General features: G+C 31.6%; 25 protein-coding genes and 1 non-coding gene across 26 annotated transcripts in view; 12 read left to right on the top strand and 14 right to left on the bottom strand.

Annotated features, from left to right (window-relative positions):
* LRG1 (GTPase-activating protein LRG1) overlaps nt 1–651 on the top strand; it is a gene marked incomplete at both ends in the record, with an annotated part of 3186 nt that extends 2535 nt beyond the window's left edge. Inside the window, one exon of the mRNA XM_001644453.1 lies at nt 1–651. This exon is cut by the window's left edge and continues 2535 nt beyond it. Within this exon, the coding sequence (XP_001644503.1) occupies nt 1–651 (651 nt within the window).
* A 524-nt stretch (nt 652–1175) lies between these two features.
* Nucleotides 1176–2360, top strand: Kpol_529p24 (uncharacterized protein; the record flags this gene model as incomplete). The annotated part of the gene is made up of 1 exon (XM_001644452.1): nt 1176–2360. The coding sequence occupies one exon, from the start codon at nt 1176–1178 to the stop codon at nt 2358–2360; it is 1185 nt and encodes a 394-aa protein (XP_001644502.1).
* A 262-nt stretch (nt 2361–2622) lies between these two features.
* ELA1 (elongin A) lies at nt 2623–3822 on the bottom strand (the record flags this gene model as incomplete). Its single annotated transcript, XM_001644451.1, has 1 exon — nt 2623–3822. The coding sequence occupies one exon, from the start codon at nt 3820–3822 to the stop codon at nt 2623–2625; it is 1200 nt and encodes a 399-aa protein (XP_001644501.1).
* A 492-nt stretch (nt 3823–4314) lies between these two features.
* On the bottom strand, nt 4315–5511 carry URE2 (glutathione peroxidase; the record flags this gene model as incomplete). The annotated part of the gene is made up of 1 exon (XM_001644450.1): nt 4315–5511. The coding sequence occupies one exon, from the start codon at nt 5509–5511 to the stop codon at nt 4315–4317; it is 1197 nt and encodes a 398-aa protein (XP_001644500.1).
* An 813-nt stretch (nt 5512–6324) lies between these two features.
* Nucleotides 6325–8193, bottom strand: JJJ1 (Jjj1p; the record flags this gene model as incomplete). Its single annotated transcript, XM_001644449.1, has 1 exon — nt 6325–8193. One exon carries the CDS (start codon nt 8191–8193, stop codon nt 6325–6327), a length of 1869 nt encoding a protein of 622 aa, XP_001644499.1.
* Nucleotides 8194–8578: 385 nt separating this feature from the next.
* CNM67 (Cnm67p) lies at nt 8579–11452 on the bottom strand (the record flags this gene model as incomplete). The annotated part of the gene is made up of 1 exon (XM_001644448.1): nt 8579–11452. One exon carries the CDS (start codon nt 11450–11452, stop codon nt 8579–8581), a length of 2874 nt encoding a protein of 957 aa, XP_001644498.1.
* A 1336-nt stretch (nt 11453–12788) lies between these two features.
* On the bottom strand, nt 12789–13709 carry Kpol_529p19 (cytochrome b5 reductase family protein; the record flags this gene model as incomplete). Its single annotated transcript, XM_001644447.1, has 1 exon — nt 12789–13709. The coding sequence occupies one exon, from the start codon at nt 13707–13709 to the stop codon at nt 12789–12791; it is 921 nt and encodes a 306-aa protein (XP_001644497.1).
* A 1749-nt stretch (nt 13710–15458) lies between these two features.
* On the bottom strand, nt 15459–17795 carry Kpol_529p18 (uncharacterized protein; the record flags this gene model as incomplete). The annotated part of the gene is made up of 1 exon (XM_001644446.1): nt 15459–17795. The coding sequence occupies one exon, from the start codon at nt 17793–17795 to the stop codon at nt 15459–15461; it is 2337 nt and encodes a 778-aa protein (XP_001644496.1).
* A 3602-nt stretch (nt 17796–21397) lies between these two features.
* Nucleotides 21398–22051, bottom strand: CDC8 (bifunctional thymidylate/uridylate kinase; the record flags this gene model as incomplete). The annotated part of the gene is made up of 1 exon (XM_001644445.1): nt 21398–22051. The coding sequence occupies one exon, from the start codon at nt 22049–22051 to the stop codon at nt 21398–21400; it is 654 nt and encodes a 217-aa protein (XP_001644495.1).
* A 2449-nt stretch (nt 22052–24500) lies between these two features.
* On the top strand, nt 24501–24638 carry Kpol_529trna1. Its single transcript has 2 exons — nt 24501–24538; nt 24602–24638. It is a non-coding gene; the product is annotated as a tRNA-Ile (tRNA).
* Nucleotides 24639–26191: 1553 nt separating this feature from the next.
* Nucleotides 26192–26767, top strand: CDC42 (Rho family GTPase CDC42; the record flags this gene model as incomplete). The annotated part of the gene is made up of 1 exon (XM_001644444.1): nt 26192–26767. The coding sequence occupies one exon, from the start codon at nt 26192–26194 to the stop codon at nt 26765–26767; it is 576 nt and encodes a 191-aa protein (XP_001644494.1).
* Nucleotides 26768–29066: 2299 nt separating this feature from the next.
* Kpol_529p15 (Zn(II)2Cys6 transcription factor) lies at nt 29067–31913 on the top strand (the record flags this gene model as incomplete). The annotated part of the gene is made up of 1 exon (XM_001644443.1): nt 29067–31913. One exon carries the CDS (start codon nt 29067–29069, stop codon nt 31911–31913), a length of 2847 nt encoding a protein of 948 aa, XP_001644493.1.
* Nucleotides 31914–32356: 443 nt separating this feature from the next.
* AHA1 (Aha1p) lies at nt 32357–33406 on the top strand (the record flags this gene model as incomplete). The annotated part of the gene is made up of 1 exon (XM_001644442.1): nt 32357–33406. One exon carries the CDS (start codon nt 32357–32359, stop codon nt 33404–33406), a length of 1050 nt encoding a protein of 349 aa, XP_001644492.1.
* A 4613-nt stretch (nt 33407–38019) lies between these two features.
* On the top strand, nt 38020–42252 carry ADR1 (DNA-binding transcription factor ADR1; the record flags this gene model as incomplete). The annotated part of the gene is made up of 1 exon (XM_001644441.1): nt 38020–42252. The coding sequence occupies one exon, from the start codon at nt 38020–38022 to the stop codon at nt 42250–42252; it is 4233 nt and encodes a 1410-aa protein (XP_001644491.1).
* A 296-nt stretch (nt 42253–42548) lies between these two features.
* RAD9 (chromatin-binding protein RAD9) lies at nt 42549–45890 on the bottom strand (the record flags this gene model as incomplete). Its single annotated transcript, XM_001644440.1, has 1 exon — nt 42549–45890. The coding sequence occupies one exon, from the start codon at nt 45888–45890 to the stop codon at nt 42549–42551; it is 3342 nt and encodes a 1113-aa protein (XP_001644490.1).
* Nucleotides 45891–46700: 810 nt separating this feature from the next.
* Nucleotides 46701–48104, top strand: ADY4 (Ady4p; the record flags this gene model as incomplete). The annotated part of the gene is made up of 1 exon (XM_001644439.1): nt 46701–48104. The coding sequence occupies one exon, from the start codon at nt 46701–46703 to the stop codon at nt 48102–48104; it is 1404 nt and encodes a 467-aa protein (XP_001644489.1).
* Nucleotides 48105–48218: 114 nt separating this feature from the next.
* SPR28 (septin SPR28) lies at nt 48219–49424 on the bottom strand (the record flags this gene model as incomplete). Its single annotated transcript, XM_001644438.1, has 1 exon — nt 48219–49424. One exon carries the CDS (start codon nt 49422–49424, stop codon nt 48219–48221), a length of 1206 nt encoding a protein of 401 aa, XP_001644488.1.
* A 457-nt stretch (nt 49425–49881) lies between these two features.
* On the bottom strand, nt 49882–51180 carry BUR2 (Bur2p; the record flags this gene model as incomplete). The annotated part of the gene is made up of 1 exon (XM_001644437.1): nt 49882–51180. One exon carries the CDS (start codon nt 51178–51180, stop codon nt 49882–49884), a length of 1299 nt encoding a protein of 432 aa, XP_001644487.1.
* Nucleotides 51181–51787: 607 nt separating this feature from the next.
* On the bottom strand, nt 51788–52942 carry MFB1 (Mfb1p; the record flags this gene model as incomplete). The annotated part of the gene is made up of 1 exon (XM_001644436.1): nt 51788–52942. One exon carries the CDS (start codon nt 52940–52942, stop codon nt 51788–51790), a length of 1155 nt encoding a protein of 384 aa, XP_001644486.1.
* An 827-nt stretch (nt 52943–53769) lies between these two features.
* Nucleotides 53770–55842, top strand: GTB1 (Gtb1p; the record flags this gene model as incomplete). Its single annotated transcript, XM_001644435.1, has 1 exon — nt 53770–55842. One exon carries the CDS (start codon nt 53770–53772, stop codon nt 55840–55842), a length of 2073 nt encoding a protein of 690 aa, XP_001644485.1.
* Nucleotides 55843–57035: 1193 nt separating this feature from the next.
* Nucleotides 57036–60266, top strand: IFH1 (Ifh1p; the record flags this gene model as incomplete). The annotated part of the gene is made up of 1 exon (XM_001644434.1): nt 57036–60266. One exon carries the CDS (start codon nt 57036–57038, stop codon nt 60264–60266), a length of 3231 nt encoding a protein of 1076 aa, XP_001644484.1.
* Nucleotides 60267–60905: 639 nt separating this feature from the next.
* On the top strand, nt 60906–61394 carry RSA3 (Rsa3p; the record flags this gene model as incomplete). Its single annotated transcript, XM_001644433.1, has 1 exon — nt 60906–61394. One exon carries the CDS (start codon nt 60906–60908, stop codon nt 61392–61394), a length of 489 nt encoding a protein of 162 aa, XP_001644483.1.
* A 406-nt stretch (nt 61395–61800) lies between these two features.
* Nucleotides 61801–62679, bottom strand: CCC1 (Ccc1p; the record flags this gene model as incomplete). Its single annotated transcript, XM_001644432.1, has 1 exon — nt 61801–62679. One exon carries the CDS (start codon nt 62677–62679, stop codon nt 61801–61803), a length of 879 nt encoding a protein of 292 aa, XP_001644482.1.
* A 1100-nt stretch (nt 62680–63779) lies between these two features.
* Kpol_529p3 (histone H2B family protein) lies at nt 63780–64166 on the bottom strand (the record flags this gene model as incomplete). The annotated part of the gene is made up of 1 exon (XM_001644431.1): nt 63780–64166. One exon carries the CDS (start codon nt 64164–64166, stop codon nt 63780–63782), a length of 387 nt encoding a protein of 128 aa, XP_001644481.1.
* A 1060-nt stretch (nt 64167–65226) lies between these two features.
* Kpol_529p2 (histone H2A) lies at nt 65227–65625 on the top strand (the record flags this gene model as incomplete). Its single annotated transcript, XM_001644430.1, has 1 exon — nt 65227–65625. The coding sequence occupies one exon, from the start codon at nt 65227–65229 to the stop codon at nt 65623–65625; it is 399 nt and encodes a 132-aa protein (XP_001644480.1).
* Nucleotides 65626–66213: 588 nt separating this feature from the next.
* Nucleotides 66214–68652, bottom strand: MSC3 (Msc3p; the record flags this gene model as incomplete). Its single annotated transcript, XM_001644429.1, has 1 exon — nt 66214–68652. The coding sequence occupies one exon, from the start codon at nt 68650–68652 to the stop codon at nt 66214–66216; it is 2439 nt and encodes an 812-aa protein (XP_001644479.1).
* Nucleotides 68653–70576: the final 1924 nt, after the last annotated feature.

Below are 70576 nucleotides of genomic sequence, written 5' to 3'. Positions count from 1 at the left end.
TCTGCTTTATTGAAAAAATTTATTAGATCACTTCCAGAACCATTAATGACAAAGTCATTATACCAATTATGGATTAATGCTGCTAAAATTGAGAACGAAAATGAGAAACGAAAAGTTATGTCCTTAATTTATTCAATGTTACCAATATACAATAGAAATGTTTTAGAGGTAATATTTTCATTTTTATATTGGACGTCTTCATTCTCACATATTGAAAATGAAATGGGTTCTAAAATGGATATCCATAATCTTTCAACAGTCATGACACCTAATATACTTTATTCTAGTACCGAAGACAATTCTACAGGGATACAACAATCTACCAATGATACAACTAAGCCAAGTACATATCATGATGCATTTGCGCAAAATGAAGGTGAAAATTATTTCTTAGCCATTGAAGTAATTGACTACTTAATTACCCATAATGAAGAAATAGCCATGGTTCCAAAATATTTAAATAATCTATTGTCAGAAATAAAGGCCAATAAATTGGACAACTATGAATGTATTAAATCATTTGTGATAAAAGAATTAAGTGCTAATTCATATAAATTTGATTCACAAGACAATGAATTAAAATCTAAAACAATGAAAATGGTACATTCCCCATCTATAATTACGCAAAATGAGAAATCTTTAGATCAATAAGAAGTGATTTATAGCTCCCCTTCATTTTTTTAAAGATTCAAGAAAAGGAAGGATATTGTCAATTTCAAAAGCATAAATTTAAATATATCTTTAAAATTATTACCACCTCCCCACTATTAACATACATCTTACGCAGTTTTCCAATTATCGTTACCTGTTTTTATTTTCCCTTTTTCCACGTTAATGTCTACAACTTGTAATATTAAATACAAATATAAATATCAATTTAATCTGATTTAATTTATCCAACAAGTCCCTGCAAATTAGTCAAATCTAATAATCTGACCATTAATTTAATCATCGCTCTCCGACGTTTCTTGTTCTTGTTACTATGGTGAAATTGTCTTACTTTACTTAACTTTTTCCCACTATGACGATTTATTTCCAACAGTGAAAATATATTTAAGATGTCAAAAATTTCGAAATTAATTAATAAGATGTAGAAATCGATGTGATAAAACATTAAAGATCTAGTTTATTCATTAGTATTTGCAGATCGGTATTTCGGATAAGGCCAAACAGTTATGGTAGAGTCAGTTTATGAGCTAACTGGAAAGTCCCAGATCGACTTTTTATCTGACGGTTTAGATTCAGTTCCAGAGAGTCAACTATTTGATTCCGATGACAGTCAAGCTGATGAGGTATTTAAAGTTATACCTGCTTCTAATAATGACACAACTGCTGCTATAGTACAATCATTTTCTGATTCTGAGGAGAGTTTTAATGAACAATTTACGAGATTACATGTTAATGATGCTGATATATCTATGCCTTCATTTTTTAGTGGAGGTGAAATAAAGAATGCCCAATTAAATTTAACACCAAGAGAAATTTTATTAGTAAGGAAATCCTGGGGGATGTTGCTTGATGACGAGGTAGTCAGTAAATCTGCTTCCGTTATCTCTAGTATGTTGAGTGGGAATGATGCTACCGACTCTGGTGGTAAAAGTACACCAGTCTTTAAATCTATTGAAGAATACCCATATCATGAAATTAAAACTGAAGATGTTTTAATTGCAGGTGGCTTATTTTATGCACAATTCTATGGTAATTTGATATCGATAGATCCAAAATTAGACAAAGAGTTTCCAACATTAAAACATCAAGCTTCTGGGTTTGCAATGGTTTTAAATACAGCTGTAATTAATTTAGAAGATTTAACGATTTTAGAACAATATTTGAAAAATTTAGGTAAAAGACATTTTAGAATTTTAGGTATCCAAGCTCCAAATTTTGAATTAATGGGTGCCGCATTTATCAAAACTCTTCGTGATCGTATTGGTATTTATTATACAATCGAACTTGAGAAAATTTGGACAAAAATTTATTACTTCCTGGCAAATAGTATTTTAAAGTATGGTGCTGATCCTATGTTAGATGTAAATTCTCAAGAAGAAGTTTTGGTATTTTCAATGCCAACTTTAGGAAAAAATTCAAACGTTTCTACATCAGGTGTTCGTTCAAACAAGACCGTATCTTCAAATGACGTAGGTTCAAAATCACTGGTACGGACTAATTCAGGTAAAAGCAACAGTTCAGCTTATGATAATAGACGATCTTCTGGTACAATAAATAAATCACAATCGATGAACCAAAATATTCCTTCACAAAAGAAAGTATCTTCAATTCCTAATGACACTAGGCTTTTAAGAAGGGCTAATATTGGTAAAAAGATTCCTAATAATAAAAAGGAATGTATTTTGATGTAAGTTCATCAATCAAATTGTAATATAAGACATTCATTTAAACTTCAATTAAATCGAATAAAGGGCATAAATGCTTAACCAACTCATATGATACACCATTCTCAATTTTGTAAAAATTATAAAACATTTGTCATTAAATTAATTATGCAGAGTAGTACGTAAAAAGGACTGTAGTGTTATAAAGTCTATATTTTAATTATATAGATGTAATGCTGGTTCTAATAATGTTATTGTTCTCTTTCATGAAAACAGTTCTAAAAAACAACTATTTCTTTTTATCATGTATATATATCTTTTTAGTGTTTTTAGTCTTAGGAAGAGTTGACATAAACCTGTTCTTTGAAAATATTCCAGATTCTTTCTTCTTTCCAATCTTTGGATCAGAACTACCTGTTGACTTTATTCCATTCTTTATAATTGGAATACTTGATGAAGCTTTCACTGTATCATTAAGTTTTTTTGTAGGTGATGGTGATAAATTCGGTTTCTTTTTAGTCAAGAATATATTAGTTATACCTGATCTTCTTTTCTGAGGAATAATAGCATTTTTAGTTAAATCCTTCTCATTATCTTTATTTATCAATTCTTGTTCACACCCATTTTTAATTGTAGTTTCATTAGTAGATAAATTTTTGGATTTAGCCTCGAGTTTGCTATTGTTATTGTCAATGTCAATTTCAATGTCAATTTCAATGTCATTATCATCATCATCATTATTATTGTTATTATTATTATTATTTCTATCATTAGCCAGTGGTCGTTGATGATATCCACCTGCAACACCTCCAAATGCAACTCTTTTTGCATGGCCTTTGGCAATATCAAAACCTCCATCTTTAAATTTTTTCAACCTTGTTTGGTGTTGTTTAAGTGATTTTTTAAATAAGTCACTTCTATCATTTTGAAGTTTAGCCTTCCGTTTAGTTCCTATATTATTATTATGGGAATAGAATAAATGATCCACTTTTACAGATTGTTTCGACTCTCTTTCCTCTTTAATTTTACGCATTTGCAATCTTAATCTTTCTGTACTTTGTTTTGCTTTTCTAATATCATCTTCCTCATACCTTAGATATAGCAGCCTATAAGGCAGCCTGAATTTATTATTCAAGTGACACTTTTTTATTGAACTGTTCAATAGATTATCAATAAGTTCACGATCATTATTAAATAATTCAGGATCATTCTTTTTAACAAAACTTAAATAATAAGTTTGAATAATATCTCTTCTTGATGTATATAAATCACTAACTCTTAATGGGAATTCTTGTTTGACAAAATTTTCCCAAAGTTCATCATCATCAAATATCAATAATACATTTGCAGCCTCTAAACGACGGATTTGGTCTACTTTCATCAACTTTAATGCATTTGAAATCAATCTATATGGAACGTTAGACACATCTTCTAATAGCCTATAATTTCTTACCAGTTCAATCTCGCAAAGCTTGCTTAGGCTTAGCATAGTGCAAAAATCATTTAATTCAACTATTATTTATACTACCCAAATGAAATAGCTCAAATTACACCACTCCTCCAAATAATATACGTTGTATATACCTCTTTACCTTCTTTTTATTCCAATAAACACTTCTTGCTTTAAGCTACCTAAGCTCTTTAAATATCTTTAAGACCACTACAATTTTTTTTCCCACTATAAAAATTAAATGAAGTGACACATTAAATTAAATAGTGAAATTATTTAATGTTACAGTTCTTAGAAAGAATTTCATTAATCGATTTTATTATTTTTAAAAACACATCATATAGCATGACCCTACAATACTTACATTTATATATTTTAAATTAAATATTAAATTTTATTCTTTTATACAACAACACAACAACGATTTTGATGAATGATATAAAGACTAGAAATCCTTTAAAGATCAAATGTTATTAGGAGAAGGCCAACGATTATTGATAATGTCAATCAAGTGATTGTGATCGTTAACATTTATTCGCCTCTTAATGCCTGAATTATTGCTGGTCTTCTCATCATATTTTTAGTCCATTTATAAACCTCTGGGAACTCTACCCTGATATTTATACCAATTCTGTCAATCACGTTATTCCATGGTAAGAAAGATATGTCAGCAATTGTGATATTATCACCAACTAGCCAAACTGGATAATCGAAGAATCTACTTTGAGAAATTGGTGTGGTACCTGCGGAGTATGATGCAGCATTTTCTGTATCTAATTCCATAACCACAGCTTCTCTTCTTTCTGCAAGGGCAACCTCTAATACACCATAAACCCTTCTAACTTCATCTGTATATCTTTCTATTGCACTAGGGATTTTTTGTGAATGGAAGTATCTAAAATGCAAAGCTTGACCAATCATTGGAGCATGACCTGAAGTTTGAAAGAATAGCCATGCATTAATCTGTGATTGATCTGATAGATTGTCTGCCCAAAGTAATGGTTCGCCAGTTTCTTTATAATATTTATTAACTAGATGTAATAGAATTGCACCAGATTCCCAAATACCTAAATTATCTAAACCATGATCGATTAAAGCTGGTACCCTTGCATTTGGATTAACTGAAACAAATTCAGGTGCTCTATGTTCACCACTACTAAAATCTAAAAAAATGGTGTTATAATTAAGTCCTAGTTCACTTAGAACCATTGAAACTTTATAACCATTTGGAGCAGATCTATGAGAGAATAGTGTATAACCCTCCATTGGTTGATTTTGGAAAAATTGAGTAATTCTTGAATTTTGATTTGGATTAAATGCTGCATTAAACATCTCTTGATTTTGCTGTTGTTGTTGTTGTTGTTGCTGCTGCTGCTGCTGCTGTTGTTGTTGTTGTTGCTGCTGCTGCTGCTGCTGTTGCTGTTGCTGTTGAGCTTGCTGTTGACGCACTTGTTGTTCATTGAGATTTTGATTACTAACCTGTTGCTGCACTGAAATTGGATGAATCATATCTTCTAAATGGACTTCTTGTGATTGATATTGCTGTTGTGGATGTGTTTGTAATACATTTTCCCTACCTGAGGATTCAAAATGTATATTTGATTGATCTGTTGTAGTATTACTATTGCTTATATTCACATGGCGAAGAGCACTAGAAAGTTGTGATACATTGACTCCATTCTTATTAGAATTTCGATTTATCTCATCTGGATTTAAATTACTTTGCATTGGGATGTATGTAGAAAGTGGGAAATAATCTTGTAAATTCTTTTATTTTTTTTTCCAGTTTTCCTGTATAGTTAATGGAGTTGTATCTAGTATGAAGTGAACTTTACTTATCAAGAGCGTATTGTCCTTGATATATCGAGCTTCTATTTCTGTAGGTTGTCTTATATATATATATACCTTTTTTCCTAAAGTTTAAAAAATATTAATTGTTGGAGCTGACTCTTTTTATTAATCGGTATTGCTTGTCCTGTTGAAATTTATCTCAAACAAACGGTTTCAAATAACGAAAACTACCAACACTTTTAGAACAATGATTAGAAGTGTAATTAAATAGGGTTCTTGACTTAAATTCTTTTTAATAGTCCTCTCTTGTTTGAATATATACAAGATTACTCATAACTTATCTGAGCTTATAGTTCTTCAAATTTTCCCATCGATGTGAAGAAAAAAAAGTGAAGTTCAATTGAGAAAAGCAGGTTTTAACTGCGTTAATGCTGTGGTGTAAGAGTGCTAATATACATATGAATAAATACAAATCTATATCGATATATTAGAGAGTACCTAATGAATCAAACCTGTAATTCTTTTGAAAATGACAGTAATTCACTCTCAATATGAAGAGTAAAATGATAAATTGGTCTAATTCAGTTGGGCCTTCTATCTCTTTTTACCAGATGATACCATCGAGTGTGGGGACGGGGGTATGATGTGGGGCCAACGAAATGATGTAAATATCAGTACTAAATGCAATAAGATACATTCCAAAGATGAAGTCTACTTTGCTTTCAAACAACACTGTCTTCAGAAACATATTCATAATTTCTTCTTATTTTTTTTCGATTTTGATTTCACTTTGGAAGGTGGTGCAGCATGTCCACTTGTGTTGACATGCTTAAAAAGACCATTACGACTACTGAATCCTTCACCACATGTACTACATATCTCTGTCATCACTAGATTCAAAGTCGATGATGAAGGTTCTGTATTGGGTTGAGATAAAGGAATGTTCGTTTGCTTTTTCTTAGTTTTGGTCTTGTTACCTTTTTTAGAAGATTTCTTGTTAGTGCCCCAGCCATCGTCACTATCGTTAACAGACGTGCCACTACCATTTTGTAATGATGTTAGTAAATCATTTAGTTCTTTATCCCTTTCTAAATCATTATCTTTATCTTCGACATCGCTTGTATCCTCAGCTGATTCGGTTTCTATCTCAATTTCTTCATCATCATGTTCAATATCGCTTAATTCTATGTTAACATTCCTTTTAATGTATTCCAAATCTGAATCTGGATTTACATCTGAATCCGAATCTAACTCAGTATCTAGTTCGGCTAATTGTTTTTCAATTTCCGCCAGTTCTTCATTTATTTTATCCATATTTAGGTTGTCACTTTCTCCATTATCAGATATTATATCATGTTCCTCATTAGCAGAATCGAAATCATCCAAGTCACTGAGATTATCTAATCCGACTTCTAAACTTTCTTTTCTCATTTCTTTCTGTATTTCTATGATATTACTTTTATGTAATTTAGTCTGGGTATGATTTTGCAATTGATTTTCTGATTTAAATGTTTTGGAACATAGAACACACTCATATATTAGTATTTCCTCCTCTTCTTCAGATTTCTTATCCTTTGACATTTTACCTTTAGATTTTGGTTTGATACTATTACTAGAGCCTTCTAAGGATCCCTCTTCTGTTTCATCCCAAACATCATATCGTTTATCTAATTCATCCCATACATTATCATCAACCTTTTGCCAACTTTGTAATTCTACATTTGACCTGCTATTGTTGATATCATTTTTAAACTTATTTCTTAATTGTGATTTTTTCAATTGGTCATTTGCTCGTTTTTGTTCTTCAGCTAACTTTGCTCCCTCTACCATTCTCTTATCTAATTTTTTGATAAAACTTACAAACCTCTCTACTGTCTTGTTATATTCATTTCTTGCTGTCTTTCTTGCCTTCTCATTTCTTTTATTAATTTCTCTCTTAGTCCTTCTATCATAATTCTTGGAATACATATATTCATCTTTCCAACTAAAACTTTTTAGAGTGTTAAATGAGTTCCATTTTCTATAAAACTCTTTAGAATAGCTGTAGCTACTTTTAGAATACCCAAATACAGGGAATAATATTTTATTTTGTTCTTCATTTATGTATTTATCACAAGCTTTCAGATAACCAAGTACATTTATGTCATTTTCAAAATCATCATCCCTATAACTGCTATAATTGTCTAATCCAAGTTTTCTCCCTGCTAAAATTTCATCTTTTGCCAGCTTTGCAAATATTTTACCAGCTATTTGATAAAGACCAGCTGGAGAATCATCCTTTCTTGTATATAAAGATGAATTAAAAAACATTAACAATTCATCAGTAGTAACACCCGTTACAGAAGCATCAACCTCATATTCATAAACACCATTCTCATCAACTATTGGATCATCATTTAATATTTGATTCTTATGAGCATCATACCAAGCTCTCTCTTGTGGGTCTGACAGTACTTCATAAGCAGATCTAATAGTAGCAAATATTTCAGTTGCTTCTTCGACATTATCAGGATTCTTATCAGGATGAAACTGAAGGGCTTTCTTTCTATAAGCTTTTTTCAATTCGATATCAGTAGCTGTTATATCAACACCTAATAATTCATAATAGCATGTTTTCATATTTTTTTAGCCTCTCTCTTTGCAACTTATTCGATCTTCAGCAATTCGTTCACTTCCTCTATGAATTAGGTAAAACTTAAAGATATTACAACTTAGTGGCTTCACAAATTCCTATACCTAAAATACCCTTTACAATTATATGTATTATATAAAATGCTATTAGATTAAATTATATTAAATATCCAACTTTTTGATTTAATGTTACAAACTATCTTCTTGGTAAGCGATGCGTTTAAACAATTTTTTTTTCTTTTTTTTTTCTATAATTCTTAACATGACTTGAATAATTTAAGATGCCAATTGACAAACTAATTGAATTAAAGTCCATAAGGGGAATTGGCAGAAAATATCAATATCATTGCAACCTTTGTACATGCTGTTATCATTAAAGTTTAGTACTAATCCTTTGATATAGAGAATCCAAACAGATTTCTAATGGATGTTTTAATCCATTTAAATCATATGATTCTATGTATTCAGTGTAAACCTTATTGGTGAAATATTTTGTATCTATTTCTTCATTGTATAATTGATAATGGATTTGATTTGCGAAATGAATTAATATTGGACGTTCGTATTTTAGATATATTCCAATTAATGGTAATTTTTTGGTCAATTTTGAGAATGGAATTTCTAGTAATAATATTAAGTTCTTTATTATATTTTGGAGTTGTGTCATATCAATAGTATCAACCTCATCTACCATTAATGATTCATACATGTGTCTGTCCATTTCTGGCCTTGATTTCTTTGCTATTTCATATGTAATCTTTTGATAACGATTGCCTTCGAGTTTCTTTATCGAGTTAGTTAAATTATCGATACTAGCTACTTGTTTATCATAATCATTCTTCAATTCATCAAAGTCTTTCTCTTTTTTGAACAATTTATTCTTCATCTCCATAATTTGTTCAGACTTCTCGCATAATTCTTGCTTTAAATCATTGACGACATTTCCCGATTTATTTAATTCTTCAACTAAGTTTCTGAATTTTGATTCATTATCCTCTAAATTCTTATTTTGAAGATCTGCTATTTCTTTACTTAATGCAATATTTTTTTCTAAAGTAATTTCCTTTTCTTTAATTAGTTGTAAATTATCATTTTTCATATCTTCAAGTTTAGCTTCAACGGCGTTAGTCTTTTCAATTTCTTTTTTAAGTTCAATTCTGCCCTTTTCCAATTCAGTTGTTAGCTGACTACATTTAACTTCCCAGTTATTTTCTATATCTTTCTGCATCTTTGAGATTTCATATGTCAAAGAATCAACTTTATCTTCCAATTCCTCTAAATTCCTTTCATCTTCATTAGTTTTAAAGGCTACAATTGATTGCATGTTAGAATCTTTGAGATTTTCCCTAATGAACTTAGCATCGGTATACCTGCCACTTTTTTCCTTCGGGTGTTGTGCGTTCCAAAACATTTTCATGATTAAATTACCAACTTGAACATCAAATAATTTGAAATCTTGAATATAATTCTTGAATTTATTCACCTTTTCTAGCATTTCTTCATTATCCTTCTTCAGCTCTGCATTCTCTGCCTCCATTGTGACTATCTTGTCATCTAATGTTTTAATTGAATCATTTAGATTAACTAACTTTGATTCCAGAGAACTAACCATCAATTCCTTTGATTTAACAGAGGCTTCTGAGGTCTGCAACAAATCATTTAATGAACTTAGCTTATCTCTTTCCTCTTTCAAGTTTTCTGACATTACTGAAATTTGTGAGGTATTAGTTACCAACTTCTCATTAAATGTTTCAATAGATAACTTCTGTTGTGTGCTTTTTAAGGTGAGTTCATTTATTTCTTTATCCTTATTGGATAGTTCTGAATTTGCTTCTTCTAAGTTCTTGACAAATGAATCGAGTTTGGCATTTAAGTTTTTAATAGTATTATTTGCTTCGTTAAAATTGGCTTGCAATTCAGAAATAGTACATTTAGAATTGTTTATAATTTCCTCATATTCCTTAATTTTACCGTTTAAAATTTTCAAGTCATCTTCATCCTTATTATTTTGTTCCACTTGTAACCTTAGTTTTTCATTTAGTAAATCTTTATCATATTTTCCTTGTAAATCTTTGTTCTTTAATTCGCTTATTGTCTCATTTAACTTATTAATCTCAATATCCTTTAATTTTATATTTTCGTTTAATTTTTCAAACTTCAAGTTTATTTCAGATATCAGATTTGAATAGTTTTTAGTGTTATTCGAATCATTCTCCTGTTGTAATGATTTGAATTCTTTTAAGTTATCCACCAGAATATTAATAGTTTGGATATCAGAATCCTTCGATCTCAGTGAATCATTCAATCGTTTAATCTCTTCATTCTTGGATATAAATGTATCATTTAATCTTTTAATTTCCTGATCTTTTGATAGAAAGATATCATCTAATCTTTTAATTTCCTGATCTTTTAATCTAAGTGCATCATCTAATCTTTTAATTTCTTGATCTTTCGATGTAAATGCATTACTCAATGTTTTGATTTCTTGCTCTTTCAAGCTAAATGAGTCATTTAATCTACTAATTTCTTGATCTTTTGATATGAAGATATCATTTAGTCTTTTAATATCACCATCCTTTGTTGAAATTATTTCGTTTAATCTTGAATTTTCTAATTCCCTTTCTGATATCAGATCACTCAACCTTTTAACGTCTGAAGTCAATTCTTTATTTGTCAATTCAAGCACATTATAATTTTTTTGCAAAATCTCTGTATTTATTATTAATTGATTCATTTCATTTAGTTTTTCATTATAGTCTTCAATATCAGCGGCTGATTCTGCAGCAGTGACTGTAGTTGTTGAAGTAGCGGTGGATGTTGCCGATGAAGCCAACGGAGTTGACTGTTCGACAGTTTCTTTTCTACTTAGTTTACTTTCGTCGAAGTTTTCAATATCACTCTCTAATTTATTCTCATTATTTAATTCTTTTGATTGTTTATAAGTATGATCATTGTTCTTTAAATTTGATTTCTCATCATTAGCAGTATCTGGGAATATACCTTTTTTTTTATCAAATTCTAAGGCTCTTTCCAATCCTATAGTTTTCAATTCATTATTTATGGTATTTTCATTATAACCTTTCATAATATCGAAAATACCAAATATTTTTTTCGAAGAATTATTCTGTGGACTTGAATTGAAAAAGGACATCATATTCTTACTGTGAGGAGGCTCAAGATCCTTAGTATCACTAGATTCAGTCTTTGATATTTCAGATCCCTTTTGAATTAGATTACTAACCACCATTACAATTAGATAAAGATTAAAATCAATTAAAATAGCATGAGATAAAATAAAAGAAAATAGTTGGAATCAAATCAAATCAAATCAATAAATAGATAACTGTGGATATATGCGTGTATGTTCCTATATGATGTTTTTTTAAAAAAAAAATTCTTTTGATCTCCTACAATTCTCTTTCGAAAGGATGTAATTTCGATATAATCAATATCTCTTTTGTGGTATTAATCTGTCTAATTCCTAGTTATTTGAATTTTCTGACCAGGTTGTGTCCCCTATAGTAATGATCCATCCATCGAAGTCCATTAACTTAGTTCTCTGCTCAAGTTTTTGCTATTTGAATCTAGCTTGAGATGAAAACAAACAAAAGGTAAATAAAAGATAATTAGTTCCAGCAATAATCCTGATCCAGTGACCGATAGGCAGGAGCAATACTTCAATAAAAACAGCCGTACAACAGCGAGCACACACACAAAAAAAATATATATATATATATATGGATATGGATACCCTAGTTTAACATCGGGCAGATTTCACGAAGACCTGCATAGGTTACAAAAAACTGGTTATTGGATTAGAAGAAAGATAGTCTGAGACAAAGCATAGCATATCATAGCATTTTCTGTTGATCCCAACCTATATCTGAAATTAGCAGTATACAACTCTAATATGATTACACTATATCCCACACTTTTACCAAATTCAATGGTTTATAATTGACCCCCTGCCTATGAGCCAAACATCATATATTCTTGTTATCATTTGATTCATTAATTGATTGATCACTGGACCAAGGTATAATAAATGTGACTGAATACTAGCACGTGACATATATACATTTTATCACGTGATACAAATTCGTGATGTATGTAATCCGTTTATCCCCACGGAGATAAGCCAAATCTATACAACATGAAGAACCATCTACCTCATCGTTACCTGAACTGAGAGAGACAAAGAAAGAAAGAGACGAGACGAGAAATGTAAAAATAAAAGTATGGAAATGCAAGAGGGTCCTTATATACTCCCCAGAAATGGTTTCGCGATATATATATATATATATATATATTTTAAGGGAGATACTAAAAGTTAAGTTGGTGATTAAGATATAGCCGCCGAGTTAGCTAAAGGCAAGTTTGTTTGCTTTTTTTTTGATCTTTTACAAAGTTGTTATACAAAGGTATGTTTGATATTTGGTATTTGGTATTTGGTATTTGATGGAAACTTTATTTGAATTATTTTTTGAATAATTGTTCTAACTAAAAATGAATTAAAATAAATGAATATGTAAACTTTCCCGGCTACACAATATAGTATACAGATGTTTAATTATAGAAAATGTTCAAACTTTGAAAACTTGGCTCTTGGTGTAACCCAATTCTTTCAAGATACCACCAAAGGAACCTTGGAAAAATAATGGACCTTGTTGACCAGCGTATGCTTTGACAAATGGCTCTGGTCCACAAACGAATACATGGGTATTTTCATTAGAGGCTGGAGCCAAAGATTCTATATCTTCTTTAGCAATAAACCCCTTTTTAGCTCCAGTAGAAGCAATGTCCTTAGTTTTAGGTTGACTTAAATAATAATGAATTTTAACTCTATCAGAGAATTTTTGTTGAAATTCATCCAATTCTTTCTTCAATAGGATATCGTCTGAAGTTTTGTTTGCATAAAATAAATTAATTTTAGTCTTATCTTCTGGATTACTTAAGATAGATCCCATCAATTGATATAAGGGAGTAATACCAGAACCTGCACCTAATAAAGTAACCGAATCAAACTTGTTTTGTTTCCATTCATATTTAACAATTGGACCAGTAAATGATACAGTATCATTAGGTTTCAAACTAAACATATGAGAAGACATTCCACCATTTGGAACATGTTTAATAACAAATTCAATAACACCTTGAGTTTCTGGCAAAGACACAGGGGTATAAGGTCTAATGCCACGTAATGACCAAGTACCGTGTGGTCTTGCTAATAGAAAAGACAATGGTGAAATACCACTAACATCATCATCGTTTGGTAATTTAAATGTGAACTTTCTTGTATCATGAGACAAATCTTCAAATTTTACTAATGGTAAATCTACCCATGTACTTGCAGGACCTTTAAATCCTTTAAAAGTTTTATTATGAAGAGCCTCGTTAGCCAATCTTGAACCAGTGGAAAAATAAACTGCAGCTGCTGCAGTTACTGCAATACCGCTACTTAAAAGTAAAGGTCTTGAACCTAAAGAAGTGAAACTAGAGATCATTATTGCGTACTATCTTAAATGTAGCTCTTCTATATAGAATCTTAATTATTGGATTTATAGTTTCTATTAACTATATTATACAATGATAAAACTTATTTATGATAAGGAATTAAAATATAAATCATCCAATATCATTGACTCTTTTATATGATTTCAAAACCAAAAAAAATTGATATTCTTATCAACTAATATCATACTTACAACAATTAGCTGTAGTCAATTAGATTCAGGGTTACATTACCATTGATTTTTATGAAGGTTTTTGCGAAAAATGTCTATGACATATGAGGCAGGGATGATGAGAACAGAAGATAGGTTGACTAGATAATTCAAGAACAGGCTAGGCTATTAGTTTCGAATTTCGAACAGACAGGGAGGTTCTGCTTCTACGATTGATCATAAACCGAGGAAATTAGGAAATTAAAGGAAATAAGAGAATATTCGTAAGAAGAAAAGAGCATCAGAGAAAAAAATAAAAAAAGAAAAAATAGAAAAAAATCAAGAATAAAGGCGGAGAGACAACGCATATAAGTTTGCAACATTCTTCGGAAATACGTTTGAATTAGGCGTGGACGCGCAACTCGGTGCCCGCTCAATTTTGTTATCACATGACTTTTTTCGACTTCTTTTGAGGTCCATCCGAAGCTAGGCACAGACAAATCCCGCAGCTTACTTGGTGCCCGACCGGACGGACAACTGCTTCATTTGGGCATTAACTATGAGGACCTGTTTTTGACGTTGCTGCCCATCCATGCCAGGTTTGAATCCGTTCGTAGTTTACCATGTTTTCCATTTAGCTCGATATATTCGCTACCGAGTTCTTAAAGACGTGGAGTTTAGGAACAGCAGTTTTACAACTATTATGCACGGAAATATTGAAGGATAGTTTCCATTCTTATATACTTCTTTTTTTATTCCGTACTTTCTTATACAAATTCTTTGTAGCTTTGGAATTATAGTTCTGACTTTTAGTTAATTTTCAGTATTTTTGAAGTCAGTTGAAAATACTTTGATGTTCAAGTACACGTGATTAATAACCGTGTATTTGTCCATTTATATATGCCAATTTTTCTTCCGTTAACTCCGTTCTGCTATCTTAAACTTTATTTCCATGGATTTCTATGCTGTAGAAATTTTTGAACAGTCTTGATATAATTTATTACGAAGCTTAATACGCGTGATGAGGTAAACTAAAATATAAAAATAAACGCGTATGGACGTTCCACCTATCTTCGTTCTACATGTCTAATATAACCCAATGGGAAAGCGGGTACAATGTCCGATTAAACTATGGTACAGTCCTTCACAATAATCAGATTCGTAGTGACAGTCTTGATAGATTTGTGATATTCTCTCTCTTGATTCACAATGGATTGATAGGCGGTTAATTTCCTTTCTTTATCAGTATTATATTAACTATGCATCTCATCATTGTCTTCTTGTGATACAATTATATATTCACACATTGTTATCTATAATGAATTTATTTTAGCGTTTTAAAAAGAGATACTATTAATGTCATTGTTAATTGAAACCGTCATTATTTATAATACATATACATACATATATATGTAAACAATATAGAAAATAAAACATATATAATTGAAAATTCTATGTAAGGAATGTTAGGATGGAAGAGAGGGAAGAAATGATAAGAACATAAAATTTAACTTATTTGTGCTTGACTTGTTTATATGTGTTTTTTCTTGATTTTTTCCCTTTCTTGTCTGATATTTTTGTTTTGCTTGTTCACCTGTCTGAAAACGACCTTGCCGAAGATGGGATTGAGCTGACACTATTTGGAATACTCAAATGATTATGAATAACCCTCTTTTTCTTGTTCTTACTTCCTGAACTTCTTATAGATGAAGAAGATGATATTGTCCTCGGCAGTTGATTTGATACTACATAATGTGTTTGTCCGTTTGATGGAGATAACTGCAACGATAATTCACTGTTTCTATTTGTCACCGATGGTACAATTGGAATAGGCGTCTCAGATTTATCATTAATTAAATTACCTAATTCAACTTCCTCTTCCTTCTCTTTGGTCTCTTCATTTTCTTTGTTCTCTTCATTTTCTTTGCCTTCTTCGTTTTCGTCCAATGTAAACAAACCTTGTTCTTTATCTTCATGAGATGATCTTGATTCCGTTTTAGTCACAGCCTTTGATTGCGGCGAATTAGCAATTTCCACCATGGATCTAGATTTCTTGGTTGTCAAAAATGGATTAGAGGTTGCACCGGTACCAGCTGCAGAACTACCTGCAGAGCTAGTAGATAATGCTGATGACATTGGGTTAGTGCCTGGATGCGAATCACTAGTAAAATCTTCCTTGGATGAATCCACTTCACCTAAATAAAATCCTCCAGTATGTTCAAGACTTGTTTTTTGAATTTGAGGTGGAGTGTGGACATATTCATCATCCGAATGAACACACGTTTCGATTGATTTAAACCATGGATCTTCTAATAAATCATCTAAGGTATAACGCGTTTCGTATTGAGGATCAGCCAATCTCCATGCAACACGGGAGGCATCGACATTTCTAAAATTTCTACCTAAAGAATATTCAGCACCTGGTCCAGGTTTGTAACTGCCCTTTGATCTGAAGAACTTATTTTGATAACTAATGAAATTATTGTAGGAAGTTTCATAACTTCTGAACCTGGTATCGGTATTACATGATTCAAAGAAAGGAATAGTGTTATTCACTAAGGTGAAAAGTAATATACCTAAGGCATAACAATCCAACCCTAGTGGGTTGTAAGGTAATTGAAGATGTTCAGGATAGTGTTTCTTCGCATCAAAGTACATTACTTCAGGTGGTGCATATGGCGGAGAACCGATCATTCCTTCACATCTTTTAACTGGTGACGAGAAATCATGAGGGTCTTCGTGATACCAATCAGAAATACCAAAATCCGTTAATTTGAAGATTCCATCCTTAGAGATTAAAACATTTTCAGGCTTTAAATCACGATGTGCAATACCGTTATCATGACAAAATTTAATACCTTCTACAATTTGTTTAAATATACAAAATTTCTCTGGTAAAGGTACATTTTTCCAACCTGTTCTCTCTATCAATTGGAATAAATCACCCGTACATAACTCCATTATGAAACCCCAACCACGGGTAGTATAACTTGAAGTTGGGACTTTTACCAAATAGTAGGTATTTGCAATATGAATATCATTACTTAGAGATTTTGCAATTATAAATTCTTTCGAACATCTTTTGTAAAATTTCTCTGGGGTTTCGTTATAAATCATGTTCAATTTTTTTAAAGCGTAAATTTGTTTTTGTTTATATGCTGATTTTACTTTTCTGACTTCAGATGAACCACCTGAACCAATTGTTTTATTATCTGTGTCAAATACGAAATTATCAGTAAGATGAACACTGTATTGTTTCATTTCACTCGGTATATATTCATTTGGATCTGATATTGGCAACGGTAGTAATCTAATTTTAGCATCACCATCATGCATATAAAAACTTATATCCTTGTTAAATGAGCTACTAGCTGATACAGTTGTAGTACCAGGTCTAGATAGATTTGGGTTGAGACCATATGGGTTATAAACAATATGTTCATTAGTCAAACTTGCAGAGGGTAGACCAGGAGAGTTTCTTAATAAAGTATTTGTAGTGGAACTATTTGCATGGATTGAATTTTGTTGTCTTTGATTTGTATTTCGACTTGCTGGTCTGTGTTTAGTTGATGAACTTCTTGATAAAGAATTCGTATGTTCTGAAGCACCTGATTTATGAGGACTCCTTAGAGAGGAAGATCTACTCGAAGTTAATCCATTTGAAGGGGCTAGATGTAAAGTATTTGAACTTGAGTTTGAAGTAGGATGTGACGATGGAGTTGAACAAAATGGGTTCGAACTTTGTGAAATCAACTTTTTTGTAGTTCTATTTGTCTCTAAAAAAGAGGAAGTTGTTGTTTTGGTTAGAGTTTTTTGAGTTTGGCTTTGAGATAATGAAACAGATGATTGGTCATTACCAGAAAAAATTTTTTTCAAAGAAAACCTTGAATTAGAATGAGATTCAACTCCTAAATCACGAGAAACCATAACTAAAGAGCACTACTAATTATAGTTGTTCAGATTTTTAAATAATTTGTATCTGTATTACTTTTTGTGAAAAAAACGAATAAAAGAATGAAATTGATTTTAATTTATTTGATACTTTTATCTATAACGTGAGAGGGTGAGGGTTTAAACTAATATAATTAGTAATTTATACCGATGATAAATGAATATATTTATAATTTAATGAATGTAATACAATTAATGGCTTTAATTTTAAATTTTTTAGAATTTGTTTTTTTGGTTTAAAAAAAAATATTCTTCTCTTCTTCTAAGTGAATATAAACTCGAATATTATTCTATTAAACTTTCTTTAAAACTTTGCTTGAAAAATGCAGTTATATCGAATGAATGAATCGTTGTTAATTATTTTTATTTTTGAATACCCTAGACAATTTTATTAACCATAATAATCTCACAAGATTCTATCTATGAATTCATACGCCAGTAACACAACAGTCTTTTCAAATATACCTACACACAAGGTTATAAAAACATACCTACGTTCTGCTATATGAAACAATCCACCTATATTAATAAGTTTAAATATACAAGAGTTTATTTATATACATTTACATTAATAAAACATTTTTTCTTTAATATTGAAAATATAAATATATGATGAATACATTTTCAAATATGCATTATGTATGCAAAGAAATAGGAAGAAAGGTAGTAAAAGTAAAATAAAATATACGGTCATCATGGCCCCCCCAAGATTATAAGCTATGTATGTTAAACTATAACGATTAATACTCAATCTCGAAATCAAACTTTAAGAAGGTTCAATTTTTTTTTTCCGATACTACAAATAGAGGAAGGTAGAAACCACAGGTATATCATAGGTATAGTAATCGATTGAAAATAGGAGAAGGGAAGGGAAGGGAAAATTTTTTATAGTAAAACTGAAATGAAAAAAAAAGTAATCCTAGTCCAATTTAGTATGATGGAATTTTTATAAGGGAAAAGAAGAGGTTATGGACAATAAGTAACCAACCAACCAACCAACCAACCGACGAGCTAACCAATCAATCAATCAAATCAATCAAATCAAATCAATCAAATCAAATTAATCAAATCAATCAGTCAATCATCCCATGGAAAGAAGAGAAAACTGGAAATTAGCAAAATAAAATAGATTCATTATATTTAAGTTAATTCACCAGAGAAAGAGACACGGGTTGTAATTGTCGTTAATTCATAATAATGTAATGAATTCGCATTCCAATGATATTTTCAATACTTGTTACTTGTACTCTCTCTGTTAGTGTTCAGTTTTGCTCTCTAGTTTAAAAAAAAGACAACTTTTAATTTCATTTTGTATAGAGTAAAACTAGAGAGCTGGTGAGAGAGAAAGCAGAGCCTAAAATAAAATACAACAGTAATTAAATAAGAACACCAAGGAATGAGGATATCAGTGATAATCTTGAAGAAGACTCTTGGTTGGTAAAAAAAGCATAATGAAAATGGGAAATGAGAAGTGAGAAGTGAGAAAAAACACCCAACGGTAAACATCTAACCATACATAACGAAAGAGAGCGAGATAGACAGAGAGAGAGAGAGAGAGAGAGAGAGGTAGGAACCGAGCCGTAAAGGACTAGTAACAACAGTGCTAGCTACAATCTCATCATCATCATTCATCCACGAGGAACCAAGTCTATCATTAGTTAACTACATTTCTTTATCTATTCTTTTACCAGTATATCACATCTATATTTATTACCTTTTTTATGGTACTGTTTAGAACGGCAGAGAATAGTTAAGTTTTGAGATAGGACAGAATAGAACAGAAGAGACCAGACCAGAGCAGAACACAGTTAATCTCGTTGTTATTGCCATCGTTATTGTTACTGTTATTATGATTGAAACTGTGATTGCAACGGTGTGTATTTTGAAGTATGTAGTTGTAGTGGTAGTCTGTTACACACTACTCACCTTGTTACGTCCAACGCAAGTTATTTCTTAACCAATTGTAGGTACTGGTTTTTGGATTTATTTTTCATTTTTCCCCCATCCCAGCACATTTCATTTGAGTACAAGTCAGTGTATTCCATCTAGTTCGACTTTACGTGGTGTCTCTATCTCGTAATATAAGAGTCTGCCTGTCCAGTACATACGAATTCCAGTTGACGTTACCAGTAAACTGCTTACTGCTAGGGTGAGATGCAGGCTCTCCAGGTGGAGTAATAGATTAAACTCTGCCAGGCCATTCGTTGCTACCAGAGCAAACCATCATCACAAACCTCGGCTCCGAAGTTAAGGCACCTCGCGAACCCAATCAGTAGTTTGGTAGAGGTAAGAAGAGAGCACTGGGTTCTGCACAAGAGGAACGAAATTTTTCTATTGTAGTAAGTGGTAGCTAATTTGGTGGTGGTTTGAACTGAACTATCGATGGTGTAGGATAATTCAATGAGCCCATTGGATGAATTTTTACCTGTTGACACTGACCAAGAGATGGAGACAAACATGGTTCAGTTGTCTAGTTCTTCCTACAAGAAATAGAGAGAGTATGTGTGTTTGCTTGTGTATGTGATTTTATTATTTCTGTCTGGGAAGGGCATGGGTGATAGGTTCTGGACAGAGAGGGAGGGAGTGAGGAGGACGGTCTCTCTGTTGGTATTGTGCTGAATACGCAAGACTGGGCTGGGCTGAAATGTCTTGTGAAAGTGTTCTAGGCTGCAATCACAAAGATTTTTACTCTAATTTGAATTTGGAGAATAATACTGAGAAGACATGCGTACGAAAAGAAAAAATGATGCTTACTTACTACACAGAGCTAGAATGGCCAAGAAAGGTTGGATAAATTGTAAATTGTACTAATTGTCTTCCTTTCTCTCTCTCTCTCTTTGTATATACAAATCTATATTTATATATGCGTGTGTGATGTTAGGAAGGCGAGTTTTATGCACGTTGGTATTGAACATGTATCCTACAGTAGCAATCACATACGTATTTACACTCTGTCTTTCTCAATAACAATAACCTTCTTATTCCATCTTGGCCAAGCAGTTCAAACTACGTAACTAGTTCAATAGGTGTGTGTTACTTGATAAAACTAGAAATAGCCAACATAAAATTTGGGTGGGAAAATAATTAAACCTTATGATAGCGAGCTGGCATTTACTATTGAAATGACAAAAATTAAAGTATATGATGCATTAAAGATATAACCATATTTACAAAGTTTGTTAGTGATAATAGCAAAAACGCAATTGGTTTTGTCTTATTTTAATTTTTTTTGTTTGTTTAATTTGGAAATCTTTCACTACCAATTAGTTTCAGACAATTTTTAAGTGGTGTGACGAGATGACGTTTTCCTTCACTCCACAAACCCCAATGGTAAATTAAAGTCACGATCGTTTCAATCGGCAGCCTGATAAATTCTTGACAGATATTTTTATTGACAAATATATATACCAAGAAAATAATACGTCATTTATCCTAATTTTCTTATTTTACTTAATTGTAAATTTTCTTCTCTTCTCTTCTCCTTCACTGGTTGGTAACTACTGAATACACGACATAATTTGGTTAACTCCAAAGCAAATGTGGAGTTATATGTATGTATGTATGATATAATTTTCAATTTAAAAATACATAAATTCGTTACCATTATATTTTTTGTTCAAGAAAGGTTGAATTCTTTCCAAAATCAATCCCGTAACCTCATCAATATTTTTATTAGTGACATTGATTATTTGTAATCCGTTTTCACCTGCTTCTTCTCCTTCTTTTAAATTATCTAATTTTTTAAAAATTTCATAAAATTTTAACTTGACAACTTTTTGAAACTCAATATTTTCATACCTTTCTTCGCCAAATCCCTCTCTATCATCGTTATTCGAATCATTTGTTAAAAAAACCGTTATGTCTGGTCTAATCAATCCTTTATCACATTGATAACACCAGTCAATGTCCATACCACTAATATGTTTAGCACTAGAATATGCTATCCCAGAATACACATATCTATCTAATATAACATCTCTACCATTATTTAGCTCAGTTTGTATAATTTCACTCATCTCCCAACGATTAGCTGAAAATAGCAAGTGAATTGATTGATCAGGCATTTTAAAACTCTTGTCAGTAAGATAATTGTTAATTAATTGACCAATTTTTGTTTCTCTTTGAGGAAACTTCATCAATGTACCATTAAGCTTTTCACAAAGTATATCACATTGAGTACTTTTACCGGTCCGATCTAGACCTTCAATTAATATCAATCTTCCACGACTCATCGTTAATATCCCTCCACTGATATTTATTTTCTTAAATGCTTACTCCACCCTCAAAACACGTATAGATCTTTACAACATTTCGATCATAGTCATTGCTAATTAGCGTTGAATGTTTTATAAAGTTGATGAAAATATATACGCTTGGTAACCTTTCTGTTTCTCGAGCCTTGTACCTTGTACGCGATGCCCCGAATCCTTTTGCATATTCTCTAAGATTCGAGAGATATTAAAGAGAAGCTTAATCTTTAAAAAGAAATTGACCACCCTCCTCTTCCAACAAGAAATCCATTAACAAGTGGAGACACAGATATACGAATAGTCATTTAGGATGCAATAAATGTGAAAACACTTTAAAGAGGTAAAAATCTGATTACTGAGGGTCTCTTCATGAGTTATCTATTAATATCTCTCTAATTACTGATTGTATTAGGTTACCATGTTCTTCAACTTTGTTTTTGAAATGCACTCCTCAAATGATATTAAAGTGAGGAACATTGAATATTTTATTGATCGATCATGATACTATATTCAGAATAAATAAATCTAGATTTATCGGAGTTTCCTTAACTTTTTGCAATATTGTGTGATCTCGATAAAGATAATGAAATGAAACAACATTCAACAGATTTCGATCAATCGTTAACCTTGAAGTCAGTGCATTTGATTTCATTTTAGTTTTGCATAGTTTAATCTCCATTGAATTCTTGATTTCGAAAAATTTGTTGATCTTTACAAAATTCAAGAAGAGTCATTTGGATGTTATTTCCAGATATAGAAACATACTGTTTTCGAATAGCAATATTAAATAATATCAAGTATGCATTACATGAACTAGAAAACATAATTTTGGAGTTAGTTTATTTTTAATATTTGGTGTGAGATATGATTAACAAATTTAGGACACTTCGGTTTGTAATTAAAGGAATATTTCTTAATAGTAAAACCAATATGTAAATAATAATATTTTCCAAACTAAGCTTCTTTTATTTCGTTCTATAGCACATGCAGATGGTAATACTTCCCTTCATGATATAGATCTCTATTTCTTTTATTTACTTTATTTGTTAAAGAAATATATAAATATCATCATAAAAAAATTCAGCTTGGTTTTAAATTGTTCTTGAACATTACTTGACCGAAATTCTAGATTTAGTTCTACCATCCAGGTAATTATGTCAATAATATCTGATAATTATTAAATGATGAATATCTCTACAAAACATTTACACATCAAGCTACTTCAAGAAATTATATTGTTAGGTTACACTTGGCTGAATTATAAAGCTAGTGATAATTTTGCATTTGTAATTGTTCTTGATTATATCTAAGTTTATATGAAAACAAAATTGAATAAGTATGGACACTATGGATTTTTACTTCTTAAGAAATGGACCAACATCGTTAAGATAAAATTAAGTGATTTCTTCTTTTAAGTGGTAGTTTGTCTAGTCTTCTGGAACCCTTAGACATTATATATATTCAAATATAAAGCACCAAAAAATCAGTTAATAATATAAATTAAATTTTTATTTATCATCACAAATGTAAACAATTCCAATTCATATAAGATAGGTTGATCAGTACTTTCAATTTAAAAAAACAATATTATTTGAAATAGAAATTAACTGACACTTCAAAAAATTTAACCGACAATATCCCCTGTTAAATAACATTATTAGTTCCAAAAATAGCTGATTTTTGTTGAAAAAAGTGCAGAAACAATAGCTAGTTACAAGAGTAGTTTGATTTGTTTCAGTGATTCTTCCATATGATAACTATTTTTTTAGCTGGTGCTGTTGGAATTAGAAATATGCTTTTGCATTACTGGTATCTGTTACTGATTTTTATAAGATAAGTTTGTAATATAGATTTGATATATATTTTACAAACAATTGTAAGATACTAGGGTAGGGATGCTGCCACTAACTGTCCTTGCTCCCAGTAATGGCTGTCTATTAACAAATTTGATTTCTGGCATAAGAGTATCAGAATAAAGCTAGGAGATTACAATCTGTCAAAAATAAATATTATGGAAGTTATAAATAAACTACGTGATATACTGAAATAGTTCTATTTGTCTAAATTATGGTACATATATAGAACGGTTTCAATTCATAGGAATAGGTCGATAATTTTGAAGCTGGAAAATATATTGTTCAGATAATTTGTAACTACAATGGGAATTATCAACCAATATTAATAGTAACCAAAGGAAAAACATCAACGAAATAATGTTGCAGTAGTACAGAATATCTAAATATAGTGTAGTATGAAACAGAAACCACAACAAAACGTTGCTTCTCTTTGTTTCCATTTTTATATCTTAACAACTTGATCAATGGATAGATCTGATATTGTTTCTTGGTTGTTGAAGGAAGGGTAAAAGGTAAGATCTAAGTTCTATTTAAGTAGGAAATTTTTCATGAACAGACATATCAATCTTGAAAATGCTCGTGTAGCTCAGTGGTTAGAGCTTCGTGCTTATAGTTGCAGTCGGTTTAACCGAAGCATTCTGTACTCTAGTCTGCTAAATACAGACAGTGAAAAAGCAACGCGACCGTCGTGGGTTCAAACCCCACCTCGAGCACTTTCTCATTTTTTATATTTTTGTTTTTTTGTTTATTATTATTATCAGTTCAGCATCTAATCGTATATCACAGCTAACGAACACGTGTTCTATTTCGCTGTTATTTTTCCCACTTGCAGGAACTATTTCATACGTGTATACATTTCAAGAGTCGAGTCGTATCGTATCGTATCGAAGTAGTTGGCCAAGCAATAAAAATGAATTTGGATTTAATCATTGCAATACGATACACTAATACATTGCTAATATTTTACTAATATGAAAACAACCTTTACATTACAGTTCACACCCACTTGGGCCAGTCGTCATATTAGTATGATTACGGGAACAGCAGCCCACTATCAACAGTGAGACTCTGCGCTGTGTGCGTGTCTATCTCCCTCACACGCCGTTCCTCCCTATTCAGTTATCTCTTTCAACGTAGACAGATTTCGTGGGCCAAACAACAGTATTGACATGAAACAGTAAACCAACCATTCTCCCTTCCACGTAGCTCTCTCCAGAAAGGCAACAAGAGACAACACTCAAGCATCAACCATCAACCATCAACCCAAATTCTTGGTTTCACTTCGGTTCACACACATAACACAAACCGTCTTTTCCAGATTACCCTGACTCTATTGTATTGTATTGTATTGTATTGTATTGTATGTCTCCTAAATATTTCACTCTTGTCATTTAACACCTATCTGAGCCAATATATACCAGCCATCCATTACTATTCATCGACTCTATCGTCGATTACCATCACTATCGCCTGTCTGTCTCTTTGTCCATATCCATATCCATACCATACCATACTAGAGTAGAGCAGAGTAGATATTATAGCATAGGATGTATGTTTCCCACCTCTGTCTGTGCTTCCCTTTCTAAGGGAGGTGGTGGTAGTGGTTGCGACAAAAGTTTGACTTTTTGGAAAAAATTTAGAATTTAGAATTTTGAAATTGAAATTGAAATTAGAAACGAACAAGGTCCTAATTCTAATGCTAATAACTAACGTATTCGTTATACAACATATATATTTATTCTTGGAATAGCTTGGATTAGTAGTTGGTTTTGGTGAAGTCACCTAAGAATATATATATTCAATTGTGTGTGTTTTTTTAAACTTTTTGTCTTTTTGATTAGTTCAGTTTATCTCATTTGGTTTGAAAACCTACGTTCGATAAAATAAAATTACAGTATTAATAGGAAAAAGAGGCAATTTTAAGATTACAATAGGAACTTAAGGTACACTTTTCGCTGTTGAATTAATTTATTTTGGTATTATTATTGTGTTACTCTCAGCATTAGTATATATATTATACATTCATTTGAATCCCTTTGTTTTCGCCAAATATATACACATATATCTATAAAGGAAGCAAAAAAAAAAAAAGGAAGAATATTAAATCCATATATATATATTTCAGTCCCCTTTATTACATTGATTAGTAATAAATTACAACAATAATATATCAATAGTAATAATCATCCTCATAATATAATCATAATCATAATAATAATTATAATAATAATATAATAATAACATAACATAATATAACATAAAAAAAATGCAAACTTTGAAATGTGTTGTTGTCGGTGATGGTGCTGTTGGTAAAACCTGTTTATTAATATCATATACCACTAACCAATTTCCAGCAGATTATGTTCCTACTGTGTTTGATAACTATGCAGTAACAGTAATGATCGGTGATGAACCATACACTTTAGGATTATTCGATACAGCTGGTCAAGAAGATTACGATAGATTGAGACCCCTTTCGTATCCATCGACAGATGTGTTCTTAGTTTGTTTTAGTGTAATTTCCCCACCATCTTTTGAAAATGTCAAAGAAAAATGGTTCCCAGAGGTACATCACCATTGTCCAGGTGTTCCATGCTTAATTGTGGGTACACAAATCGATTTAAGAGATGACAAAGTTATTATTGAAAAATTACAAAGGCAAAGATTGCGCCCAATCACTCCAGAACAAGGTGACAGATTAGCAAGAGAGTTGAGAGCAGTCAAGTATGTAGAATGTTCTGCATTGACCCAACGTGGTTTAAAAAATGTCTTTGACGAAGCTATTGTAGCAGCTTTAGAGCCACCGGTTATTAAAAAGAGTAAAAAATGTACAATTTTATAAGAACAATTTAAATATTATTATCGTATATGATATCATTATTGCAAATAGTAAGAAGTTTTATTGCTTTCCACCTTTAGTGTGTTCTTTTTCTTTGCCTTCATTCTTCTGCTCTTTTAACGAGATGGATCTGATGTGCATGTATGAGTCTGTGAGTTGTGTGTGCACGCACACTTTATAAATATGTATATATGTTTTATTTCGAAAGGTGAAGGAAGAAAGAAAGAAAGAAAAGAAGAAAAGAAGAAGACAGGATGAAGGGAGGAAGGAATAAAACAAGATTTAATGTATAAGTAAAGATAAATAATTTTTTTTCCCCGATACATAGAAACAAACCCATAAATAACTACGTAAGTGAATAAATCAGTCCTTAGGATAAATTTTTTCTATTCATTCAATACCAGAATAGCCAACCTATAATGAGAAGAATGTGACGACTGTTGGGAGACCATCTAAATGGGTGAGGGTGAGCAATAGGATTGGGATTGGGATTGGGATGAGAAGAAAAGGATCGATTGGGACAGTATGTATGAAAAGGCTAAGAAAATAATTATGTAATTATAGTTGTTCCTGACCCCAGTCTCAGCTACGACATGGATGGGGGGGACACATTTCAGTATTTAAGTGATGAAGCAATGTAGATCAGTTTTACAATTGACGCCGACCCACACTGAGACCCAGACCCAGGCCAGTCCAGGTAACGTGACGTAAGTAAGAAAGTAAGTAAAGTAATGTATTGGTTGTCTCATCTGTCTCTCTGTTGATTATCGCACCTAGTGTGAGTTGTCTCCGGTGGAAGGACAACCACCACCGAGACCTTGGAGAGAGGGGGGGAGGAGGAGAAGGAGAAGGAGGGGAGATAGTGTCGTATATAGTTACATAAGTCCACAACACACACACTAGCCAGATATATCTGCGTGTGAGCGTGAGTGTGAGTGTTAGGTACAGACATACCGTTGTACGTAGGTACGCTGGAAGAAAAAAAATTTATTTTTGGAAAAAAGACAAAAACAGCAGCCGGGTTCCGTATAAAGAGACATCGCGTCAGAGTGAAAACGGCACAAAAAAATGTTTTCTGTTTTTCTTTTTCTGTTTTTGCTGTTTTGTGTACACAAAAATGACCCGGGAATAAATGTGTCAGCGGCGGACAAGACGGCGATTGTCCAGGAAGAGATGCACCAATCGGGCACAGCGGTCTGTCCCAATCAGGAAACTCGGTGCTGCTTCAAAGAAGAACCAAAAGTTGAAAAGAAGAAAAAAAATTTTATTTTTTTGTGTTTTCTTACTCTTGCTTGTTCCGTCGAAATGTTAATGCTGATGCAGATGCAGCCCACTCACCTTCCCATCGGAAGAAGCACTCTCAACTCAGGCTGTCGGTCCTCAATCTCTTTCTATATCATCACACATAAACTAATCAATCAATCAATCAATGAACTTGACGAATTTAATAGAATCAACTTCAACTTCAACTTCATCTCTTATCCCATCCCATCCCATCCACATCCTTCCACATTCACATTCACTATCTCTCATCTCTCATCTCTCATCTCTTCCATCTAGCCCTTTGACACCTTTTTAATAATCGCTCTACTTTCCTAATTCACAATCTCTAACTTCTCTTGCTCTTTCCCACCCCATCAACTATCTCTCTCTCTCTCTCTCTCTCTCACTTCCTGAGTAACTGGTATTGCACTTACTATTCTTGTTGTCGACACCATACCATACACTAACTTAGATGTGCTTTACCTTTCATTCAAGTTACACCCTGTGATTTCTTAATATTTTTATTCAAAGAACGAATCAGGTCAAACAAACTTCAACTTTAGTTTCAACTTTAACTATTACGGGAAATAGACTAATAGTTCCTCATTCTCTTTAAAGATATTTTCCAGGTGGTGGCCTCCTTCTCGCAGAAACATTTGTATTTCTATTTGTATTTGTATTTTCTACTATTTCATTTCGAACTATATTAACGGTTTTAATTCGAAATAAATAATATTCAATAATACAAGAATTAAGAGAAATTAAAGTTATTCGGGTTCACAAGATATTGAACTAATTCAGACAGACTCTCTGCAATTTTGAAATAGTTACATATTACTTGTGGCTCTTATTAATATTCATTCATATACTTTTAAACTCAAATTTTGGTTAGTTACTCACTACTCTACTGAAGGGGGAAATAGATTATAAAGAAAAAAATTGAAAAAAAAATTGAAAAAAATTATTTTAACTAAAAGATATATATATATACCCCTCACATACTTACACTAAACACAAAGCTATCTCTTCCTATTATTCAATGATGTCGATGGGAGGAAGAACTGCCAATTTAATCATAGATAATTCAAAACATTTAAAATTATCTGAATCCAATACCACCAACAACAAAAACAAAGACAGTATCGCAAGAACTGTACTTCATGATACCCAAATGTTACCAACTGCTGTAGATGTATCCTCATCGTCGTCATCTTCAACAATAACAGCCCCAACTGCAAATACACTTGCAAATACATCAATAAATTCAGAAAGCCCAACTGATCACATCGAATTAGTGAATGTAGGTGGTAAAACGTTTAGTAAAACTTCAACTGGTAAAAGAAAATTCCATAAAAAATCAAAAAATGGTTGTGACAATTGTAAGAGAAGAAGGGTTAAGTGTGATGAGTCAAAACCGATCTGTCAAAAATGTATTAATATGAAACTAAACTGTGTATATACTCCTGTCCAACCAAGGAAGAAAAAAAATCCTCTAAAGAATATTAATAATAGTAACAACAATACAAATTTATTAAATGATAAAAATTCAATTGGAAAAATCAATAATAATAATAATAATAATAATAATAACAATAATAATAATGCTAATAGAATCCAGAAGCCAAAGGAATTAAGCAAAAATAATATTGATATATCAGCGATTAATAGATTGAAAATGGAAAATAATATAAAATTAAATGGTTTATCCAATGATAAATTAATAACCACTACAAAAGATGGAATCATTCGAAGTAATAATGTTCCAAATAATGCATCAGATCAAATTAATATTCAACAACAACAACAAAATCAAAATTCAAATATAAACATAAATGGAGTTACCCAAACTCAGCAAAAGCAAATGCTATTACTACCTCAATTTATGACATTATCAGCATCAGGTTCTTACTCTGGCTTAATTCCAGCATTGTCTTCAACTTCTATAGCTTTATCAGCTAGCCAAGAAAAAGCTTTTACACCTTTTATAGATCTTCCAAATCCTGCATCACCACAACTTCAATCTACAGGAATGAGTATCACTAATAGTTTCAGTAGCATCTTCTCGCCTGGGAGAATTCCAAATCCATTGGGTCAACAAACTACCGCTGCTAACGGTACTAGTAACTTAAATCAATCAATTACAAACCCCCAGAATCAAACTCAAACTCAAAATCAAAATGTAAATACCCCTTCACTTCTAAACCCAGATAGTTTCACTCAACTGAGTAAAGCAAAAAGTTTCATGGGTGTAGGTATGGGACAAACTATGAGTAATAGCCTAAGTTTAGGTGCTAGTATGAATATGGGCGTCTTTTCACCTGCTGGTGTAGGAGGTGTTAATTATGATTATCAAGAGCTTTTGGGTTTGAAGATTCAACCAAACCAAGCTAATTCTGTAGGCACCCCAGTAACAAAGGTTAAAACTAGGGAAGAGGCATTGGCTAATATGCAACAGCAACATTCAGAACTAGTTATGAAAAAGAAAAATAGTGAAAATAGTTCTACCAGTAATAACAGTCATCATAGTAATAACAGCAACTTCTCTAATGCATTAAAAACCGTCGAAAGGCAAGGAGACAAAATGAATCCAGTCATTAGACAAACTGTTGAAGTTAGAAATGAAATGCCAGTGAAGAATAACTTAACAAGCACTTCGATTCCATTGACCCCAATGACAAAAATTGGTACAAATACCATGACTAGAACATTTTCAGCAGATAATAACGGAAGTGTGCTATTGCGTCCTTCTACATCGATAAATAGTATTTCTCAAATTTTTGGCTCTTCAAATTCATTACCTCTCCTTCCGACTGCTTCTTTGAATCAATCAAACAATTTATCCATATCCAACTTGAAGGTATCATCGATGTATCAACCTCCACCAATATCACAACCGAAGGTGGATAATTCCTCTCCCAAAGACGGTGATACGAAAGTTTCGAAATGGGTTTATTTATCTCAACAAGGGAACTTAAATGTGGTTGATTTGAAGTTATTCCATCATTATTGTACAGAGGTCTGGCCAACAATTATCGAATCAGGAATTTCGGGACAAAACGTCTGGAGTGTTGATATTCCTGCTTTAGCTCTTGAATATCCATTTCTAATGCATTCGCTATTAGCATTCAGTGCAACTCATCTTTCTCGTACTGAAACAGGATTGGAACATTACGTTTCCTCGCATAGAATAGATGCATTGAGACTTTTAAGAGAAGCTGTTCTGCAAATATCAGAGGCTAATAAAGATGCTCTAGTTGCAAGTTCTATAATATTAATTATGGATTCTTTGGCAAATGCATCTAATAGTACTCCTAATACATCAAATACCCTTTCACCTTCAGCTTGGATTTTCCATGTAAAAGGTGCTGCTACTATTTTAACTGCAGTTTGGCCATTAAGCGAAAAGTCTAGATTTTACGATCTATTATCGATGGATTTAAGTGGGCTTGGCGGTCTTATTAATCAAGATAGTGATACGATATCTGAGTTGATTTGCTTTGATGAAAGTATTGCTGATATGTATCCTTTAGAGGTTGATTCGCCTTATTTGATTACATTAGCTTACTTAGATAAGCTGAACCGTAATAAGGATCAAACAGATTTTATTTTACGTGTTTTTGCATTCCCAGCTTTATTAGACAAAACTTTCTTGGCCTTATTAATGACAGGTGACTTAGGTGCGATGAGAATCATGAGAAGTTATTATAAGTTATTGAGAGGTTTTACAACTGAAGTAAAGAATAAAGTATGGTTTTTAGAAGGTATCTCACAAGTTTTGCCGCAAGACGTTGATGAGTATAGTGGTGGCGGTATGCATATGATGTTAGATTTCTTAGGTCGTGGATTACCATCCATGACTACTACTAATCTAACTGAATTTTTGTAAAATTATTAAAAGAATAAAATTTAAACTTGTATGCTAAAAATGCATTAAGTTTTTCATAGTAAACATATTGTACATAAATTTACATTAAATTTAGAATACTTTAAGTTCAGGATAAAATATTTCATTTTATTACAAATATCACCCATTTTGATCTATATATATACTTAAATATCTTTACTTGTCGTATTCATTTATTCAAATGTTAGTTCCCAAGATATACTACTGACATTGATTTTTTTTTTGATCGGAAAAATAGTAATTAAGAATATTCTGGAAATTGGAATGTTCAACCTTCAGTATAAAAAAATATAGAATAATCTGAAATATTTAAAGGTATTGAAAGTATAAGATTTAGGTTTATTGTCCATTGGATTAGAATTTTATTTGCAAAAGTAGGCTATCATTGTAAGGTCTGATAATATAGAAATAGTTAAGATTAAAAGATGGTTGTTAATAATCCAAACAATTGGCATTGGGTTGATAAAAATTGTATTGACTGGGCTAAAAAGTATTTACATGAGAAACTAACTGGTGTTAGCACCGATTCAGGTGAAGAAACATATGCAATTGTTGATAAAGTTTCGTCGATAGAAGGTGATTGTGAAGTTAATCAACGTAAGGGTAAAGTTATATCTTTATTTGATTTAGAAATTGTAATGGCAATGAAGGGACAAGTTGAAGGAAATGGATTTGAAGGTAGTATTAGTGTTCCAGAAGTTGCATTTGATTCAGAAATTGATGATTATCAATTCGAAATTTCGGTCTATAAAGAAACAACTAAATTGAACGAAATTAAGCCAATTATTAGAGAGAAATTATTACCAAAATTTAGAGAAATATTTCAACAATTTGGTAAAGATCTTTTAATTGCAAACGGTAATGATATTCAAATATCCCAGGAAAAGGTTACCTCTACATTTACCAAATCAAATCAAAAGCAAAGTTTAGGTGAGTTTAATAAAAATGCATCTACTACTGCAACATCAGGAAACACTACTGTGAAAACTTCAACACAAACAGATGCTTCTTCCTCTAGTAAAAAAACTTCAGCAATTAAGATTGGTACAGGTAACACTACTACTATTCATTTGGAACCAACTTTTAATGCACCTGCTGAAGAATTATACAAAACATTTTTAGATAAAGAAAGAATAATTGCATGGAGTAAAGGTGGTGTTAAGAGTGATGGTAAAGAAAGATTATTACAAAAAGATGAAGAATTTGAAATATTTGGAGGTAATATCATTAGTAAATTAGTGGAAGAGGTTCCAAATAAGATTCTAAAATTTGAATGGAGATTATTATCGTGGAATAAAGGAAACAATTCTACTATTAGAATGGAATTTCATGAATCCAAAGAGTTTCATGAAACTAAGATTCAAGTTGATTGGAGTGGGATACCGATTGGTGAAGAAGATAGAGCAAGAGCCAATTTTGAAGATTATTATGTCAGATCAATTAAGTTAACCTTTGGATTTGGTGCTGTATTGTAAAAGAAATTGAGATTAAAACCAGAATAATAGTAATGGGCAATAAATATTTAAATAATTGAATAAATGAATAAATAGCAATAATTATTATTACATTAAGATTTCTTTGGAAAGCGATGGATAGAGTATACAAATTATTCCAATAATTGGAAGAAGATCAACAGTATCAACACAATTCTAAGTAGTAATTATATTCACTTTGGTTTAAATAAAGGATGAAACCTCCATTGTTGAACAATTTGCTCAAGGATTTGTTTTTTATTAAACTATACAACTTGTTCCTTTATTAAAATTTATATTTTGTAATGTTTCTATTAGTTGTCATCACTTCTTGATACGCTCGACGATTCCAAAAAGACTAAACATCAATGGTGATGTATTGTTGTTAAATTGATTTGTAGCAAGATTTGCAGCTAAAAGAACACTTGAACGATATTATGATAATTACAAGAAGAGTTTGAAGCTTAAAAAACCAATTCATTTAGAAAAGGAGAGTCTTTTGATCAAACAATCCTCGCTCTTAAACTAAAGGACTCACTACCACCCTTATCCCCCGCAATAATTAAAATTTAACACTGCAGAGGATAAAAGAATGTAGTGTAATAAGAAGGTAATCCTGACTACTACTTTAACAAGATAATTCTCATATTAGGTATCATAACGGTTATCAGTGCAGATAAGCTTTGGATTGACTATCTCTATCTGCTTCCTTACTTTGTGATATCAATGGAATAGTAATAACGTTTCTATTTTCTAACTAAAAGATTCTAGTATTTTGATGGGTTTCCAACATGAAGAACCAAACTTTAACATTTAAGGAAACTAAGAATCATCTAAGATGTAGTAACAAGTCAACTGAGTTATCTCTTAAGAAAGTTCTTATTATTGCAAATGATAATCTTTTCTTTCATTTATTGTTGAAAAATAGTTGTACAGCTTCAAAGTTAAAGTAAATGTCATAATCTTAATTCTTACTTCAAGCCATTCTTATTATTATGAAAAACTCTATTTGTACTTCGAATTAAAATCATTATTTGTTAAGATAAGTGAGGAACTTACTAGCACATTTCATATTAAAATTATTAATTATATAATTAAATTACGTATTGGAAAAAAATAATTAGCCTCTCTGTTCCTGTAAGGATTTCACCAGCAATCGTGCAAAATATTTAAAGTAGTCATCCAGCAGCAGCCTTCCTTATAAAAGCTTTTTATACAAGAAAAGGAGTCCTTTTTACTAACAATTATAATACTTTTTAAGTTATCAATTTTATTCAAGTCAAACCAAGTAGTGAACTAATCATTGTATGAGAGTAAAATGACGTTTTTTATGTTTTATGTTTTATGTTGTAGTTTTTTTTTATTTATTTTTGATCTTTATTTTACGTCAAACTTTCCTTCTTAGATGTGTCGTGTTAATGACTGTCAGCCATCTTTTCTTTACCATACCAGAAAGGCTGTTACTGAAATGCCTTTCCTAGTGTTTTTCTTTCTTTCTTTGTAACGATTTTATTGTCACCCATCATTAGCAACATCATGTAAAAACATAGGGTTTCAATCCTTTTCTTGGTTTTGTTTCTTCTTCTATCATTTTATACAGTTGTCCAGTAAGATAGGGAGATAGGATCAAACACTAACATTAAATTTTTTATTGAGATTCCCTCTCTCTCTATCGCAGTCTCTCCCAGTCAAACAAGTTAAATGGCAAGAAATTGTTCTTAGCACTACCTGTCCAACATCTTCTTCAAGTCTTTTATTCACGTCTTGTGTGAGGGAGTGATCAAGCATAATAAGATGAATGGACGAATATTAATAATTACTGGACTTATACATTAATAAACAAAGTGGGTAATGACGGTTGGTAAGGAGATGATAGGATAGGAAATGGGAAATAGTGAATAATTTACAATGTATCAATTAGTAAAGTATCCCTCTCTCTGAAATAGATGTCCGTTATTCGTTGTCTGTCCTCTATTTCTTACTTTTTATTGTGTTGTTGTAGTTTGTAATTGTAGTTGTAGCAGTCCGAGGTGTATGTAGTGCAGTATATAGTCAAAGTGTGGTCTATAGTTATGGTTTGTTTCTTGCTGAGCCAAGTTGGCTTTTGTAAAAGGTAATTATAGTATTATGATGATTTCGCAGTTCTTGCGACAAGAAAAGAGGATAGGAAGGAGAAGAAGGGGGAGGGCAAGAAAAAGCATTATAGCAGTCCGCTCTTATGTGTGTATATTGCAATATACGTTTTTAGAGAAAGAGAAAGAGAAAGAGAAAGAGAAAGAGAAAGAGAGAAAGAGATGTGTCTTGTGTCTTTCTGTCTTTCTGTCTCTCATTTTTTTGTCGTTGATTTCTTTTGACTGGGCTTGAATGGGATTGATTCAATTTAATTTGATATGATTTGATTTGTGTGATATATGTCCTTGTCTCTATATTTTCTAAGATCTTTTTTCGGTCTTTTCTCACTGGCAGTGGTAATTGCTCTCCCACCACCACCCACTCACTAAATGTTGGAAGCGTAGTAATTATTATTAAGAGAGATACATCTTCTTCTTCTTTTTTTTTTTTCGTCCTCTTGTATTTTTTGTAACATATATATTATTTTTTGTAGTCTTACAACTCAAGCTAGATACAACTTCTGAGTATACTTGAATATATAGTACTTAAAAATAACATTTTTTTTTATAAAATGTATATATAGATGGATAGTTCTAACATTAAGATTGAACAGACTCAATAAGTACTTAGTGGTTCAATCATCTGAATTACTTCTGTTCTATTCCCTCCCTCCCCCCAAAAAAATACAAAAGATAAAGCATAATAATAACTATTACAAGAAATCGTTACGAGTAGAGTTTTCAAGGTACTAGTCTATCTATCATAAGAAAAATTAGAGATTTAGAACTCCAAGTCAATATCTCTTTCAGATTGTATGTATGTATATGTGTTTATTATTCTAATTATATTTTGATTATCGATATTATCTGAGTGATTGTTTGTTAGATTTCTTTCGCAGATTACCAGGAACTTAGTTTTTATATTACATTATATTATATTATATTATATTATATCACAAGAGAAGCAACAACAGATAGAGTATTCCCTTTGCCATTTATTAATGGAGATGAACCTGTAAAGTAAAGCAAAGTAAAGGAAAGTATAGTGTTGATGTAGTTTGCAAAATGGGTGGGTATATTATGAATATGAAATGACATAAACATACCTTTCCCATATTAAATATAATAATAGAATGGTATTATACTGTTCTGTTCTTGTTCTTCAAAAGAACAAGAACAGAACAAGAATCATCATTACCCCGCATACAATCATTTTCTCTCTTACTTTTAGCTGATTTATGTTCTCCGTGGAAATTAAACGGTAGGGTAACATCCTGATCCGACAGTCTCTTCGCCCTTTTGTGAAGAAATGTTTTTTTTTTATTTTTGGTTTTGATTATACTACGGAGAGATAACCAGAGAGTCATAATGACTGTTATTTTTTTGCATGAGCTAGTCCTCTTCCCCCCTCTAGAATGTGTTGTTTAATTTACTATCCGAAAGGTGATTAAGAGAAAAAGGTGTATGGAGGCTTTATTGTTCGTTGATTGTGAGTTCGAGATAAGTTCTTCATGTTAGCTTTTCTTTAATTCTCTTTATTTTTGTGGATTGTGTATGTGTGGCTTTATCGCTTATGTTTTCGAGTTTGAGTGAGCGAGTGACACAAAAACGCAAAAGACAACAAAATAGAAAAAATAAAGAAGAAAAAAAGAAAAAATGCAAAAAGAAACTTAGATCTAACTTCATAGCCGCCCAGGTTCCTCATTGTTTTGTGGCAAGTTCTCTCAATACATAATTATTTATATATATATTGGGTGGCAAATGAAAATTACAACCAATAAAACAAAAAAAAAAGAGAAAGAGAGAGAGAGAGAACATCGGATATTTTGAACAGTATATATATAAAAAGGGGAAACTCTCAGAACAGAGCCAATAATTTCTTCCGAACCATTTTTATTCTTTCTCTCTTGTCGCAACTATTCATTCTATTCCCCGATTATACAAATTATACCGTGGGGAAACCACTTCAAAAGGGTATCACAACGAAATCTCATATGTATACAACAGACAACTAAAGATTAATCAAATCAATTTTATTATTATTTTTTTTTTTATCCTTTATTAAAAGCTAAAAATTTTTTACTAACAGATCATTTTACAATATAACTATATGTGTAAATATATAGATTTACTGGGTTTGGTATTTGTTTCTGCACAGACTTTCATTTGAATTTTGTGTGTGTTTTCTGTTATTTTTTTTTACTTTTCACTTTCCATTATTTTAATTTTAATTTTATTATTATTTTTCACCAATTATTCCATTTTTATGGTGGATAAATTGTTTAATTGATTAAAAAGAACGAAAATTATCTATTATTGATAACATTTTCCCAACTGTATTTTTATTTCTAATTGCACCCCCCTACCAAATACTTGATTTAAACTATAACCATTATTTTTTTAATTTTGTTTTTTTGACATCCCTCAAAGAAAATACAAGAAATCAGAAAAAAACCATACATATATAAAAAAGGAATACTTTTTCTTTTTTGTCAAAAGTTTATTATGACTGCAGTTGAACGAAATAATAATATTCTCGATTATACTAATAACGAAGATAATAATAGTAATGATAATAATATTGGTAATACCAATATCGATAAAAATGTTGTATTTAAAAAAAGGAGATGTACTGTAACTGACACTAACAACGATAGTGATGACATTAATAACAATATTGATATTAATGGCAGTACAAGTGTAATGTCAAGAAATAATAGTGAAAATTCTATTAATACTACAAATGCACTAAAATCAAATAGTAATAATATGAACTCAAAAGTAAATAAAAATTTATCTCAATTACCAGAGAATCTAAGATTAAATGGAGTCACCCCAAGTGGTAAACCAAGATTATTCGTTTGTTCCATTTGCACAAGGGCATTCGCAAGACAAGAACATCTTACGAGACATGAAAGATCTCATACAAAGGAAAAACCCTATTGTTGTGGCATTTGTCAACGTAAATTCAGTAGGAGAGATTTGCTATTAAGACATGCCCATAAAATTCATGGTGGTAACTATGGTGATTCTATAACTATTACAAGTAATGGAACTGTATCAACTGAAAAGAATACTCCAAATTCTTTGATTTCATCACCTGTGTCATCTAATCTTGTTTCTATCACAGACCCAGCTTTAGATGTTGGTACAATCGATGAAAACAATAATAAATTTATTTTCAATAATAAAAGTTCAACCTCATCAAAAGAGCAAAATAACAATGCAAATAACAACAATAAACGAAAATTGACAAATTCATCAAAAGGAAGAAGAAAATTCACAAGAAACGTATTATCATTGAAAAATACGAAAACAAATATTGATAAAAAAAAAATATCTTCAAAAACAAATAACACTCAGTCAATCAAAAGATTGAATAAACGTCGTGCATCCTTTAGTGCACAATCTGCAGAAAAGTATGCTTTACCGATTATTACTGAAGATAACAATCATATTTATGATAGAATTAAATTTTCCACTCCTGAACTATTGCCTCTGGATTATTTCAACAATCCTGACACCAATACTTACTATAAACCAAATTTAACGAATAACGAAGAAATACCAAATTTAAATATTAATAATTTCACATGTAATAATAATAACTCTCAGTTAACTTTTCCAATTAATGATTTTAACCTCAATGACACAATAGAATGGATCAATGGTTCATCAAATATTAACAATATTAACAATATTAACAATAATATCAATTCTACCTCTTATTCCAATAATGATAATTTGGAAAGTAGTGCAAGCCCTCAAAGTCAGCAAAATTTCAATAATTTTAATGTTGTTTCCGGTATCAATGATTTGGCTGTCATTAACGATTATGCCACAAATAATATCGATGACAATAATAATGACTTCCAGTTATTATCTAAATACGCTTCATCGTCTGCAATAGACGAAGATATGGGTGATGATTTTGAAGATGAAGGCAACATGACTCGTTCATCCACAGCATTTACGATAAATAATTCGTACAATACAAATACAGAAAACATAACTAATAAGCATGAAGAAGATGATAGTGTCATATCTGGGTCAAAACCAAATTATAGCCAAAAAACTAATGGTTATCAATTACCATCTACAGCTTCTTTGTTCGGAAATTATTCGTACCAAAAATCTAATAAACCTAAGGTTACAGATCAAGAAAAGGTAGATACAAATAGCATCAATACACCAGTAAGTATTTCAAACAAATTGAGTAACGTAAATTTAAATGATGATGTATTTGATGTTAATCATTTATCTACGTTTACAAATGATATTCAAAATATTTTTGGTAAATATATACAAGATGAGGAGAAACAATTTTATTCAAATGACAACAAAAAGGATAAGAATATTCCAATGAATAATAATATAGCACCCCAACTTAATTGCCCAAATGATAACTATACGTTTTATGGTTTAGATCATTTTACTATATCCAACATAACACGAGCAACACCGCCAGAATCTAATGATACAGTTAATTATTCAAACTTGAAACCTGTTAAACTTTTCACGCCTGAATTACGCCAATTATGCATAACAGCGCTAAATTACTATAAAGAATGTTCCAATAGCAATGGTAATATGACTAATTGTTATAATTATAAAGCTCATAGAGATATTAAATCAGCAGGTATGAACCCGTTACTGGTCGCAAAAGATTTGGTATTGCCAAGTTGTAATGAACTGAACAATTACCTATCATACTTCCAACAATTTTTCTTACCTCATCATTCCTTTATTCACCCTAATGTCCTTCATTTTGATTTGTCCTTATTGAGAAGATATGTTCATGAAGAATTAGTGGATTTAAATGAATTAAAAAACGACTTTGATGATCAAGGTGAATTTGATAATGAAATTTATGATAGGGAAGATTTCAATTTAAGGTATGCGAATATTGCATGCTTGCCACTTTTTATGGCAACATGTGGTTCTTTCTACAAACCTGGTAGTAATCCCAAAACTATGGAGTTATATGAAATAAGTAGACGTGTATTGCATGTGTACTTGGAGACAAGAAAAAAATTAAGTAAGAAGGAAGAACTGTCAAATTATCCTCATTCTAAGAAGTTCCGTAATCTATGGCTGATTCAAACTTTAATTTTGAGTATTGTTTTTGCTATTTTTGCCGACTCTCTAAAAAGTGTTGATGAGAATACTATAAAAAGACAGATATCTGCTGTTTGCTCAATCGTAAAGAAAAATATAATCCCTACAATTTCATTTCCTGATTCAAAGTATATTTCATTTACTGATAAGAAGGAGATTTTTAGGTTTAATAATAAGTTTCAATATATTATTTTTGAAAGTTCCTTAAGATCAACTTTGATGGTTTATAATTTCTGCCGCTTTTTAAATGTTTTTTATAATATTGATTCAAATCTCTTTTTATCCGGAAATGATATTGAAAATATTGTTATACCTGATGATGAGGCTAATTGGATTTTGACATCTTTATTTGATACAGAAAGAGAGTTTGACATAAGAAAACAAAATTCGGTTACATACCAGAAATATTATCATAGTTTTGCATTTAACAAATTAGGAATGCATCCTCTATCTGAAATTTTAATAACCACTATGTTGTATTATGAGTTTAATTCAAGCAACTTCTCTACTTTCCATGTTTTCCTCAACAAAATCGATACCAAGAAATTGGAACTAAACTTTCCACAACATTTTCATAATATCATTAATGATTCGGATGAAGAGACATATGATAAAATTGAGAATCATTCTAAAATATTATGCGGTGATTCTATTACTCTAAGAAATACGTTGATGTCCATTTATCTATTTAATAAAATTGATGTCAGATTTTGTTCAAAAATTTGGAATGACCAAATTAATGACGTATTTCATATATTTTTGAATTCTGAAAATTTAAATATATTTACAAAGGGATCATACAGTTTGCTAACTGATTTTTTAGTTGCATTGAATTTTTCTATTAAAAATATTTCAAATTTATTTGTACTGAAGGATGATGCCAAGACTATTGAACTAGATGCTACTAAGATAACAGTTTTCAATATTCAAAGTTATTACTATAATTTCCTTATTATTATCAAATACATCTTAGATTTCGAGGCGACTCCTAATTTTAAGCTGTTATGTATTTATACCGAATTGAAGAAGTTGGCCAATAAGTTGTTGATTCCTAAATTCTATATGAACTATCCAAGTGAATTTTGTGGATTTGAAGACATTGTAAAAACCTATAGGTTTTTGAATGTCCATGATGAATTGAAAATTAATCAACAGTATGCTACAATTGATGTCGATAAGTTAGAAAAGCTACTTAATAATGTTTTGGTGTATTCATTTAATGATACTTCATTTTTGAACATGTCAGAACAATCGACAAACGAATTTTTATTCAGTAGCAATTACCCCACATATTATCCATTTACCTCTTCACCTCCAACAATTCTACAAAGCATACAAGATGAAGATGATAATAGTATGAATGATATGACATCTAATGACCCAGTACCTACTAAATCATCAATGGATTTGGTTGCAACCCATCAACAAATTTTGAATGGTACTGTTTCCACCAAAACGAATAAACAAGGTTTTGCAGAAAGATATCATTTGGCAGCAAAATATGTGACAATTGCCAAATGTTTCTTTAGGTTCATAAGGGAAAACCATATCCATTGTCACTTTTTAGAAAAAATGACAACAGATTATGATATTATTGGAAAAATGTTGGCAGAAAAATGATAATTTGGAGTTTTTATTTGCATTTGCATTCATGAATAACAATTTTTCAAAAATTTAATATTCATATATTTCATAAAAGCTTCTTGCAATGAAGCACTTGCTTAACTAAGTTCTGTTAATATGCATTGATTATATATAATTAGTTATATATAAATTATATTCCTCCTTATAAAAAGTATTTATGATTAAAAAAAATATATCAAATGTTAATTGGTAAAGGTTCTCCGACTAAAATGCTATGAAAATGTGGTGTTAACATTACAGATCACTATGTATATACCTCTTTGTTACCAAGGCTATCCGAGAGAAGTGTCTTCATTTATTAGTGTTTGTATCAGCCACTCTTTAGATTTGAAATAAAATTTGGTTGTTCCTTCGTAACTATTATTAATTTCGTCTCTAATATTCTCAGGTATGTACTGCGATGAGTTTTTAGTGACATTCATATAAACGATTATCAGTTTCGGAAGTTTGCCGAATGAATCCAAGATTTTTTGAATTGACTGTATTATTCCATTTGTTTTAAACTCTTTTAACTGATATAAAGTTTTAACTCCTGTTGAAGCAAACAAAAATTTTATAAAATCATCTAAATCTGTCGACCCATTTAAAATAACAATAGCGTCACTTAATAAACTTGTTAGTCCATTGATTTGATCGGGTAGTTTTTCATTTCTGATTAATTTGGTATAAAAGTTAAAAATATTACTTGACTTAACAGTGCACGCTTTTGATGTATCAGATTGCAATGCAAATCTAAGACTTTCCCCAGCAGGTAATAAATATTTAAATACTGATTCCAGTACCAGTTTCTGTTTAGTCACACACTCTACTACAAACTTCCAATGTAGAACTGGCCACTGAAGCGCCAAAGTTTCAAGATATTTCAAACTTCTTGAATAATTATCTGCAATAAGACATGCAAACCTAAAATCCTTAATTAAAGATTCTTCCTTAAATTTTAAACTTAAGTCAAATTCCTTATAACTTTCATCGACAGAATTATTTGAAGTAGAATAATTGAACAGTGAAGAAAATCCCAGTTCTAAAATAGTGCCCCCATTAGCCAGTATTAATTCACTTAATTCATCTCTATTTTCTGACACATTCGTTAATATGAAAATCGAATGTTTAAAGATTAAAGACTTTGGGTTATCATAATTATAACTTAGAATCGAATCTGTTGCCTCGTTAAATATTGATTTTTTAGAAAAGGTTTTAGTAGTAGAATCACTAGTAGTTAAATGTGTTTTAGATGCAGATCTAATAGGAGACGACATTAGTGATTTCAACGGAGATGATCCAAGTTGACTTCTATGGCTTCGTAATGGTGTACTAATTTTTCTACTTTCAGTATCATCTTTCTCTTCAGAGTTTGTAATTAATTGACTTCTTTTGGTCCACTCATTAATATCCATTGATATTGAGCTTAATGGAGTTATATATGTTTTTTTTCCTAGCGTTCCAGACGCTGTCTTTTTTTTCAAATGTAAAGTGTCATACCCCCTGACACATCTGATTATGCTTTCTTCATGTGAATTGCATTCTAGTCCAACTATTGTATATGGGTGACCCTTCCATAATATCCTGTCACCTATCATGATATTTAGGTAATATATGTCATCGTTATTCATTAAATTTTTCTCATTTTCGAACATTATCCAACTTTTGGACGTATTTGGTTCTGCATTTAACAATATACCCGGGTAGAACTGACAATTCAAACTGTACAGACACCAAACAGAATTTTCAAATAATATATCATCATTAGACAAAGAATTTTTGTCCTCAGAAAGAATGCCTGAAGGATATATTTTTTTCGTCTTCTTTAATATTTGAGGTGAAGACTCTTGATATTGAAACTTAATATTAGTAGATTCCGAATCCTCGATCCCTGTAGCTTCATTGGATATTAAATTGATATTTGAGGAGTCTATTCTAGTTGATTCAATATTAGAGTCTCCAGGTGCGCCTCCTTCTTTATTCGAAAAGTTCTCAAGACTCTTATCTAAATTTATTTCTTGTAGTTTTGTCATTTTTCTCCGTTTTGTCATCCTTCCATTAGGTACTATGTCTTGGGATTCGTTCAAATCAGACACTAATGCATTATCACTTTTATTTTTTAATTCATCTTCGTTTTGTTCTTCAACTTCTGGCAGTTCCTGTGTCATTTCTGCCTCACTAAATATGACTTTTTCTTCACAATCTTTAGCACCTTTTACTAAATCTCCATTTTGGCTTGATGTTAAATCGATGTTACTAGAAATCTGCAAATAAATTTTATCCGGACTTGCTGATTCGTAGAAACTGTTTGATATCCAGTTCTGATCCCTATCCCTAGGGGTGGGTGAAGAGTCTGTATTTTTCACACCATTTTTTTCTTCATTAAATATTGGTGACTTGGTTTGTGGGACCTCTAGTATCGTTTGCTGTTCATTTTTCTTTATTGGCACAGGTGTGTTAATATTATTATCAGGTTGGTTACTTTCAGAAAAGGACGGTCTTCGTTGGAGGAATAATGGAATTGTTGAAGTGTCGGATATTTGAGTCAAATCTACCTGGGTGGAGATTGCATTCTGATCAGAAGATATAATAGGCTGTGTCTCGCCGTTTAATAAATTTGATCTATAATCCTTTTTATGATCTGATTTAGGTTGTTCAGTGTTAAATATCTGTTCTTTTGCTTCTAATTCAGGTTCTAAAAGTTTTATAGTATGTGTTTCGCTAGTGTCAATTAGTTGAGTTGATTTATAGCCATTCATTTCAATGCTGGTGTTTTCGATTTTATGTGGAATATTCGCTTCCGTAGTGTCATCTATAACAGAGTATTCAGAACTTAAAAATTCAGTTTGATATAAGTTTTTAATGGCCCTTGTAATGTCAATATCACTATTGCAAACAGGTTGTGTAATTCCGGTATTTCTAGACGGATTAATAACTTGATCTTTGATCGTTGACACAATCTTATCATCATTCTGTTTCTCTTCTTGTTCTTGTTTTTGTCCTTCTTCTTCTTCCTCATAATTCAGTTGAATTCCTCCTTGTTCGAATTGAAAAGATCTAAGGGAATTGTTGTTTATTTGATCAAGTCGTAATTTATTAATGATATTTTTAGGGTTGATATCATTCTGAACATTAATCTTTGCTAAATTATTATTTCTCTGTGATGGAGGAGTATCATCTGATGAATAATTTAATCTTTCAGCAATTTCTGATCCCGATGCAACTTTTAATTTAGATAATTTTGAATTATCATTCTGTATTTCTGGTTCCATAGAGCCCATTGATTTCTCATTGTTCTTTTTATATTTTATCGGAGAATGTCCATCTTTAAAGAACATTGCAATTCTGTTAATATCCTGAGTTCTTTTACCAAGTGGACTATTATTAGAACTTCTAGTATATTTATTAGGGGAAGGCGTTGTATTACTATGATTATTACTCTTGACAGATGGTTTAGGTACATTATTCTTAACAAAAATATCCTCTGTGCTCATCGACTTGATCGGGTTTTTAACTACACTATCATCTCGATTGGAAGGTGTGACATTCTTCAATTCGATCCGTTCCTCATTGTCACCAAACAGATGTTTCGAATCTCTATCTGTTGCCCTCATATCATCACTACCATTATTCATAAGGGGTTTTCAAAGAAGAGAACTGAAAATGGAAAAGAACAAAGACAAGAAATCTTACAGTACTTAACTAACCAAGTTATAACATAAGGGCAATGTTGAAATACTTGATCAACCTGTTAAGAGCTCATCATCTCATCTCGATTTCGAAACTTATATTCACCGTTACTGTTCTGTGCATTGAAAAATTTCACAATTCTTTTTTTCTTTATTTTTTTTTTTTTTGATCTTGTCTGTTACTTCGTTTCGGCTCTTGCTGTCGCCGTCACACACATTGAGTGCCTTAACAATGAAAAAGTTAACTTTAAGTGTCAGTAAATACAGATTTTAAAATAAACCTGATTGAATTTTGTTGCAATTACAAAACTGGTCAAAGTGGTGGTTACCAGCAACAACTACAGAATGCTACTATTGTTGCTTTACTTCAATTCATGGTTCATATTTGTGAAGTTCAGGATAGAAGGTGAGTCCATTCAAAAATACAATAATCAAATTGTTAAATAGATAGATTTAATAGTGACATAACATATATATATAAAAAAGAGAGAGGAATTGGTAGTATGTATATCTGTGTTTTTTATATCAGTATATTCTGTGATGGACAATTTAGCTTCTAGTGATTGAATTGAGCTTTGGTTGTTACTGTTGTTCTTTTACTGACATTAAATATTATTTTTGTTTTTTTGGATATGTTCTGTTCCAGTAATTATTTTATATTTCTGAATCCATTGTAATAGACCTTATTACTTTTCTTGTTCTTCTTCATTTGGGTTGGATATTGTTGTTGAGTCTGATATTAGTTAGTATAATAAAATGTCTGACGAATATGAGGAAGTGCGAGCAGCCTTTATTAAGGAAATTGACGACATTGCCTTGTCGATACATGAAATGCAGAAATATGATCAAGAAGTATTTTTAAGAACACTTTGCTTATTATTCAATTTTTGCCCTGCGGATTTGCTAGAAATACTCTTTAAAAGAGATTCTATTATTAGAGATAAGATCGAAGTTATTATTGGTAAGGAATTGTTAAAAAATTTATCCTTTGATTTAAGAATGGAGGCAAAATTTATTGCTTGGTGTTTCCATAAAAATGTTTCCTCTCAGAACAATAATAGCAGTAACAATATTGGGAATTCAGATGATTTAATTATGTTTATTTTACTTTCAAAGGGATTACAAGCATACTTTTGCTTTTACGATGGGAATTATAGGAAAGCAATGTGGTTTTCAAAATGGTGTGTACAATTCTTATACTTTATCAAAAAGTATAACGTAAACATTCAAGAAAAGTATGAATTTTTGAGTGATGCAGAAAGATTTTTTGCTATATTATGTGCTAAATGTGTATCAATTACATTTTCAAGGAAAAGCTATCATTTACAACTTTACCAAGTAGCAAACCCAAAGATTGATGAAAATTCAACCTTAAAGGCTTTAACAGTTTCAATTTTAGAAAATACAGATCCTGAGATAATGACACATTGTAATGCCAGAGATAAATTAGTTCTCTGTAATATTTTTGACTCATTGGCATCAATACAATCAAAGCTTGCAATTTTTGAAGGTTCTTTAATTCAATATCAAAGTGAAGAAAACATGTTTTATGAGATCGGTATTAGAACAAGTAGAGAATATACTAAGGAAATGATTAGAAAGTATATTATTTCATCTACACTGAGACCTACAGGTGATCCTAATATTATTGATCAATTGAATAATATTTTAGTTGGATTGATTTTGTACGGTGGCATACATGTGGAAATTGTAACGGTATTTCACAATATTCGTAACTATTATTGTGAAGTATTCAATGAGGATCTTAATATATTGTATTCTCATAGTGAATATAATGAATGTTTGAAAGGAATTGATAAAATTGTTGAAGAATGGGAAAAGATAAAATCGATTTGTTTACCAAAGACAATTCAATTACCTCAAGTTCTACTACAAAATCTGCAAAATTCGATAATAATTGTCGACCATGTTTTATCACCTACTTCAAAAGAACGTAAACATGAGGTCATCCAGTTTTTTAAAAGCCTCAAATCAAAACTAAAACATAAGTTCACTGATAAAATATTCATAGAAGATGAAGATTCAGATATTTTATGGAACATGGGTGTGGAAATGATAAAATATTGGGAAGAATGTTATTTAGATAACGTGGGTCCTTTACCTAATGAGGTGTCATATACTCTTCATAATTTTGTTTAAAGTATGCTCATATTTTCAAATATATATATATAAGTACAGTTTAGAATTTTGTGTTTTTTAAAATCATTTATTAAGCAAGAATATAATTCAGAATTATACAGGACAAAATAAATGCTAATGTGTGTCTATCAAATTACCTATATCTTTTTTGACGTTCTTTGCATTTATCATGGTCTCTAATTCGCTAATTTTCCTTTGATAGGCTTCAATTATTCTATTCTTTTCTTCCAGTTCTTTATTTAATACCGACGTTCCTTGTCTAGTAGTTTTATTTGATACTGGAGAAATATTACCCCCATCATCTGTTTTAAAACCCATTCCTTCTCTAGAGGCTACTTCCTCATTTGAAGAAGATATGATGCCAGCTGTAAAATTGGCATAACCTTTGTTTCCCAACAATTTTCTAGTTCTATGGTTCTCATATAGGACATCGTTTGTGAAATCTTTAAAATCTTGTATATGTGATCCTAGAAGAATTCCCTTTAAGAACATAAATTCTGAGGTAGACACATCTTCCACAATTACCTGTCCCCACTCGAATTTAATTATATGAGACAACTCAGATCCATTTGTATCTGTAACTTCGTTGCTACAAGCAATTCCAAATGGCAAAATGTGATTGATCTTTGGACCTGTCTGTATCTGTATATTTGGATAGCTTCTATCCAAATCATCTTCTGTCATTATGGATTCTCCCAAAGTATCCTCTTTAAAATCAAATAATCTTATACCATGTCTTTCAATATCTTCCATAATTAAATGTTTGTTAAAACTCAATTCCTCTTCGGTCAATGTGTCTACTTTACTTAATACAGGTATAATATTCACATGATTCCCAATTTCTTTCATCATTTCTATGTCAATTGCTTTTAAGCCTCTTGCTGTTGGTTTTATAAAATATAAGCAAATATGTGGTCTTGGATCAGTGTCTCTGGTTCTTCTTTTAATTTGAATTTCTTCATTTAAAATATGATCGAATTGAGTTTCTAAATATTCTCTTACTAAAGCTGGAGTTTTTGTATCATCTAAATTATCACCAGCACCTGGAAATAAAACAACATCTAATGTGATAGTAACACCATTCCCCTCATCCAAATTAATAGTCTCTTTAATCACTTTAACCGTTGGACTGATATGGGCATGAGATGGATCTTGTAAGCTTTCCTTCTGTTGTAATGTCGGAAATATTTTTCTACCACATAGATTATTTAAAAATGTTGATTTCCCAGTACCTTTGGAACCTAGCATTAATAAACATAATTGAGTACCCTTCTTTGCATTCTTACGCAAACGTATCTCTTCTGTATTAAATTTTGCCATTTTCACGGTTTGTATAAAACTACCTCTTTTGAGTATTAGTGAACAAAAATTATTAAGAAAACCTTAAATTTTAATCAATTGTCTTACTTTATAAATCACAATTTAATATCATCTCTATCATTAAATACAGGTGGTAATTAATATTTTAAAAATATTGATGATCACTTAGTTTTGACATTTGTAACCTTATATGACACAAAACATTTCTTGATATATTTACAACTCATTACACTAATAAAAGAAGGATTACTGGCGCAGTCAGTGTTATATGCTAATGTAGTATTAAATTTTGTTAGAACTATCATAAAATAAAATATTGGATGTTCAGAATACCAAATTACAGATAACATTAAAAATGCAAGGATATCATGGATTATGTTAGATATTAAATAAAATAAATTAAATGTCTTTGAATCCTTTTTGATAAAGAATGAAAGAAACAAATTTCGATGGTCTATTATTGTTTTAGCTTTTTATCAGGAGTATTGTGTTGTTGGTTTGAGTTTTCTGGATGGGATCTTTTTTTACCTTCTGTTTTTATTTTTTCGAATAAATCCTGTAATCTTGCCTTTGTATGATCTAGTAATTCCTGTCTTACTTCTCCGGATTTTATCAAATTGTAGTCATAAGGGTCTGGAATTTCTCCATCGATTGGATCTTCGTCTATTAATCCTTCAATGTCACTTTTGCTAATTTGTAATTTTTCACCTTTATTACTCTTCAGATCAAAGAAATTTTCTTCTAACAATCTATAATCGGTGAATAAATCTTCCATTTTTTGAGGGTCTATTGGGGTAGGTAGTTTATTCCTGAAAAAATTTTTAGGGTACTTGAATTCATTGTCGAGAAGCTTTTTATACTGAATACCACAATATATTAGTGATAATGCGATGAAAGTGAAACCATCACATAAAAGACAAGTAGGTTGAGTAACCGCTTGGACAATAAAATTTCTAGCTTCTTGTAATATTTTTGGAAATATTTTCTTGAAATTGTCAGGCAAATCAAAATCCCTATTATATCTATAGTATCCACTAAAGATTTCTTCTATCATTTCTTTAGGATTTTGTACATTTAAATCGAAACCAAATGAACATATAATAGTTTTCTCGTTTTCCACTAATTTATCTCTTATATCCCACTTCATCTTATCAATGTTTGATATTTTTATACCTTGTACTTCTCTAGAGATAAATTCGCATGTTGCTTTAACATAAGCATCTATAGGCCTATTATTTTCAGTTCCTTTACACGCAGTAACCAAAATGCTTTGAGATAGATTTATGCAATCTATTAAATTTACAGGTAAGTTATAAATGTACCAATGTCTGAAAAATAGAATACATGATGCTGTGTAGGTATGATCAAAAAGGTTAAGTCTTTTTTTCAAAGTATAAAAATATAATAAACATTTTTCCATATTTTTTTTGGATTCTAATATTAAATTTGCATCAGTCCCCAGTCTGTCTATTATATCTTTACATGAAAATGTCCAAGTATTAACTGGAGTCTTTATAATATCAGGCCATAAAATTCTTGAATTAAATTTTGATTCATTTGTAGATGATGTTTCGTTTACCCTTTGTTGGGGTGCAGGTGCTACGTTTGCCGGTCCTTTTGGTATATTTTTAGTAAAATCAGATGCAATCTCTTGGGAGGAATTCGATTCATCTTTACTAACCTGTGATTTTTGAAGTGTAGAAATTTCACCTTTCTCCTTTGGGTTATTGCTCGAAGGCGTTGATGGTGAACTCATCTTAATCTATAATACTTACAACTTTTGCGGGAACCTTCTAGCCTTGAAAGAAAATTTTAGCACTATTAATACAACCAGGGATATCTCAATATATATGCTTATTAGCCCCTAGATCAAAGATTAGAAGATTGATCTATTGTTTAAACCATATCAATCAAGAGTTTGACAGTATCATCGTATTTAAGTAAAAATTTGATGTAGTAACTGGTATTAATTCATTTGATATTTAAGTTGAAATTATACATATCCGGGTAAAACTAACTTTATAAGGATATTACAATAATAAGAAGGACTCTTACCATAATGACAAAGTAATGAAATTGTGTAGAGTACTGATATAATAGTATATGATTTCAGGATATCAAACTCTCATTCATTATTATTTTTTGATTTAGTAATTCGATTTCATGTAAAGTAGAAGCTAAAAATAAAATACACTTGTAAAAGAAGAAAATGCTAAGATAGAATGAATGCATGAACAATTTATGTCACTTTCATAAACTTATTATAGTATTTACAAATAAATGATAATTACATTTTAAATAGTCCGATATATAACCTATAATAAATTTTCCCCTTTGCAATTACAATTCTTAATTCAATTTAATTATATATTTTCATAACTTATTTTATTATTGTCCTTTATAATTGCCTTAAGTTTTCTTCTTAAATGTCTTTCATTAATTTTATTCGTATCTGAAGCCTTTGATAGATATGATTTATCTATTTGATCATTGCTTCTGGTGAGAACATCTAAATATCCTTGTGATATATTCCTCTTTGTACCCGAAGGTGCTGTTGGAGTATTAGTTCTTGGTAAGTTTTCGACTATATCTAAATCGATGTTGTAATTGGTTAGAATGTTATCAAATACAATTGATTCTTCGTTAGACATCATTTCGAATAATGCAGTTTTATCTTTAACCTTCATTGAAGATCTCAATTGACTTAAAGATTTTTTCGATCTCAAATGTTGTTCGGTGTCTGTTGAATGTTCAATATCATCTATTGATGTTATTATGCTAGTATTTTGAGAGAGTTTAACAGTTACATCTGAAAACAATGAACTTGTCGGTGATTTTGAATAGTCTGATTCTATATCTTGGCTAATATTTGATGTATTACTTTGTCCTGGAGTACCTTCATCTTTATTGTCTGATTCTTCATCTATTATCTCATTATCCCGATTCTCTAATGCAAATTTTTCAAATCCTTGTAAGATTTCTATATATGGAGAAACTTCAGGAGTCATTGGTTTTATTAATTTAATATTATTACTGTTATTATTGCTGTCGCTGTCGCTGCTGTTGTTGCTGTTATTATTATCATTATTATTATGCATATAGTTCTCATTAATATTATCAATCTCTGTATTCTTACTAATAATTTTATTTATAGTTTCCTTTATCTGTAAATGAATAGGATTATGATCTAAGTTATACTTTTTTTGTATTGCTCTAATTGATTCTATTAGAGATATGTTGTGGTTTAAGTTCAATTGCTGAATAGCTATTCTACTGTTGTTTAAAATATTAAATACATCAATCGCCATTTTTTTTGTCAACTTATTACTCTGGCTATTATTATCCCTCGAATTAATCCTATAGATATAGCTTTCATTGGCCAAGCTTCTTAGAATCTTGCATGTTTTTGACACATTTTGCAACTCATATAAATCTAAATCTGATAATATCTGAAAGAGTATATTCAACGGTAAGTCTATCAATGAGTATTTTTTCGATATAACCAACTCCGTTCCCATTGTTCAAAAACTTTTCCAGTCCTTGTTATACTAGTATACTTGTATTAGTGGTAGTTGCTATGATTATAAAATACCAGTCAACCTGTAAAATAAAAATACCTCTTAAAGGCAGAATTTCATTGGATCAACACTGCTGGACTCCAAAGAACTAAACGAATCCTCAATGGCAACGATATATTTCCATCAATTGCATTCCAGTTCCTGTATATTTAAACCTATTGTAGATGATCTTTTGTTTATTGTTTGTTTGTAAATTTCGAACTTTTCAGTTTAATTTCAGTTTTTTTCCAGTTTGTCCAATATTTTTGTTTTACCCAATTAGTACATTTCAGGACAAATGACACGTGATAGTGACATCCTTGGTAGAGAGGTACTGAACATGTGCTTCGATACTTACAAATAGATATATATTTAGACATTTATAAGTGGGTCAATACAAACCAAGAATTCCATATTAACTGTAGTGTTAAATATCTGTGCCCTTTAGAACATTGGCAGAAACCACATATCCTTTAACTTTTTTGTCACGTTTGTCCAAATAATTGAACAATTAGGATATTTCCTAGTCCTCTCCCCCGTCCCCTTCTAACCCCCCTTCTCCCACACAAATCAGAAACTGGAAAATTAGGACAAATTACTAAAGTATCACTAATATGGAAGATTGACAATTGTCAATCTATTAAAGGTATAAAACAAGAGCCATATTAATGATAGTTGTTCACTTCTTGAATGTTTTAATGTTGGTAATAACATATTATTAGGTTGGTTGATGAGTACCTGATTAAGAATATATCCGGTGGAGTTGAATATTTTGTAATTTGCCAAAGATGATTCTACCAAAATTGGTATCGTTTATAAGTTTTGCATTCATTTCTTCTCAAATTGTTTCAGGTAAGCCAATTATTGGTGTTCCTGAAGACCAGTTGCATTTATATCAACCTATAACTGAAGGTAAAGATATTGGGAAATGGCGTTGTATTGGTGCTCCTACAGTTTTATTGAATTATAATCAGATCAATGACGGTATTTGCGATTGTCCTGATGGATCTGATGAACCAGGTACCAATGCTTGTGAGAATAGGTTATTGTTTTATTGTAAGAATAAAGGTTTCTTACCTAGATACATATCTACCAATAAAGTGAGTGATGGTATTTGTGACTGTTGTGATTGTTCCGATGAAAGTTTTGTGATGGAACCACCTGCTTATAAGGGTAGTGACTGTTTGACTTTGCAAAATGTCTATAATCATTTGATTGAAGAGGAAACTAATATCTTTGCAGAAGGTGCTAAAGCTTTAGAAGATTTGAAAGTTAAACATTCTATAAGATCCATTGAAGATGAATTGGCTAATGGTCAAAAGGAAATGGAAACATTAAATGTTACCGTTAACAATCTAAGAAATCAGTTAAGTGATTATGAAAGTTTATTAGTTCAAGAAAGAACTAAGTATGAAGAAGATTTAAAGAAAAACAATCCAATTTTATATGAGTTTGAGAAAATGGATATGACTTATTTAAGTCAGGTAGTAAATTCAACATTTGAAGAAGTTGGAAAAATTAGTAATGCTTATCATGAAATAATTAAAATTATGGATAAATTATCAAGCTCTTATACACCTTCTTTGAAAGATCGTGTTGTTAATGAAAATGTTGCTAATTTTGCTAAACTTTACAAAGAAAGTTTGGAAAAAATAAAAACTGATCCAAATATTGATACCGGTTTGAAAGGCCAATTGGCTGATTATTTCTTAGTTGAACTACCAAAATTATTTACTGACGGAAAATCAGATGACACAGCTAGATATGTTTTAGCTAAAATTACATTCGTCCGTGCATTAGCTCTAGGTAAAGTTGATTATAGTGTCGAGATTGTTAATGCAATTGATAAAATTCGTGAAATGCTAAATGATATTTCAGAGAATTATAATGTCAACTTTCAAGATAAAGGTGTTATTGCGGCTGTCAATTCTTATAAGGATTATCTAGGAAAATACGAATCTTCTTTGAAAACTTTAGTGTTACCAGAAAATTTTATTAAAGAAATTGACGAACTTTATAAATTTGTTGAAGAGAATATTCCAAAGTTAACTACTTCACAAGTAGAACATGGTGCGGAGGGTGAGACTGAAAACGAAGAGAGCAATGAAATGATGGGATTATCATGGGGCGGGATAATGAACAAAATTGGAGGCCTATTACCTAGAGACTATCAAAGTTCATTTGGATCTACAATTCTTTCATTGAAGAATCAAATATCTACACATGAAAATGAAGCATTAAAATTGAAAGAAAGGATCAAAGGAATTGAAGAACAAATGAAAGATAAGGAAGAATTATTTAATAAATTTGATGATTTGAATGATGAAGATAAGGTATTATTAGAGATTAAAGAATTGATTGAAAAAATGAAGGATTTTTCTATCACTGATAAGATTGATAATTATTCATACGAAATAAGTCTAAATCCAAAAGAAATGGGATCAATTTTACAAAAAGAGACCAAAGGAAATCAAAAAACAGTTAGTCTTGGTGAATTGCAAACGATTAAAATGGACAAAACATTTTCATTAATCAAATTTGTCGAATATTTAAAATTAAAATATACCGATGAAGATATCATGTTACATTTGATTAATGAAAACGGTAAAATTGGAGAAGAGATCTATCTGTTTGATAATTTGCAAGACATCAATAACGGTTTGATATTTGAATACGAGAATGGTGATAAATGTTGGAATGGACCACATAGATCAGCAAGAGTATATATGAGATGCGGGAACACATTTAAGATCCATGGAGTTCAAGAGACCACAAAGTGTAATTATATAATTGATGCAAGCGGACCATTAGGATGCAACTCAACCTTTGCATACAACAAAGACATCCAAAGACAAATATAATTAGTTTAAACCATGCACACTTGGTATATAAAAAAACAATTATATATATATATATTTATGTATATATTCACCAATTACAATGACCAGTGTTAATATCTCTTTTCATCATTGTTCTTCTTCCCCATTATTGTCAGTCTTTCTAGTCATAATACATCTATATATAGAGAGAGATGTGTGTGTCTATGTGTGTGTACCTGGTGCGGCAAATCAGCTTGGTATTGATGATTGACTATAGAATCTGCCCAAAGAGAAAAGAAAAGAAAAGAAACGAGAAGAGATTGCAAAACCCGCCGATCACATGACTTAGTCCGGGTAACTCTAATCGGAAGACAGAAAATAAGAAACGAGAACCGTTCGTTTCTTTTTTCCTCAAAATAGGAAATGGGTTTTTTGAAAATTTTCTTTGTCCAAGCTCATCTCAAAAAGTTGAAATAGCAAATATTGATATTAAAATACTATTAATGGTATAATTTAAAAAGGATGGATGTTTTCAAATTGATTAATTCAGTTGTCATCTAGCTATTCTTCGAGCTGATACGGTCCAAGATATTGCCAGTTTAAATATTTGGGAATTGGATATATTTTTTGGGATAATTCGAGAAGGGCAGGTGTTCTTTTTGTATATTTAAATTAAACTTTTTTTTTATCCTTTTTTTTTTTTTGGTTTTGGTAATACTATTATAAATTGCAGCGTCTAAAATTGTTGTTGCTTTACAATAGGTGAGTTGAGAAGTTAACAAGAGCATACTCACTCTGTGGTCGGGGAATACTTTTTCATTAGAATACTATTTACAGAACACTTTTAAGTGTGAATGTCAGAGTGCTTTTTTCGAAAAGAAAAACTAATAATAATAAAAAAAAGAAAATTTTATTTGGATCCTTTGATCTCATTTAATTGAATCTTAAACTGGCATATTTGGTTTACGTTTATTGTATTGGAACTGGGGAATTATTTATTTGTTATTGATTTTTTGTACATATTATACTCACATTAAAGGGGCCATCGAATTTTAATTTTTTTTTTTTTAATTTAACTCACTGCATTTACTTGATTCGATTCCAGGTTGGGCCTTATTTGTTCATTTGATATTGTTTATTTTATTTGCTTTGATTCGAACTAAAGAAAAGCAATAGAGTTTTCAGAATTACGAGAGAGAAACTTTTGATTAGAGGTGATTTTATATTAGTGCATCATGGCTGGTAAACATAGTCCCCAAAAGAAGGGAATTGATCTTTCCCAAAGAAATACAACTAGTGGGAAATTACTAGGAAATCTTAAAAAATTACAGGATCAAGTACCAACTGGATCAAAAACTTTACCTAAAATGGCGGCATCCGCTATCGTGGGGGAAAGACCGCGAAGGTTTAGTTTAATATATTCGTCAGATTCTTCGTTGAGTGACGTTTCCGATGGTGGTGAAAGAATGGATATCAAAAATAAAAGCGGTAAGATATTTAAGAATCCTTCATTAAATAAAAATAAGAAACTAAAAGATAACTCGATGGGCAAAGTAAGCAAACTTATACGAAACCCAAATGAAAAAATTGACGAAGAAAATAATGATGGGAATGGAAATGGAAATGACGATGAGAATGAGAATGAAAATGAGAATGATGAGGGAACAGAATCTTCCGATTATGACGTTTTCGTAAGTTCGGATAGTGACAGTGATGTTGATGACGATGACGATGACGACGATATAGATAGTGACAGTAGTTCCGAAGATGAGAATATAGACTTCGTCAAATTAACAGCTCAGAGAAAGAAAAAGGCATTACAAGCATTATCTGCAATTAAAAGAGGTTCTACAAACTTATTGCAGAATTCTTCTCAGAATAATGACACCGACGATATCAAGAACGTTATTGATCATAAAGATAACAGCGGTATAAATATTAATACTAATGCCAACAACATCAACATCAACATCAACAATAATAATAATAATAATAGTCATGATCATAGTAATATTGATGATGATGATGATGATAATTTGCATAATACATCGGTTAAAGACGACAGTTCAGATATAGACACTAGTGAAAGTGAAAGTGAAAGTGAAAGTGAGTCCATCGAGGAAGATATTGGTGAAGAAGTTCAGGAAGAAAAAGAAATAGAAATTCCAAAATCAAAAGCTACCAATGGTATTGATGAATTGCATGTTCCTACTTTTTCGGACTCTGAAGAATCAGATTATAATATTGATCAAGAAGCCTATTTTAATGCCATAAATGATGATGATCAAAATGACATAGATGAAATAGACACAGGTATAGAGACTGGTGAAGATGATATCCCATTACTTCAGGAAGAAGAACAGATTATAATGGAGGAATTGGAAAATGATAGTGATCTTTCTTTCGATGGAAGCATTCATGCGGAAGGATCTGATCCAGATGATGAACGCAATGTTACAAGGAAATCAAATCGTGACAATGATGAAGAGGATGATGAGTACGACGATGAATTTGATATGCCTTTCTATGAAGATCCAAAATTTGCAAGCTTATATTATTACGAAGATGGAAATGCTCCGAGATTAGGTTTAAGTACATCCCTACCTTTGCTATTAAACGATGAAAAGATCTTGAAATTTAGAAAAAAGCAAGCCAAAAAAATGGAAAGAAAAGAACATATTAAAAGACGTAGGTTGTTAAAAAGTTCGAAAGTTGCTATAAAAAATGGTTCAAAAACTCCTGCTCTAGATAATGGAGAAGAATATATTTTCGGTGTGTTCTTTCAAAGTGATGAAGAAGACAGTCATAGTGGCAGTAATGGAAAACTAAAAGGAGAGACACCTTCAGGAAGCATATCTTTTAAAAAGAACTTAAGTTTAGAATCACCACTAAGGCATTTGGAGTCTACTAGCAGTGTGAAAAATGGATACTTGAGTTCGGATGATGAAAATAAAAATATTTTATTAGACGAAGCGCATATCCCTTCAGATGACGATGATGAAAGTACAAATGCAAATGACGGTAAGAAAACAAAATCTTCAAGTACCTTTTCAGATGACTCCGATTCTAGTTCAGAAGGCTTTTCAATAGAACTTGATGACGACGACGATGATATTAGTTTAACCAATGTTTTCATAGATATTGACGACTTAGATCCCGATTCATTTTACTTCCAAAACGATGAGGATGAAGAAGAAGATGATGATGATGTATACAAATATTATCACAATGGTTCATCGAGTGATTCTGATATTTTGTCTGATTCTACTGATATGGACACAGATAATAAGATAAAACAAGAAACTGAAATAGTTGAATATATTGATGATGAATCAACAGATGAAGATGACAACCTGCCACCACCTACATCTAGGAGCAAAAGTATGAGTACAAAAGCTAAAGAAGTGGTTGGTGCAAACGTAGTTGGGTTGCGTCCTCCAAAATTGGGAACATGGGAAACAAATAGTAAGCCATTTTCGATTATTGATGGTCTTTCGACAAAGTCATTATATCCATTGATTCAAGAACACCAACAATTAATGCAAGAAAGGGCCAACTCGCAATCTCCTGAACTTGATAGCCATGATGATGTTGTCACACCAAATGGAGATGAGTTGACATTGAATGAATTGTTAAATATGAGTGAACTTGATGATAATGAGGATGAAGATGATCATGAAAATGGAATAAGTCCTAAAGTACCCAATATAGAACAACCAGTTGCAACCTCCAATTGGTACGATAAACCTAGAGTTCCTCTATCAGCATTTAGAAACAAAGGTGTTAACTCTGAGTTGGAAGATGAATATCTAATACCCGTACATTCTACCAAAAAATTTCCAATTGGATATATTGGAGGTGAACGCACCAGAAGAAAGATTGATCGTATGAAAGAGTTTCAAAGAAAGGAAAATGAAAAAAGAAGGAAAATCAAGAAGAAGAAGAAATTATTAAAGTTAAAGAGAGAGCAAGAAAGGAAGGAAAAAGAACAGTCATTAATAGGTAATGAATTGGAAGGAACTAAATTAGAAGACCCTATATCACTGGTTGGAACTCAAGATGACGCTACTAAGACCACAATCAAGAGTGTAGGTCTGGATGAAATTAATGAGATTTTAGGAAAAGACAATAGTAGCATTTTAGAAATTAATAGTCATCTTGATGATTTGAATGGTGATGATATAGATATAGATATTGACATGGATATTGATGGAAAAGATATTCTTGATAGCAAGGATATTGATATCTTAACATCATTAACAGCACCTGTACCACTGGAAGATTTAGGAACTACTGGGACATCATTTTGGAGACGGAGACAGAGTATAGTTGAAGCTGCAGAAGAAAATATGAGATTCACGAAGAATGGGTTATTTAGTGAAAGCGCATTAGCTGATATAGAAGGGATACTTGAAGATGGTCAATCTTCAACCAATGCATTTGAACTTAATGAGGTATTACAATAATAAATGACGTTATTTGTTAGACATTATGTTTGTTTTCATTTTTTCTAGAAATTCAAGAAAAGAAGGCATATTTTTAAATTTATTGACAGTAATTCTGAAAAGTGTTATTATCATGATTTTTTTATAATCATATATTATAATATTATTATTTTCCGGTTTGTTTTGATTTGAATATTATTTGATTTTTATTCAGCTCTGTTTTAAATTATATTTTTTATCCTCAATTTAAAATACCAAAGACCAACAACATTCACTAATATACATTAATATATTAATCCAATTATAAATAGATTTTATTTCATTAATAGGTAAATACAACATTTATTAGGTAAAAAAATGGACAGCATTATTTAGTTTTAGCTTGTTTAAATCAGACACTTGATTATTAGATTGTTACATGTCTTTATTTACCCTGCACAAGGATACCGATATCAAAATGAAATTTTTCAAATAGGCAAAGCGATGAGATGAGATGAGATGAGATGAGCTTCTTAATATTGAATTATAGCTTAAGAAGAAGTGGATTTTAATGATGATGGGAGAGCATTGTGGATAGGTTCTATTGATAGAATCTGTTGGATTTGAGTTTAGGACAGATACAAGTGATATTAATTTATATTTCGGTGTAAATTTTGAAAAATGTCGTCTCAAGATATTAACATAAAGCGTAATGCTAATAAGAAAAAAAATAGAAGAAAGAAGAAGAGAAGAACAGCAAATTCATCATCAGAGTCTGATATATCGTTTTCTTCTGCATCTGAAAATGAACTGGCTAACGAAGAAACAGTAGGTGTTGATAAGTTTCAGGATATTGAGTTATCAGAGGAGGAAGAAGTAAGTGAAGAAAGTGAACAAATAGTAGATCTAAATGAGGTATCAAAGATTGAGGTCACTGAAGGAGCCAAGACAATTGAAAGCGTACCAATTAATACTGTTAAAGTAGAAGATAAGGAGTTGAAGAATAAATATTTAAGTTTGATCTTTGAAAATTTTGGTGATGACATTAATAAATTGAGAGAAGCTCCAGATTTTAAAAACAAGACATTGAGTTTACTTGCCAATGTATTAAAAGAAGGAAGTGAAATGTTTGATGAAGAAACATTGAGGACTATTCTTGAGACGAAATAATTAGTTTGGGATTACTTTTTAAATAGGCATTAATAAAATTTGTATAATAATAACAATAATAGAACAAGCATCTTAGATTTATTTAATGTAAGCATCATATTTTTTTAGTAGTAATGATTTCTAATTGAAATGTTATATATATAAATATATATATGTATATATATGATGATAATGTTAAATAATGTACAAAAACCTATAATTTCCAAATTTCGATGAAACAGAGTATACGTGTATCCAGGGCGGGAAACGGTTTGCAGAGAGTCTGTTGGTAATAGAGGTTGGATACCGTAAAATATACGTATACATTACTTGCTTACGTAATTGGGTGATGGATAGATTGATTGATTGATTTTATCGAGTGAAGAGATGTATGTATGTACGTTTTTAGATTATTCATTTGCTTCAATCAACCCAAAGTTTTAACTAGGAACCAAGCTGAACCAGCTGCTATACCACCCACAGCTACCATTTGGAGACCTTCTGTGATTTTCTTGGATAGTGAACATTCATCACCCATTGATAGTATAATTTTAACATAACCGAAGCAGAATAGAGTGATTACCATTAATATTATTGAGTAAAGTAGGCCGGTTCCTACGGATTGTACGAAGAAATAAGGGATTAGAGGTACCAAACCACCTACGAAATAACCACCACCGATAGTAACTGCAGAGATTAGTCTTCTATTTGGATCAGGTTCTTCTAAACCTTTACCATATCTTATGATGAAATCTACCATTAATTCAGGGTTTTTCTGTAAGTCTTTGATGAAGGTCAAGATAGTTTCGTCTGTGAAATCTGGGTTCATATCTAAAAGGATGTCCTCGACTTGGTGATTGACTAAACTTGGGTCATTGTAGAATACTTTTTTTTCATTTTTAACTTCAGCGATATAGTAATCAGATTCTGATTTTGCACCTAAATAACCACCTAAACCCATTGAGATTGTACCTGAAATCAATTCAGCGAAACCACCGGTGATGACCAATTTTGCATCACCTAGAGAGGACAGACCTGCAGTTAAAGCAAAAGGGACTGTCAAACCATCACTTAGACCAATAATTAGATCGCTAATTACCCTTGGATCGATTTTACCAAAGACCTTATTGATCAAAGAGCCTTGTAATATATCGTTTGGGAGGGCAGCATGTTCCAAATCGTCGTGGGTGTTTGTACCATAAGAGTTATCATTTGATTGATTGTTCAACAGGTTTTTATTATCGTTGTTATTACCATTTTCATTGATGATGCCAACCACAGCGTTTTTCAAAGCAACCACAGACATTGTTTCAAATTAACTCTTGAGATCGATAGGAGAGAGTTGTCAGAGGGGAGGGGCTTGTGTGTATTGTAGTTATTGGAATGGTTGTTTAAGGATAAAAGCAACAGTTGGGTGTAGTGAGAGTGTGTATATATGAGTATATGGATGAATATGTGAATATATATATATATTCTAGAGAGAAGAGAGAGTTGATTACAAATAGATGAGATAATAGTTTTTCAGTGATGAGATGAAGAGACAGTTTGAGGAAGGCAGTATGAGTTTGTAACTGTGATTGAAGTTGCCATTGAAGAAGTTGAAATTGAAGTTGAAGTTGATGTCATAATTGCAAGATTGAGATGGATTGTGCTAAGGCAGAGCAGGGTAGGGGTAGTTTGGTTATGGTGAAGTTTCGAGATGGGATGGGATGGGATGGATAGGTTATGAGTTGAGTTCAGTTAAGTTGAGTTAGAAGTTGTAGCCCTTTGGGAATTTTGTTTGCGGTTCGAAAGTGGACTGGGACGGGGACGGGACGAGAGTGAGAGTGAGAGCGTAAGCATAAGCATAAAGCGTGAGAGTGAGTATTTTTGCAAGGGGTTGTTGAAAATTTGTGCGTTTGCGTGTTTGTGTGTGGCTCTGTGATGCTTGGTAGGAGTGGGATACTTTCTAGTTTTTGGCGAGTTTGACCAATGAGATTGCAGAGTGTTAGTAATTGGTTCTTGTCTTGTTTGTATGTGTGTGTATTTTCACGTTTGTCACGTGTGCAATGATGTTCTGTCTCATCTCATCCCATCTCATCTCATCTCTTGACATTCTATCTTATACTACTAATCTCGTCTTATCTTATCTTATCTTATTTATTATAATAATACAACCCGAATATCTCTTATACAAAACGTTATTTAATTAAATACTGTAACTATGACTAACTACTAGCAATACTAAAACAGTAGTATATTCGATCCATTCTTATTACCTAGATTATACCCAGACGAGAGCTGTTCAATGCTCTCTCACTTACTCATATCGCACGTGTGTTTTTTTTTAAGTTTTAGTTTTAGTTTTGGTTCTGGTTTAAACCACTTCATTCTCCACTGGTCAGCTGACCGTACGGCAGATCAGATTTAAGCTTGAGTAGATGAAGAGTATTTGGTAACAGCTCTGGTACCTTCAGAAACAGCATGCTTGGCCAATTCACCTGGCAAGATCAATCTGACAGCAGTTTGGATTTCTCTGGCGGAGATGGTGGACTTCTTGTTGTATGCAGCCAATTTGGAGGCTTCAGTAGCAATTCTTTCGAAAATATCGTTAACAAAAGAATTCAAAATAGACATGGCCTTTTGGGAAATACCTGTGTCTGGATGGGTTTGTTTCAAAACCTTGTAGATGTATGATGAGTATGTTTCCTTTCTGGCCTTGGTTCTCTTCTTACCTTCACCACCGGCAGTTGGGGTCTTCTTGGCAGCGGCTGGGGCTTTGGAGGCAGGTTTCTTTTCGGCTTTGGCAGACATTATTGATATATGTGTGTATAGTTGTATTTGTGTTTACTTGGTGTTTCTTACAAGTACAATAGATATATAAGAAGTATGAGAGAATAGAATATACAAACACTAAAACAGTTTGACCCAAAATAAAAAATAATAAATTGAAAATTGAAAAAGATTGTTTCTAGCTTGCCCTTTATATATCTTTTCTGATAAGATATTTTTTTGCCATTTCAAACCATGCATGCTAAACTTTATTATCATTTATTCGCTTAATTTCACCACTCTTGCAAACACACACATGGACATGGACAAACAAATACTGTTATTGCCACCACACCACACACTCCCTGCCCACTCAATCACTCACTCTCACTCTCACTCTTGTCAGTAATAATCTCTCCCTCCAAAGAGTGAAATTGTCAGAACCCTCTTTCCGTTTTAGGAAATTGCAACGATCTCCCATACTTAACGGCCTATCCAATTTTTAATTCAATTCTGCCATTCTCATCGACAATTCAAGCCCATAGTTGCTGTTCCTTGTTTTTCTCCCTCCGTCGCGCGAAACTTGTGGTCCGGTCCCAGCTCCCGCCCGCTTCAGCATCGCATCGCGTCTGCTAACAAAAAACAACATTCACCTCACCATAATAACATAACACCAAGTACTGTAATGCCTGGAACTTCTTGATACCTAATACTCTCAATGCTATTGCTATTGATGCTTTAACATACTACTAACAAATAACATAGATATAGTTGTAGATATAGTTATAGTTATAATTATAGTTATAGAAAAACATTAGCACTACCACTACAACTCCACAGATTCGGTCGAACGTTCAAGTAAAGTAAAGTAAAGTAAAGTAAAGCAAATCAAATCTTATTCATTTAATGGTCCAAGTTACAATTATCTCCTAAGATTCCATTTTATGAAAAGTATAAAAGGACAACCAATGTTTTAGTTTGCAGATACTTTTTGGTTTTCATATTTCTCTTGTTTGCCATATTCTTATTCATCTCTATTAAATATTTTTAAATATAACTAAACTAAACAAAACTAATCAAAACACATATATATAAATCAAAAATGTCTGGTGGTAAAGCTGGTAAAGTTGGTACTGCTACTAAAGCCTCTCAAACAAGATCTGCTAAGGCTGGTCTAACGTTCCCAGTCGGTAGAGTTCACAGATTGTTGAGAAGAGGTAACTACGCTCAAAGAATTGGTTCTGGTGCTCCAGTCTACTTAACCGCTGTTTTAGAATATTTAGCTGCTGAAATCTTAGAATTGGCTGGTAATGCCGCTAGAGATAACAAAAAGACAAGAATCATTCCAAGACATTTACAATTGGCCATCAGAAATGATGACGAATTGAACAAATTGTTGGGTAACGTCACTATCGCTCAAGGTGGTGTCTTGCCAAACATTCACCAAAACTTATTGCCAAAGAAGTCCGCCAAGGCTGCCAAGGCTTCTCAAGAATTATAATAAGTTTGTTCATTGGTTTGTTGATCTTTCCCAAATTTATTATTGATTTTTTGTTTTATACTATTAAAATTCAAATCAATCATTTAAAACAAGATAAAAAGAATTAAAATTAAAAAAAAAACAAATACAATAAATTAAATTTTCGAATCTTTATTTCTATTCCCCCCCCCCCATTCAAATGATTTCGAAAATTTGGTGTATATACAGGTTATCTGGGTGTATAATTTAATATATTTAATCGTTTGGTGTCAGTTCACCAAAGCTATATTTAAATTGTGTAATATTATTATAAATCGATATTGTTATCTTTTAGAAAGAAGTCTCTTTTCCTTAAAAACAAAAATAGATCAATTAATTATTAGATTAGATTATAGTATATTATATTATTAACGTACTTAAAAATTATTAAAGTTTCTTAATCAAAACTTTCTTATAAAAAAGAATAGTTATTAATTGTATTAAAAGGTAAAAATATGTTTGAGTTACAATTAAAAATGTTCATTTGTAAAAAATGGATAATAAAAAAGAACAAAAACAAAATAAATTTGGTAGTATAAATTCGATATTTTGTTTAACTCTTTTTCCCCTTTATCTTTTGAACAATTTTTCAAAAAATCCCTTCTTCTTTGGTTTCTTGTCACCAACCCCACTCCCCGACATCGAATTCTTACTGACTTCAATTTCATCTGCATTACCAACCGGTGTAACGCTGTGTTTACGTCTTGATGAGATATTGCCAGCTTGTATTTGTTCATTAATAGATTGTCCACCTGTAACATGTCTACTTAAATCAACCATTGGATTAGGTGTAATCACCTCAGGAACGCTAGCAACAGGTTCCTCGACAATCATCTCCTCCCCACCAAAATTGTTACTAATGCCGCCAAATAAACTGTTCCCTTGAGAGCCAGAGAGGTTGGCATTCTTGGATGACGCTTTGAAACTATGGCCTGTTGATGATTCTTTTGTGCTAACTTGTCGTATAACGTTGTCACTAGTACGATCAAAATCACTTGGAATACTTGCTAGTTTATCTGATGGAGATATTTCATCAGAAATGACATTACTTGTTTTGCTAGTAATCTCAGTAGCATTGAAAACGTGTCCTGGTGTCACTTCAATTCCTTGAGGGGAAACCACTTCGTCTACAATATCCACCCCTTTGTTCTCTAGGACATCTAGTTGTTTCTCACCTTCACCTTTTTCATACTCTAATAGTTCTTTTTTCGATGGCTGATATCCACTGTTCTCATTTGAAAATTGAACAACTTTATCAATAACATTCTTGAATTTAAATTTCCCATTAGGATGAGGTTCGGTTGAAACTTTTGATATTTGTTCGCCAGCAACCTTTCCACCACCAATACTAGCTGTAGAAACTTTACGAAGTCCCAAGAATTTATGATTTGAATTTGTTTCTGCTTCACTTGTTGTTGGTACAATATTCTCAACCACTTGTGATGGAATATTCTGCTCATTAGCAGGAGGTCTATTCATTGTTGCAGGAACTGAATTAGCCACTGGCATACCCGATACATTTTTAACAGGAGTTTTTAATGGAATGGCGTTTGTAAATTGATGAGATTCATCGTACCTCTTTTGTGCAATTTCTAAAGCTCTACTATACATTTCTTCATCTGACATTGGAGATGTAGTACTTGGGACACCACCCACAACAGCACTACCTCTTTGAGATGTATTGACCTTTGGTTGATTACTTCCAAACTTATTACTCGAAGTTGGGACTGACTTACTGTGTAAAACGTTATTAGCAGCAGGCATTGATGAACCCCTCTTTTGAGATAAATTAAGTTTGTTCGTTCCAGCGTTTGTACCTGCATTACCTCTCAAAGACATTCTGTTGCTCATGTGGCTCTTATTGTCACCAACATTTTCAGTGCCTGGCATTCTATTTTGGTATACTTTCTTGCTAGCGATTTCGTAAGCTCTAGCATACATTTCTTCTTCAGTCAATGGTTGATTGTGTTGAGGCTCGGGTATAACTGTTGACTGTCTCGCATTTGGTGTTCTTTGTTTAACTTCATGAGTAGAGTTTCTAACAGAAGGTGCATGACTCTTTCTTAGACTACTACGTTTATCCCTTGGTGCCCTCTTCTTTTGCTTTACCGATCTCTTCATCTTATTAGGGGCAGTTTCTAATTCTTCTGCATCCGTAAATTTTGATATACTACTAGTATCATCTAAAGGAATTATACCATTTTGTTCATTCGCAAGTGGTGGAACTGGGGACACTAAAGCTCTATACCCATGGACATGTTTGTCAGAACTTTCGAATTCTCCATTTTGCGCAATCTCTGGGGTCATATCGAACTCCTCTTCTTCTAAAATTTCTGAAATTGGTTCATCCTGAATGAAGTTATCACTGAATTCATCGAAATGTCTATCGGCATCAGACATTTGTAATGGTGACTTGATTGTTTGTGTTGTAGTAGTGGTTGTTTCGACGTATTCATAACCATTTACTCTTTTAATAGTTTTCCTTGTTATTGATTGTGTTTTTCCATGAGGGTCTTTAACTTCTGTAGTCTGTACGGTGATAGAATTTGCTCTTGAACTATTACCGTTTGCTGTGTTTGATATTTTGGCCTTTGGAGCAGAACCTCTTCTAGTTGAAGTAATTGAGTTCAGTCTATTTGCCCCTAGGGTATCAGAGCTTGCCTGTGATCTTAATGAGTAACTTCTTCCTCCATTACTGGAATTTTTCAATTTATAATTTTGCAAGTTTGAAGAATGTGAACCTCTTCTGTTATTGTTATTGGCATTGACATTGTTATTATTTCTCATATTTTGCTGTAAATTTACCATTGATCTTGTTCTAGTAGTACTTGGAATACTTCTAGGTTTAGAATATTCATTTCCTGGAGCATGGCCAGTAGCCACTGAGTAAGCTGCATCTATAGAGATATCGTTGCTTGTATTATAATCTCCTTTATTTTGATAGTAGTAATCATAACGTGAAAGATCAGGAACTCTTCGTTCCTTTCTTGTAGAAATTCCAAATACCATTTATTCTTCGATTTTATATTTTGCAACAAGGCTAAAAAAAATAGTTGTATATATTTCCAATGGGCTGAGTTTATCTGATCCGTTTCCTCTTCACTTTAACCAACTAATTCTGCTTGCTATTATCGCTGGTAGTAGTATTGTGATTCTATTATTTCAATGCTGAATGAATATGTTCGAAATAATTATTGGGCTTTATGCTAATAATAGTGGATATATATAAATTTTTTTTCACTCTCCCTTGTTTAAATCAAAGACAATGGATGATGATGGTCCAGCAAACAAAGAAGAAAAAATATAAAAAGATAAATAAAAATAAAATACCTAGCCTCGAACCTCTTGTCCCAGTATGAAAACTTAACTCGTATTCTTCTTTAATTAGAAATCCAACGAAAAAAAAAAATTTAAATGGACTAAATCAATGGAGGGGATGATCCTTTACAGTTTAACTAACTTTCTGAAAGAGAACAGTGAAGACTAGAGACTTTTACGAAACTTTTAGACAATTTAAATATAATATATATAAAATGCAAACGCAAACGCAAGTGAAGGTGAAAATGAAAATGGAAATGAAAAGGAATATGAAAATGAAAATGTAGCTACTTGGTAAAAATTAAAAGTATACACCTTTACCGCAATTCATGATGAAAGTTTCCCATTTTTTCCTTCTAAACAAAGACCTTTCAATTTCGAACTTCAATTTCGAAATCATACTTGTAGATTGAAGCTTCGAAGTTCGAAATTCGAAATTGGGTTTGTTTGTTGTTTTTTTTGCCCAGTTGGATTTGGATTGGGCTGTCTTGAATTTTGACGTTTCTTTCAAGTTTTGCTACTGTTGTACTCTTCACGACAAGAATTTTCCATCGATCGATCATTTTTGCCATACAAAAATTAGGTTTTGCTGTTTCAGCAAAGGGGTTGGGTTTGTCTTAGAGTACTTGTTTGTTTTTATTATGTTCAAATTTGTTCTTGTTAAGTTTTTGAGGGGGAGGGTGAGAGAGGAAGAGAGGAAATGTTGTAGAGATGTGTGTTTTCCTTTATTTAATGTATTTTTGCTTGGTTTTGAAGGATTTTCTCAGTCCTGCGCTGTGTGGTAAGTCGTGGTGGGATGTGCTGTCCTGTGCTGTCCTGTGCAATGCTCTACCGTGCTGCTTTCGACGTGGAAGTTGGCAGGAAAAAGCAGAGACTAGCCGTTAGATGTGTGATATTCTTCTTTCGGAGGTAGCATTTTGTCACTGCAGCGGCGCACAGAGTGAAAAGCAAAGCAGAGCAAAATGAAAAAATAAAAAGAAGAAATAAATGTTCGGTCACGTGTGTAGATGTGTCAGTAAATTGAGTGGCTGATTGATGAATTTATTGATATAGTTGATGTGTGTGGGGGGGAGGAAAGATGATTATATATGTTTGATAGCATGGGGAATTATTTTGCTTGAGTCGTGGGGGTGTCAGTCAATGTTGACGACGAGGTTCTTGGTATTCCAATTGTTTGATTGGGGTGTTGTGGGAAGTGTTTGAAAATGAAAGGACTTCGAACTGTCTAGAGTTGGGGCCGCTTGAAATCATTAAATGTTTAAAGTGTGAATTTAAATATAGTTTTTAAATTTTGAGTTACCTTTATTTGAATTGTTTTCACTTAATAGGGAAATCTTGATGAGTTAGGAGGGGAGATTTGAATTGATAATGACTTAAGACACCGGAGCAATTTTATATAAGGTGATCTTTTCTTATAAGAGAATTTCCCCGGTTGTATTAATGCTGGGAATGAAGAGTTAATATTAAAGCGGGAGTCTGTGTATTTTATGTAGGATTAGGGAAACGTGTGGCCGAGCTGTGACGTGTTTTGGAAGAGTATGTCGATAGGGGTAATAACAGAACTCGTGGTAGAATAGAGATGAAGGGGAGTCTGTATGGGATGATAATTCTGGAT

The sequence above is a fragment of the Vanderwaltozyma polyspora genome, genomic scaffold, assembly GCF_000150035.1.
Source record: "Vanderwaltozyma polyspora DSM 70294 KpolScaffold529 genomic scaffold, whole genome shotgun sequence".
NCBI classification, from domain to species: domain Eukaryota; kingdom Fungi; phylum Ascomycota; class Saccharomycetes; order Saccharomycetales; family Saccharomycetaceae; genus Vanderwaltozyma; species Vanderwaltozyma polyspora.
Note: the sequence above shows the minus strand (reverse complement) of the source record. Positions and strands in the feature narration are given on the sequence as shown.